This window comes from Capra hircus, chromosome 7 (assembly GCF_001704415.2).
Source record: "Capra hircus breed San Clemente chromosome 7, ASM170441v1, whole genome shotgun sequence".
NCBI lineage: Eukaryota > Metazoa > Chordata > Mammalia > Artiodactyla > Bovidae > Capra > Capra hircus.
Genome location: NC_030814.1, coordinates 41,252,491 through 41,324,579, shown reverse-complemented (window position 1 = coordinate 41,324,579; position 72,089 = coordinate 41,252,491). Strand labels below are relative to the sequence as shown.

At 39.3% G+C, this 72,089-nt stretch overlaps 1 protein-coding gene across 2 annotated transcripts; it reads right to left on the bottom strand.

Annotated features, from left to right (window-relative positions):
* SOX30 (SRY-box 30) lies at positions 14,974–69,417 on the bottom strand. 2 transcript variants are annotated; one of them, XM_018051717.1, is made up of 7 exons: positions 69,401–69,417; positions 64,571–64,601; positions 59,104–60,076; positions 57,308–57,547; positions 55,872–56,051; positions 45,828–46,320; positions 14,974–16,026 (listed from the first exon to the last, which is right to left on the bottom strand). In XM_018051717.1, exons 1-7 carry the CDS (start codon positions 69,415–69,417, stop codon positions 15,645–15,647), a joined length of 2,316 nt encoding a protein of 771 aa, XP_017907206.1. In that variant the 3' UTR covers positions 14,974–15,644. The 2 variants fall into 2 exon arrangements, with proteins under 2 accessions (XP_017907206.1, XP_017907207.1); XM_018051718.1 differs by lacking the exons at positions 64,571–64,601; positions 69,401–69,417 and having other exon boundaries at positions 59,104–60,417.

Below are 72,089 nucleotides of genomic sequence, written 5' to 3'. Positions count from 1 at the left end.
CTTTATTGACTATGCCAAAGCCTTTGACTGTGTGGATCCCAATAAACTGTGGAAAATTCTTCAAGAGATGGGAATACCAGACCACATGACCTGCCTCTTGAGAAATCTGTATGCAGGTCAGGAAGCAGCAGTTAGAACTGGACATGGAACAACAGACTGGTTCCAAATAGGAAAAGGAGTACGTCAAGGCTGTATATTGTCACCCTGCTTATTTAACTTCTATGCAGAGTACATCATGAGAAACGCTGGGCTGGAAGAAACACAAGCTGGAATCAAGATTGCCGAGAGAAATCTCAATAACCTCAGATATGCAGATGACACCACCCTTATGGCAGAAAGTGAAAAGGAACTAAAAAGCCTCTTGATAAAAGTGAAAGAGGAGAGTGAAGAAGTTGGCTTAAAGTTCAACATTCAGAAAATGAAGATCATGGCATCTGGTCCCATCACTTCATGGGAAATAGATGGGGAAACAGTGGAAACAGTGTCAGACTTTATTTTTTTGGGCTCCAAAATCACTGCAGATGGTGACTGCAGCCATGAAATTAAAAGACGCTTACTCCTTGGAAGAAAAGTTATGACCAACCTAGATAGTATATTCAAAAGCAGAGACGTTACTTTGCCGACTAAGGTCCGTCTAGTCAAGGCTATGGTTTTTCCTGTGGTCGTGTATGGATGTGAGAGTTGGACTGTGAAGAAGTCTGAGCACCAAAGAATTGATGCTTTTGAACTGTGGTGTTGGAGAAGACTCTTGAGAGTCCCTTGGACTGCAAGGAGATCCAACCAGTCCATTCTGAAGGAGATCAGCCCTGGGATTTCTTTGGAAGGAATGATGCTAAAGCTGAAACTCCAGTACTTTGGCCACCTCATGCGAAGAGTTGACTCATTGGAAAAGATTTTGATGCTGGGAGGGATTGGGGGCAGGAGGAGAAGGGGACAACAGAGGATGACATGGCTGGATGGCATCACGGACTCGATGGAGGTGAGTTTGAGTGAACTCTGGGAGATGGTGATGGACAGGGAGGCCTGGTGTGCTGCGATTCATGGGGTCGCAAAGAGTCGGACACGACTGAGCGACTGAACTGAAATGATGAATGGATAACAAGCACAGGAAAAGATGTTCAACATGACTGGTTATCAGGGAAATGCAAAGTAAGACCACTGCAAGATACCACTTTTTATTCATTTTAGATTGAGTAAATTTATTTTTTTACATGACCTTTCCAAAGTCCCTAACTATCCTTTCCCTCCCGGCCCCCCGCGCCCCACCCCGCACCCCCTCGCCCGCCCCCGGAGTGCCGAGTTGGCAGGAGCAGGACTGCCCACAGGACAACTATTAACATATGGAGAAAGGGGTCTGTTTTTTCCTCTCAGCCCACTGAACATAGGACGGATCATCTGACTTAATTCTGAGTTCTCCATAAAAGTCCTCATGGCCTCTCCCCCTCCTCTGGCCTCATATTCCCACCTCACTTCCTTAGAGGGCTGTCTCTCTGGCTCTCACTTGGCAGCCAGAGGCCCCTCACAGATCCCTGGGCAGCAAAGAGACTGTAATAGCCATCAGTTCTGAACCCTTTACCTTCTCCTTCAGGGAAGTCACAGGAAACACTGGATGGAATAAATCCTACCAGACAGCCTCATAAGTACTGTTCTTTTAAAAAGCTGGAAAGTTGGGTTGAGGAGTTTGGGGCTATTTTTAGCACCACACACTATAAAAAGGAAATGCCACTGATGATCTTAGATGGCTGTATTTTTATATGGGATAATTCAAGCTTCCTTCTTAGAGTTTCCAGTCATAAGAAATTCTTAATAAAAATATTACCTCAGGTCATACCCTCAAACTCAGCTTAACATTGCTGAAATCCACTGGGGCTATTCCAGTCAGGACTGACTAGGAGAACTAGGATTGCATCTTTGGCCCATTTTTATGGCTACTCCCTTCCGAGTTGCTCAAGTCTGTCCTACCAGAAGAAAACAACCAATTAATCAACCTATGTACAAATATTTATTTGTAGTAACCATGTGGAAGCAGCATGGGAAATGAGTTTGTGTGCAGGCTCTTGTCAGACTTACCCAAGCTTGGTCCCTGTGTGGCGTTAGGCAAGTGGCTCAGCTGTTCTGAGCTTTCCCAATGAAATGGGCCATTATAAACCCTAAGAGCTAATGCTTAATGTCTGGCATTTAGTAAATGTTCAGTAAATGTTGGTTCGTTATTATTGTGTGTTCAGTATGCCTCTTACCACAGGGACTGCAAAAGTGTGGTTTTGCCTTTAGGAATTCTGTACCTCATTTTGATACTCAAAACATACAGAGAGCAGAATAATAAAAGAACAACAGAAGTAATGATATCTCATGGGTAGCTCAGCTGGTAAAGAATCCGCTTGCAATGCAGGAGACCCCGGTTCAATTCTTGGGTCGGGAAGATCCCCTGAAGAAGGGATAGGCTACCCACTTCTGTATTCTTGGGCTTCCCTGGTGCTCAGATGGTAAAGAATCTGCCTGCAGTGCAGGAGACCTGGGTTCGATCCTGGGTTGGGAAGATACCCTGGAGAAGGGAATGGCTACCCACTCCAGTATTCTGGCCTAGGGAATTCCATGGACAGAGGAGCCTGGTAGGCTACAGCTCATGGGGTCGCAAAGAGTTGGACATGACTGAACGACTTTCACTTTCACATTAGTGAAGGTCCTAAAAAACGTGCATTGTAGTCTTTCAGATACTGCTGGTCCCCTGCTTGGAGTTTTATTGGACAGCAATTTGTCAGTGTGTATCAAAAGCCTTTAAAACATGTTTGTCCTTAAAAAAGCAATCTGTCCAAGTGTCCGGACATACAAATGATGAGTGACATACGAGGACCATGCCATTCCTGCATATAGACTAGACAGCTTTCAGTTCTCTTAGAACTCCAAGGGCCTAGGGCATCTTTAAGAGAAAATATGAGTTTGCAAAGTCATGGGGGTTTGGGGTACCTAACTCTTCCGTTTAGCTAGCTTGTAACAGGTCACTAATTTCACAGAACCCAAGACAGGACTTGGGATTTACGGACATAGAAAACAGTCATGGCAGTTGTGTTTCCATTGTATTTGCACCCATCACCTCTCATCCCAAGAACAAGGAATAAATCTGCAGCTGTTGTCTGAACTTCTTCAATGTGAAACAATTTGAAAACTACAGCTGTTAGAGGCATAAACCTGATTCTGGTTTTGTCCTTGGTCCATGTCTCATGTTTCATGGGACTCACTAAAAACCATGCCTCTGGGGGTTGAGTCAGAGAAAGCGACTTCTCCTAATCACCATCCTTCTAGAAAACAGAAGTGCTGAGTACTGATTCCTAAGAGAACTTTCCAGTGTGAAGCAGAGTCTGTCTGCACCCTGATTCAATGGAACCAAACCCCCAAGAGGGCTGTTGACATTCCTAAAGTCCTACAAAAAGTTCAGCTACCACCCAGCTTTGCCCACTGGCTAGCAGACATGGATACTATGGCAAACACCAGCATCTGGCTGCCAGCAGTCTGGCTATCTGGGGAAAGGGGCAGTCTGGAGGGCTTTAGTGCATCTCAAGTTAATCTCACTAATCTACCCTCAGTTCCACAGAGAACAGCATACTGTATTCAGGGATCTCAGCAACAGCTGTGCCTTCCAAATCAAGACACTGTTCAGAAAGATGATCCAAATGTGGGCTATGTGTTTCAGCGGGATTTGGTGGGACTTTCCTACTCAAATGGTCTTTTGTGTGCTTCTCAAAGACAGGATATTGACTTCACGCATGGCTAAAGCATGATGGATGACTTGGAGTCTCAATTTACATTTGGCTTGTGGTCAGAACTGAACTGTCAAAATGCATGGGTATCCGATGGACAGTGCCTGGCTTGTTCAGACTTGTTTCTGATGGAGTGAGTGGATCCTAGGGCTTTTGCTCCATCCAGGTTTGATAAGCTAAACATGGCTGGAATGTTACTAAGTGCCTCGCAAGGCAGCAGAATTCAGTGTCCTGAATTGGCAATCTCTTTTATCCTTTTTGTTTATATTCAGCATCTTTACCTAATTCCAGATCTACTCTGACACCTGTCCATTTGTTACAAGATGTGGTCCCACCCAGTATGGAGGCAGCAGAAGTAGAGAGCCTCTGTTCAAGTCCCCTCTCCCTGCTCCTTAAAGTCACCTGCTTGGTCTTCTTGCTTTCTCAGTAAGATCCTTTGCAAGTGGAAAGTGCTTCTGTCTTCATCAGGGCTCCGGACTGTCTTTTCAGGCCAAGGAGTCAAAAGCTGACCTTCCCTACCTTGCCTTGTACAGATTTTCACAATTATATGACAAGAGTTCATAGTAGGGTGGGCGTTACCCCTCCATTCTCCTACAAACCACAGTGGACAAAGGGAAGAACTGAGCTTTTAGAGATTCTAAAATGATTCAGAAGGCAGAGAAGTATGTTAAATGACATCAAGGCAATGCAATCAGGAGAATTCAGAATGTAAGTATTCTACACAAATCTAGTTTATTCTCCAATAAGAAAAAAATGTAAGAAAGAATAAAAGACCAAATGGGAACATACAGAGAAAAAGACTTAGGATATATGTGAACCAAATGCAATGGGGTAGACTTTCCTTGAATCCTGAATCCTTTCCTCAAATATACATTAAAAAAAAAAAACAACTAAAAAAGTTGTTTATGAGACAACTGGAGAAGGTGAACACTGTGGGTGTGTGATATTAATGAATGATTGCAATTTTTTTTAAGAGTCCCAGTCTTTTAGAACTGAAATGTTTATGGATGAAATATAATATTTGCAATTTGTTTTTTAAAACTCCATGGCAGAGGAGAACAAGAAGTACAGAATTGGTGATTATAGAATATGAGTGATAGGTGTTGAAAATTTACAATAGTATTTATGCTCTTTTATATAGTTTGAAAATTTTCATAATACTAACTTTATAAAAATCATGTTGTAGAGGAAATCTAGTATCATGGAAATGCTTATGGCATATTACATGAAAGAGGGGGTTGCATCTTAAGTCCCATTATGATCTCATTTTTATAACTATGTATATGTCAGAAAAGTCTGCAAAATTATATGAACCAAAATGACTGATGAACTATAATTAATTCTGAGAGACTGAATTACAGTGATTTATACTTTTTAGTATGTTCACTGCTATGCTGCTGCTGCTAAGTCACTTCAGTCATGTCCAACTCTATGTGATCCCAGAGATGGCAGCCCACCAGGCTCCCCCATCCCTGGGATTCTTCAGGCAAGAACACTGGAGTGGGTTGCCATTTCCTCATTTTTACAATAATCATTATTCTTAGAAGCATAAAAAAACAATGAATATATTTAAAATTAGAAAAAAATTTCTCAGGAAAGTCTGATGTGCTGCACTGCAGTCAGTCCATGGGGTCACTAAGAGTTGGACATGACTGAGCGACTGAATAAGAAAAAAATATACACATAATTTGCACAGAAAAGTTACAGAAAGATAGTCCTAGGATGTGGGGCCTTCTTGTGTTTTCCTAATTCACTGAAAAGAGTAAAATCTGTTATAGAAAGAAATTTAGAACAAAGAAATGCCAGCTTTATTTTAGGGCATTGAAATGGTTCTGATTACCACCTTCAACGTGGGTTGGGGTGGTGGTGTTGCCCACACCACCAACAGGCAATTCTCCATGACACCAGCTGTGTATCCTACAATGTAACTCAATTCTGACACCATCTACCTGAGCTAATGTCAGCTCCCACAGGTGAAGGGGTCAGTCTCACAAAACTGTTTCCACCCTACTTCAGATGCCAGTCTTAAGCCAAGGTTACCACTTGTGCTTCTGACTGACCAGCTATAGACTAAAACTTCCCAGTTACCCTCTCCTAAGGTTCAGCCAATTTGCTAGAGTGGCTCACCAAACTCAGAGAAACATTCTACTTATTAGATTACCAGTTTATTATAAAATGATACATCAGGACCATCCAGATGAAGACATGCAGCAAGGCAAGGTATGAGGAAAAGAGAATAGAACTCCCACATCCTCTTAAGGCAAGGTACTCTCCCAGAAGCTCCCTGTATTCTCCAGCCTGGAAGCTCTCTGAACATCATACTTTGGGGATTTGTTATGGAGGCTTTATCACAGAGGCATGATAGATCATTAACTCCATTTTCAGCCCTTCTCACTTCTCAAGACAATCAAGGGTGGGGCTGAAAACTCCAAGCCTCTAATCATGGCTTGGTCTTTCTGCTTGACCAGCCCTCACCCAGGAATCATCCAGGAACCCACACAGAGTCACTTTATCAGAACAAAGACACTCCTATCACTCAGGAAACTACAAGGGTTTCAGGAACCCTGTATCATGAACCAGGGTCAAAGACCAACTACTAGACCAAAAGATATTCCTAGTGCTCTAATCACTTTGGAAACTCCAAGAGTTTTATAAGCTCTGTGCCAGAGACAAAAACAAAACCTATATTTATTGCTATAAATCATAATATTACAGATATTTTAAGAAAATGTTCGAGTACGTCATAACTACCAATTTATGTACTCTATCTCCGTATGAAGTTGAACCATTCCCTGGTAGACTTGATTTCTGCTCTTGAATGGAGGACCCCCTTGATGTGGGACAAGTCAATTGCTCCTCACTGTGTCTCAGTTTCTTCAGCTTTAACTTATGTTTTTCATGTGCTCAAAGGAGAGATCCAAGTGTACTGAAAGGCTTTATGCAAATGTAAGGAAGTGGTAAGTGGCTGGTCCCCTCTCAACAACTGTATCATCGCATCTTAAGGAAAAAGAACAGCTAAATATTGGGGGCAGATGAACACTTGAGTAAGATAAAACTGAACTCTCCCAGTCATTTCTTCCAAGTTGGCCTCATGATAGTAACTTGGAGGTTTCAAGATGGATGTCCCAGAGACATGATAGAATGGGGAGGGGGTGCTGTGTGCTGTTGCTGAAAACACAAGAGGGAAATATCAAGACACAACTGCTGCTAATAATATGCACCCAGCACTGTGTATGGGCTTCCCAGGTGGCATAGTGGTAAAGAATCTGGCTGCCAATGCAGGAGACATGGGTTCAGTCCCTGGGTCAGGAAGATCCCCTGGAGGAGGAAATGGTAATCCACTCCAGTATTCTTGCCTGGATAATCCCATGGACAGAGAAGCCTAATGTGCTACAGTCCATGGGGTCATAAAGAACTGGACATGACTGACTGAGCATGCACATAACTGAGTACAGTCATTAATCCTCAACAATAATCCTATGAGACAATTATTATTTTATTGTTATAAAAAAACACAATTATTATTTTTATTGTTCAGAAAACTGAGGTTTCAAAGAGGTGAAGTTACTTGTCCAATGTAACATAGCTCCAAAGTGATGAAGCCAGGCCTCTTGCCCAATTATACCTGATCTCCAAACTGATAGAAATTCTTAAACACTAGTCTCTATGGCATCACTAGAGGTAAAAACTGTGCAATGTCAAGAGTATTCCCTGGGTTTCAAGATGTTAGATGGCTCCTTGCATCTCACAAAGGTGCCTCTTTATACGTCCCCATGTTTGTCCACACTAATTTGCAAAATGTAGAAACCCACTACCACAGCAAAACAACAACAACAACAACAACAACAAAGAAAACAACAACTTGAACTAGCTAACTGGCTCAAGGAGCAGTGCAAGTGTGAAGCTGTGCTCCGCAGCGAAGGGAACCCAAAACTGGGTGTGGGTTCTCTCTGTGTCATCCTGTCTCTACTCCCCTGTTGGCATCATGTGCTTCTACAAAAGATGGGCTTTACCCAAAATAAAGAGAACATGGCCATGGTGGCTCCAGAGCTACATTCTTAGAGAAAACTTTCTACAAAAAAAGTAAAGTTGCTCTATCATGTTCAATTAGAAAAATGCTTGCATGGATACGAAGCTGTGAATACGGGGTTGTGTTTGTTATTCTGTTGGCCATGATGTATTTATTTTTCTTGTTTCTAGAATATTTGCTCTCGTTGGCTCTCAAGGAACTTAGAGTGTTCAGTTCAGTTCAGTTCAGTCACTCAGTCGTGTCTGACTCTTTACGACACCATGAATCGCAGCACGCCAGGCCTCCCTGTCCATCACCAACTCCCAGAGTTCACTCAGATTCACGTCCATCGAGTCTGTGATGCCATCCAGCCATCTCATCCTCTGTCGTCCCCTTCTCCTCCTGCCCCCAATCCCTCCCAGCATCAGAGTCTTTTCCAATGAGTCAACACTTCGCATGAGGTGGCCAAAGTACTGGGGTTTCAGCTTGAGCATCATTCCTTCCAAAGAAATCCCAGGGCTGATTTCCTTCAGAATGGACTGGTTGGATCTCCTTGCAGTCCAAGGGACTCTCAAGAGTCTTCTCCAACACCACAGTTCAAAAGCATTGATTCTTCGGCGCTCAGACTTCTTCACAGTCCAACTCTCACATCCATACATGACCACAGGAAAAACCATAGCCTTGACTAGACGAACCTTAGTAGGCAAAGTAATGTCTCTGCTTTTGAATATGCTATCTAGGTTGGTCATAACTTTTCTTCCAACGAGTAAGCATCTTTTAATTTCATGGCTGCAGTCACCATCTGCAGTGATTTTGGAGCCCAAAAAAATACAGTCTGACACTGTTTCCACTGTTTCCCCATCTATTTGCCATGAAGTGATGGGACTGGATGCCATGATCTTCATTTTCTGAATAGTGGGAGATGTAAATAAAGGCGTTGTATAAAGCAGGAACAATTAAGTCTCTGAGGATTAGAGAAAACTTTCTGGAGTGGAAGTATTCTGAATGAGCTAGAATTTGGTCCAGCAGCATGTGATACAAAATACAAAATTGCCGTGGATTAAACTAGTTAAAATTTACTTTTACCTCACATAAAAGCCTTGAGGAAAGTAATTCAGTGCTGGTATGGTGTTTTTACTTCTCTCTTGTTTTTCTACCAACCTCGACATGAGGTCTCTATGGTCCAAAATGGCTACTCAGATTCCAGCCATCACTTGCATATTCCTGCCAGCAGAAAGGAAAAGGGACAAAGAAAGGGCTAACCTCTCTCTTTGAGGGTATTTTATGGAAGTTGCACATGAAAGTTCCATTGACATCTTATAGTCAAGAACCTTAGGTACTTGACACCACATCTGGCTTCAAGAGATGAAACATAGCTAAAACTACACGGTTCTATTACTTTAAAAGAAAAAAAAAAAGCAGTCATTAGGAGAAAATTGACAGATATCTAAACTGAGATATGAAGAATGATTAGCAATTAAAACGGGAGGCTGCAAAAATTGTCCAGAAAGAGGTACCGGTGCGTTTCCTTTGCAGGAAGGGTCACCGTGCGGCACTTTTCTTTCCATGTCCTCTGTTCAACATCCTTTGCATTGTGACCCAAAGTCCAATCTAGGAACGAGACTGCTTGCTTTAGCCATTCAGTCCTCTGGTGTAAAATGACCTCTAAAATGACATAAAAACCCAACATATTACTGAAATTATTATGGCTGCTCAGAGTACCCATTCCCCTAGTCTGTAAAAGTGCTCACTCTGAAATCTTATCACTCAATCTTACTAGGACAAATTACTGAAACCAATTTGGAAGAAACTGTAATCCTAACCCTTTCATGTGATTATGGCATATCTGTCTGAAGCAATATTATGCAAACATGAAAGGTCATCATTTATGAACCTATACAGTATGAGAAACAGCTCATGATAAAATATTGAGGAAATGCAAAATTGTGTATGTGTTGTGATTACAATTGTGTGAAAATGTGTGTATATGGGCAAATATAGAAAGACCATCATAAAATAAAAACAATTATTGGATGGATCACAGATGTTTTCTTCTCTGAAAATTCCCTTTAGCACAGTTACATTGTTTTCATGGCAAAATTTTAAATGCCTTGCAAACTTTACATGGTGTAAATGATAAGAGTGCTTAAGAATAACTTGAAGAGCTTATTAAAAATGAATATTCCCAGGTTCTAGCCAGAGAAATTCTGATTCTATAGATATAGGGAATGGCTGCATTTTTAACAAGGATCCCATATTATTTTGTTGGAAGCAGTGTACTGACCACATCTGTAAAACACCATCATAGCTAGTATCTCAGAGATACCTCAAAAAACTATAGAGTTAGAATATTAGGTTTGCCCAAACAGCCCAGATTTGCATTGTACTAAAGACTCTGGTGGGTGCTTCCCTGGTGGCTTAGATGGTAAAGAATACGCATGCAATTCAGGAGACTCGGCTTCAATCCCTGGGTCAGGAAGATCCCCTGGAGAAGGGAATGGCTACTCACTCCAGTATTCTTATCTGGAGAATTTCATGGACAGAGGAGCAAAAGGCCCTTGTGTTAGGAAAGATTGAAGGCAGGAGGAGAAGGGAACAACAGAGGATGAGACAGTTGGATGGCATCACTGACTCAATGGACATGAGTTTGAGCAAGCTCCAGGAGATGGTGAAGGACAGGGAAGCCTGGCGTGCTGCAGTCCATGGGATCACGAAGAGTTGTACCCAACTGAGCAACTGAACAACAACAAAAGACTCTGGCCAATATTCCACTATCATTCTTGGGGAAATGGTAAAAAAGTTTAAAACAAAGATTTCATATTCAAAACAATGCTTTAACTCTCTGGTTTATAAAGTGAAATATCACTGAAAGGTACAGCTTTGATCATTTTTGTTTTCCAAGTAAGGTTGAAGCTGTCTGATAAAAGCACCCCAGGTACTAATAGCTATGTGTCTCCAGTTCTCTTACAGGGTCTATGTATCCTGGCACTTATCCCACGCCTTTCGAATAGGCCTGACACAAGTTCAGCTATAATCTGCTTTTGTGAGTGAACTTCAGTGTTTCAAACTCTACAACTGCATAGCACAACATGCGTAAGTGTAGATCTACATAGATCCAGATGATCCAATATTCAGTTTAATCATTAGAATGATCAGCTTATCTCAATTTGCCCAGGAATTTCCTGGTTTTAGCCCTGGTCCTAGATCCTCCCCTCCCCGTCAACCTCGCCCCTCAGTTTGAGCAAACCAGGACCATTGGTCATCCTATACATTTCCACTACTGTGACCCAAGTGATTATGCACAGCTTAAAAGAAAAGATCCTTTCAGGGAGGGCTTATCAGCCTCCACAGACCATGTCCAACATAATACAGGCGAAAACATAGCTTTTGGAAGCTCTTCCTTTGAAAAAATAATAAATATAAAATGCTGTTCATTATTTTTTAGAAACAAAACATTTCCTGAAGTGGTTTCAGAGAAGCCGGAGGTATAAAAGTATACCAAACAGTTCTCCTCCTACATCTCCATCTCCCCACTTTTCCTGCAAGCAGTCATCATTTAGTGAAAAGTTAACTAAGATTCCTATGTGTTACGCATCAGAAAGAAGACATGTAGGGTTAAGTCAGGCAGTTAGAAGGAAGAAGGTAGAGATAAAGGGTAAATCTGTCTTGAGGATGTGGAACTTCTCATCAAGTAGAACTAGAAAGTAACTTGCTTACAGAAAAGTAGTTTTATACTTGAAGCCCTTGGAATCTCTTTAAAATCCTAAAAAGTTAAGATGATTCAGAACGCTGGAAAAGGATGTTCCTCAGTAGAATCTATCCTAACACATAGGCTAGATTTTTTCAGACTAACACTGTTCACCTCAAAATTATATCTCTTTAAGATACTGCAAGTTGTGCATTGAATCCCCAGAACTTTATTTTGACATCAAATGATAAAAATTCCAAACGAGTACTTTCAAAAGTACTTGTATTTTTGGCTCAGAAATAATCCATCTGACAGCTGGTTTTCACTGTGAAAAATATACTTATATGGGAATTTAATACATTTGTCCACTTGAAGCTTTGGATGCAGTATCAACTTTCATTAAAAAGTCAGTTTAGTGGACAATCGAAATTTATAACAACTCTAAGTTTGAGCTCTTCAATCTTTTAAGACCATCAGATACTTAATGGAGAAAACAGTTTAATGAGCCACCACCTTCTTTCAGTAAAGGATTTGAGGATTTTTCCAGTTAATGCAGAAAACCAAATTGGAAGCCAGCAATTGAAAACTGAAGCAACCAACTATAAGTAGCATTTTTCAGAGTGGATTCTGTTAGTAGACATTATGTTAAAACAAATAAATAGAAAAAATTATACTCAAGCCAAGGTAGAAAAGCACAAGATAAACTGGGGTCAACACAGTTCTTCACGGCAAGATTTTTGAAAAGCAAGCAGGGGCTACTCTCTAGTTGTGATGCATGGGCTTCTCACTGCAGTGGCTTCTCAGTGGCAGAGAATGAGCTCTAGGTGTGCGGGCTTCAGTAGTTTGGTGCATGGGCTTGGTTGCTCCATGGCATGTGGGATCCTCCTGCACCAGGATCGAACCAGTGACCCTTGCATTACAAGGTAGATTCTTAACCACTCGAACACCAGAGAAGCACCTCCAATTTATAGTAGGAATGAACAAGGCATCGAAACCTATTAGAATGCACTTGTGGTTTCCAGCTTGGAGAATTTCACTCTGAAAACTTGGAGAGGCAAATGAATTCATTCCTAGGGCAGCACTCTGTTTAGTCTATAGGGTCTCTAGTCAGAGCTAACAACGCTTTGAAGAGCTATAAATGAGCTTAACTGCTACTGGATATTGTTTCACCTAAGAGATACCCATATTTCCCAGCTGAAATTATACTGTAGATCTATAAACCATCTAACTGACTTCTGTTCCTAGCATTAAGGAAGAGGAGGGAGAATATTAAAAACGGGTTGCCCTGACTCAACAGTCATTAAAATGAAGATGGAGGGGTTAGAATTTGCAGTGCAGGACTAGCCTAAAGACAGATAGTTCGGAAATACTGAACCATGCTCTATATTATTCCACTGCCTTACAAAGGCATTCCCCCAACCAATTTGTAAGAACAAGTTCTGTTGGAAATACTGTCCCACACCTCTCAGAATGGCTATCACCAAAAAGTCTACAAACAACAAATGTTAGCACTGATGTGCAGAAATGGAAACCCTAGTCAGGTGGCGCTAGTGGTAAAGAACCTGCCTACCAATGCAACAGACATAAGAAATGCGGGTTCAATCCCTGGGTCAGGGAGATCCCCTGGAGAAGGAAATGGCAACCCACTCCAGTATTCTTGCCTGGAGAATGCCATGGACAGAGAAGCCTGGTGGGCTACAATCCATGGGGTCACAAAGAGTCAGACATGACTGAAAGCAACTTAGCACATACTACACTATTGGTAGAAATGTAAACTGGTAAAGCCACTGTGGAAAACAGCATGAAGATTCCTCAAAAAACTAAATATAGAGGCGCCATATGACCCAGCAATTCCACTCCTGGGTATGTACCCAAAGAGAATGAAAACATTAATTTGAAAAGAAACATGTACCCCAATGTTCACAGCAACATTATTTACAAAAGCCAAGATACAGATGCAACCTGTGTCAATACATGAATGGATAAGGATACACAAGCACACACATACACACACAAAATGGAATATTTCTCAGTCATAAGAAAAAAATGAAATTTAGCCAATTTGCAGCAACATGGATGGAGTTGGAGAGTATTATGCTTTTTTTTGGCTGTGCCATGTAGCATGCAGGATCTTAGTTCTCTGATCAGGGATCAAATCCATGCCCCCTGTAGTGGAAGCCCACAGTCCTAACTACTGGACTGTCAGGTACTATTTCTTATTATGCTTGATGAAATTAGTCAAACAGAGAAAGACAAATACTGTATGTTTTCACTTACATGAGAAATCTAAAATATAAAACAAATGAATATAGCAAAACAGAAACAGATTCACAGATATTGAGAATTAGTTTGTGAGGAGAAGAATTGGCAGAGGGGCAAAATAGGGATGGGGGTTAAGAGGTACAAACTACCACGTATAAAATAAGCTACTGGATATAGTGTACAGAACAAATATACCCAGTATTTTATAATAACTTTAAATAGAGTATAACCTATAAAAACACTGAATCACTATGTTGTACATCTAATACTAATTAGTATAATATTGTAAATAAGCTATACTTCAGTAAAAAAGAGTAAGTTACTCTAAACCCAGTTTAGTCACTAAGGTGTTATTAAAATGAGATGGGATAAAATGGCTCAAACTCACATACAATGGTGTAGACATCTGTCAGGTGTAGACATTAAATGTGCTGTAGTTCCAACATGAAGTTACATGTTCATTCTCTACCAAGAAATTCAAATTTTGATCCTTAACCACATTCACATAACACTGCACAGAGTAATAGTAAATATAAAATATGAAAATAAAAATTTTATTGGGAAAAGGAAATGTTACATTAATAAGTCTATGGTTGATGAAATATATTACATTAACAGCCTTTGCTTAAGGGACAAATACAGGTTTAGTAAAGGAAGAAGTTGGAAGCTTAAAACAGGTATCCCTACACAACTTCCAAGCAGTTTTAAGTAAAAAAAAAAAAAAAACTCAATTTGCATAAATTATATAGATCATTGAGGGAAAGGTATATTGGTTTGTGGTTACTTCTAATCATCAATTCACTTTGTGTCGTGTATTAATAGATCTTTTCTACCCTGATCCCAGCTCTGGTGGTTCCCATCCAGTTCTAATATGGTTCTCTTTGTTCATAAGTGGGTATTTACCAAGAGGTCACACTGCAAACAGAATTCTTTTGCTCATTGTGAATTAAACAAATGCCACGTGCTCTTAAATAAACTCTATGGTTTTAAAGACAACTGCCTGAACCAAACTTGGAAGAGCTCTTCCACTGAGGGGAGTGCTTAAGTCATAGGTACAATTTGTAAAGAGTTTGGAAATGGCACCAGAATATGTGCACACCATCTTCATTGATACAGCTTCAAGTAAACTAATAGGATCTGTACAATTCTAGAGACTATCAAGTAAAAATAAATATCTGCATGTGGTATGGGCACCATTCTCATTTGAAAAATACTCGTTTGGCTTATTTCTATCCCCTAATAAGAAAACATCCAACAAGAACAATTTTCTCTATGTTTATTTAATTATAACAAAAGTAGAACAATGCACACCAAATGGAAATATATCCAAAAAAGATGATAAAAATGTTTAGGAACAGAAATGGCTAATTTAGCTGAAGGAATTACTCAGGTTCCATTAAAACACATTTGCAACTTATAATTGGCTATTAGTGTAAATTAAATTTAGTAACTGAGTCCCAATTTACTACTAAAAGTTATCAAAATATTTTCAAAATGTTACATAAAAACTGAAATATTTGTAACTATTACATAAACACCAAACCAAAAAATCATATAAAGAAAAATAAATGCATCCTGAGATAAAATACAAATCACACTTAAGACAAATTATACACTCCCTTTCCTCTCACATATAATTGTGAGGATTCAGTATTTTGCACATTCCAAGATAAAGTAATGATAATATATGCTGATGCAAATTTCAGCCATAAAAATAAACTACTTCATATCTTAAATATTCTTATGATGAAACATCAGACTCCAGTTTCACTAATCAAAACTTTATGAAGGCATAAATTGCATTTGGTTTTGACTACTCAAATCATGGCTGAAAACTCTCAGCAAAGCATTCTAGGCTTTTTTTTCTCACACCAAGTGACCCAGAATATATTTAAGAAATGTTTATTTTCTGTGCATATTTGTTTTAAAATTATAAATTCCTGAGCACTTTTTCTTCTTCCTCCTCATCACTGTCAGTGACATTGACTTGCTGGATACTAGAGGGAGTTGATGTCGGGGCTGTGAAGACATTCTCCAAGGCTCCAATGTCCAGCTGAGGCATGGGATTTAAGTATTCTTCCCCACTGTGGCTATGACTATTATAGTAAGAAGTCCCATCCATGTTCTCACAACTTCGAGAATCTTCGTTGTGAGCGCGTTCATCTGGGTAGTCTCTAAAAGGATAGTCTCTATTTAAAGCTGAAAACATAGCCTCATGTTTTTGGTACCTGTCTTCATAATAACCAAGGCATTCTGGCATTGAACTTGGAAAATTTCCATAGCCAAAGGGAGGCCGACTATAAGGGCACGTGCTGTAGCAGAAAGACAAAAAAGGAATTACATCATACATTGCCCACATGTTGTCTTGTGTGCAGATTAATTGAGCAAGTTTAACTACACCATCTCTGGAGCCTACAGAGCTCCCAAGATAACTTTTTGCAACCACTTCATGTATTCATCCAAATGTTGCCTAGTCCTAACATGAAATAATTGGCCAAGTGAGCTGGTAACTATTATCTCTCATCAGCCTCAGACTTCGTATCTTTTGGTAGCCTCAATAAAATAAAAATTATTAACAGTTATCTGGTCCTTTTTCTCACAACACTTTATGCCATGTAAGGTTTTAGAAATGCAGACACCTGTTGTGCTTGCTTAAAAACTGACACTTGGTAAGCAGTGTAACAATTGTTCTTACTACTAATGAAACAAACCTTATGGTGGGGGAAATGTGAAACTGGTTGAAACCAAGAATTCTTGGGGTGGAGGGAGGGCACTCAGAGGATAACAATTTAACTTTTAAATTCACATTCAGTAATGAATTATATTAAAAAACACTCTTAATACTAGAATGACTTTGAACTGATATTCAGCTGTAATTTTTCAGACTGTTTCTCAAAAAAAGAAAAAAATTTGGAGAATGGAGATATGAAGAATTGAAAAGATTATTTTGCTGTTTTAAAACTAATGGTTATTCTTTTAAGGCAAATCTAAAATTCTGCCATTCAAGATTACTTGTCAATTCTTTTTTAATAAAGTATTACTCTCCACGTCAAAGGCACAAAACAGGAATCATAGGAAGACATATACAGAAAAGTCTATCCAAAATTTGCCTGGACTCACGGACTCCATCTAGTGACAGATAAGCATTAGTCGCGCAGTAGTTTCTGACTCTGTGACATCATAACTATACATATATATATAGCCCACCAGGCTCCTCTCTCCACGAATTCTCCAGTCAAGGATACTGGAGTGGGCTGCCATTTCCTCCTCCAGGAGGGACAGATAATATAAGTATAATTACCATGCTCATTAACAAAACCCAAGACAAGCTGGGTGTTTCATTTCACGCTCCCACTTCTCTTCTAAAGGTTAACTTTGTTTCCTTCCCTTTAAAAATGTAAGTGCAACTAATAGACTCCAATCTCAATTTCTTTGGAAATGGAGGGTTTCTTCCGTGGTGGTGATCTAACCCATATCTTCAATGCTAGAGACTTGACCCAGGTTCAATATTAGAAATATGGAGCATGGCTTCTGAAACATTCCAGATTTCCATTGCTATTGCCACAGCCTCACTCAGGCATTTTAATTTATCTATATGTGCTGAACACATAGTACTGGAAGCTGATGACTTGGCTCCGGAGCTCTTCCACCTTTATGTCTCTCCACCTGTTGGATTCCACATGCTTCATATTCCACAAATATTTCACAAAGTTCAGTCCCTCAGTCGCGTCTGATTCTGTGCGACCCCATGGACTGCGGCACGCCAGGCCTCCCTGTCTATCATTAACTCCCGGAGCTTACTCAAACTCATGTCCATCGAGATGGTGATGCCATCCAACCATCTCATCCTTTGTTGTCCCCTTCTCCTCCTGCCTTCATTCTTTCTCAGCATCAGAGTCTTTTCAAATGAGTCAGTTCTTCGCATGAGGTGGCCAAAGTACTGGAGTTTCAGCTTCAGCATCAGTCCTTCCAATGAATATTCAGGACTGAGCTCCTTTAGGATGGACTGGTTGGATCTCCTTGCAGTCCAAGAGACTCTCAAGAGTCTTCTCCAAAATCACAGTTCAAAAGCATCAATTCTCTGACGCTCAGCTTTTTTTTTATAGTCCAAGTCTCACATACATACATGACCACTGGAAAAACCATAGGTTTGACTAGATGGACCTTCGTTGACAAAGTAATCTCTCTGCTTTTTAATATGCTGTCTAGGTTGGTCATAACTTTTCTTCCAAGTAAGCGTCTCTTAATTTGATGGCTGCAGTAACCATCTGCAGTGATTCTGGAGCCCAAGGAAATAAAGTCTGTCACTGTTTTCACTGTTTCCCCATCTATTTGCTATGAAGTGATGGGACCGGATGCCATGATCTTAGTTTTCTGAATGCTGAGTTTTAGGCCAATTTTTTCACTCTTCTCTTTCCCTTTCTCTTTCCTCTTTAGTTCTTCTTTGCTTTCTGCCATAATGGTGGTATCTGCATATTTGAGGTTATTGATATTTCTCCCAGCAATCTTGATTCCAGCTTGTGCTTCATCCAGTCCAGTATTTCTCATGATGTACTCTGCATATAAGTTAAATGAGCAGGGTGACAATATACAGGGTGTCAATGAAGGTCTGTCTAGTCAAACCTATGGTTTTTCCAGTGGTCATGTATGTATGTGAGACTTGGACTATACGTACTCCTTTCTCTATTTGGAACCAGTTTGTTGATCCATGTCCAGTTCTAACTGTTGCTTCTTGACCTGCATACAGATTTCTCAAGAGGCAGGTCAGGTGGTCTGGTATTCCCATCTCTTTCAGAATTTCCCACAGTTTGTTGTGATCCACACTGTTAAAGGTTTTGGTGTAGTCAATAAAGCAGAAGTAGATGATTTTCTGGAACTTTCTTGCTTTTTCGATGATCCAACCGATGTTGACAATTTGATCTCTGGTTCCTCTGCCTTTTCTAAATCCAACTTGAATATCTGGAAGTTCACAGTTCACGAACTGAGAAGTCTGGTTTGGAGAATTTTGAGCATTACTTAGCTAGCGTGTGAGATGCGTGCAACTGTGTGGTAGTTTGAGTATTCTTTGGCATTGTCGTTCTTTGGGACTGGGATGAAAACTGACCTTTTCCAGTCCTGTGGCCTCTGCTGAGTTTTCCAAATTTGCTGGTATATTGAGTATAGCACTTTCACAGCATCATCTTTTAAGATTTTAAATAGCTCAACTGGAATTCCATCACCTCCACTAGCTTTGTTTGTAGTGATGCTTCCTAAGGCCCACTTGACTTCAAATTTCAGGTGAGTGAGTGATCACAGCATTGTGATTATCTGGATTATGAAGATCTTTTTTGTACAGTTCTGTATTCTTGCCACCTATTCTTAATATTTTTTGCTTGTTAGGTCAATACCATTTCTGTCCTTTACTGTGCCCATCTTTGCATGAAAAGTTTCTTTGGTATCTCTAATTTTCTTGAAGAGATCTCCAGTCTTTCCCATTCTATCGTTTTCCTCTATTTCTTTGCACTGATCACTGAGGAAGGCTTTCTTATCTCTCCTTGCTATTCTTTGGAACTCTGCATTCAAATGGGTATATCTTTCCTTTTCTCCTTTGCTTTTCACTTCTTTTCATAGCTATTTGTAAGGCCTCCTCAGACAACCATTTTGCCTTTTTGCATTTCTTTTTCTTAGGGATGGTCTTGATAACTGCCTCCTGCACATGTCACACGGAGAAGGCAATGGCACCCCACTCCAGTACTCTTGCCTGGAAAATCCCATGGATGGAGGAGCCTGGTGGGCTGCAGTCCATGGGGTCGCTAAGGGTCGGATATGATTGAGCGACATCACTTTAACTTTTCACTTTCATACATTGGAGAAGGAAATGGCAACCCACTCCAGTGTTCTTGCCTGGAGAACCCCAGGGACAGGGGAGCCTGGTGGGCGGCCATCTATGGGGTCACATAGAGTTGGACACGACTGAAGTGACTTAGCAGCAGCAGCAACACATGTCACAAACCTCTGGGCTTCCCTGGTTGTGCAGACAGTAAAGAATCTGTCCACAATGCAGGATACCCAGGCTCAATCCCTGGGTCAGGAAGATCCCCTGGAGAAGGAAATGGAAACCCACTCCAGTTTTCTTGCCTGGAGAATTCCATGGACAGAGGAGCCGGATAGGCTACAGTCTATGGGTATCTCAAAGAATCAGACACAGCTGAACAACTAACAAATATTACAATGGGGGACTCCAATCAACTTCCTCCACAAAGTCTTCTTCTCTTCAGCTAGAAACAATTCACCTACTAACTAGTCTTTCAGGACTCAGTATAGTCAAGACACCAAATCACAAGATTTAGTGGACAATTTAATTAAAAAAAATCTAAAATCCAAGTAGTATATACTTGATATGTGCTAAAGTGTGCTGTAATGCAAACATCACATGGCTATATTGGTGTGGTAAAACAAGTTAGTATTATTTCTGGAGAACAAAGACAAGAATCATCCTAAAAGGTTACATAGATGAAAATGAATAACTGTAGAAGCACCGCGGTGTAGTGGGAAAAGCACTACCATAGTGATAACTCAGTGTTGTTTAAATTTGCAATTCCCTAATGATACATGATGTGGAACATCTTATCTATGCTTGTCATTTTTTATGTTCTCTGCTGAGGTACCTGATGAGGTCTTTTGTCCATTTTTAATTGGGTTGTTCATTTTCTTATTATTGAGTTTTCAGAGTTCTTTGTATATTTAGATAACAGTCCTTTATCAGATACATCTTTCAGAAATATTTTCTCCTAATCTGTGGCTTGTCCCCTCATCCTCTTTACACATTTTTTGACACTAAATATTAATAGCATTGTGGAATTTGAAGCAAAGAATTGTGAGTCCTCCATCTTTGTTTTCCTTTTTTAAGATTTTCTTTTTACTATTCCAGATCACTTACAATTCCATATAAATTTTAGAATCAGCTTTTCCATTTCTGGAAAAAAGTCACTGGGATTTTCAAAAGGATTGTATTGATTTTGCAAATCCTTTCGGGAAGTACTGTCATCTTAATAATAAGTCTGTCAATGCATATACATGAACACCTTCCCATTTACTTCAGTCTAATTTATTTCAGCAGTGTTTTATGGATTTCAGTTAACAAGTTTTGTACTTCCTTGGTGAGATTTATTTCTCTATATTTTACTCTTTTTAATGCTACTATAAAAAGTAATTGCATTCTCAATTTCCTTTTTGGTTTGCTTACTGCTAGTGTACAAAAATACAACTGAATTTTGTAAATTGATCTTATCCCCTGCAACTTTGCCAAATTCATTCATTTGCTCTAATAAATTTTTGTGGATTTTTTAAGACTTTCTAGTTATAAGATTATCCATATATAAGATCATGTGTGAAAGAGGTAATTTTGAATTAATGTCTTTAATTTGAATGCCCTTTTTTCTTGCCTAATTGCTCAGGCTAGAACTTCCAGTGCCATGTTGAACAGCAGTGGTAAAAGCAGACATCCTTATCTTGTTCCCCCAATTATAGAAGGAAAGCTTTTGGGCCTTCATCATTGAGTATAATGTTAATTGTCGGTTTTTGATAAATGTCTTTTATCATATAAAAGAATTTCTATTCCTATTTTGCTGAGTAAGTTTTGAAATCAGGAGTTAATTTTTATCATGAAAAGGTGCTGGATTTTATCAGATGCTTTTTCAGCACAAATTGAGATGATCAAATGGTTTTGCTCATTCATTGTTCTAATGAAGTGTATTGAATATGACATTGATTGATTTTCTGATGTTAAATCACACTTAGAATTCTTGAGGGAAATCCCACTTGGTCATGGCATATAATCCTTTTAATACACTGCTGGATTCAGCTTACTAGTATTTTGTCGGTCATATGTTTCTATTCAAAAGGCATTTTGACCTGCAATATTCTTTTTTGTGATGTCTTTTTCTGGCTTGGGTAACAGAGTAATGCTGGCCTTAGAATCATTCCCTTTTATATATTTTGGAAGAATATGAGCAGGATTAGTGTTAATTCTTCTTTAAAACTTTAGTAGAATTCACCAGTGAAGAAGAAGTCCAGGGTTTTTCTTTGTTGGGAGGTTTTTAATTACTGATTCAATCTCTTGATATATTTAGTCAAGACTTATTTCTTGATAAGTCTGGTTCAGATTTTCTATTTCTTCTGGAGGCTGCTGCTGCTACTGTTGCTGCTGCTGCTAAGTCACTTCAGTCATGTCCGACTCTGTGCAACCCAATAGACAGCATCCCCCAAGGCTTACCCATCCCTGGGATTCTCCAAGCAAGAACACTGGAGTGGGTTGCCATTTCCTTCTCCAATGCATGAAAGTGAAAAGTGAAAGTGAAGTTGCTCAGTTGTGTCCGACTCTTCGGGACCCCATGTACTGCAGCCTAGCAGGCTCATCTGTCCATGGGATTTTCCAGGCAAGAGTACTGGAGTGGGGTGCCATTGCCAGTTTTGGTAATTCATGTGCTTGTCCATTTCATCTAGGTCTTCTAACTTGGTGTACAATTATTCTATAATTATTATCCTATAATCATTTTTATTTCTGTGAGATCAGGATAATGTACTTGATTTCATTTCTATAGATTTCATTACTATAGATTTAGTAATTTATGTCTTTTTTTCTTAGCTTAGCTATAAAAGTTTGTCAGTATTGTTATCATTTCAAAAAGGTAATTTTTTTTTACTTTTTTTTCTATATTTCATTAAGCTATTGTTTTTTCTACTCTTTACTCCATTACTAGCTTTGGGTTTTATTTGCTCTTTTGTTTCTAGTTCCTTAAGGCATAAAATTAGGTTGTTAATTTGAGATCTTCCTTTTTAAATGTAGGCTAGGGCAGCTATGAATTCCTCTATCAGCACTGCTTCTGTTATATAATTCCTTAAGTTTGGGTATGTTGTGTTTTCATTCATCTCTATTTCCTAATTTTCCTTATGATGTCTTATATGACTAATTGGTTGCTTAAGAGTGTGTTGTTTAATTTCCAATATTTGTGAATTTTCCAGTTTTTCTTTCTGTTATTGATGACTAGTTTCATTCCATCATAGCTGGAAAAGAAACTCTGTATGGTTTCAAACTTTAAAAAATTTCTGAGACTCGTTTTGTGATCTAACATATGGCATATCCTACAGAATATACCATTTTCACTTGTTAAGAATGTATAGCCTGTTGTTGGGTTCAGACCATATATATCTGTTAGATCTAGTTGATTCATAGAGTCTTCTATTTCCTTTTTTGCCCTTCATCCATTTTTAGACGAATGATCTTCCATTATTATATAAAGTATTCACAGCTGACATCATACTCAATGGTTAATAGTTTATAAAGTTTTCCCTCTAAAATCAGGAACAAAACAAGGATGCCTCCTCTTGCTTTTATTCAACATAGTACCAAAAGCCCTGGCCAGGGCAGTTAGGTAAGTAAAAGAAACACAAAGAATTCATATTGGAAACAAGGAAGTAAGATTGTCTCTATCTGCAAATGGCATAATAATATATCTGAGTGAGTGAGTGAAGTCGCTCAGTGGTGTCTGACTCTTTGCGACCCCATGGAGTGTAGCCTACCAGGCTCCTCCATCCATGGAATTCTCCAGGCAAGAGTACTGGAGTGGGTTGCTATTTCCTTCTCCAGGGGATCTTCCCGACCCAGGGATCAAACCCGGGTCTCCTGCATTGCAGGCAGATGCTTTACCATCTGAGCCACCAGGGAAACCCCAATAACATATCTAGAAAACCCTAAAAAGTCAACCAAAAAAAACCCGTTAGAATTAGTGAACTCAGTAAAGCTGCACGATACAAAATCAATATGCAAAAATCAGCTGCATTTCTATACACTAACAACAAACTGCCAGAAAAAGAAATTAAGAAAATCAAGCCCATTTACAATTGCAACCAAAAGAATAAAATACCTAGAAATAAATTTAACCAAGGGTGTGAAAACGGATACACTGCAAACTGTAAGACACTGATGAAAAAAATTGAAGAAAGCACAAATAAATGAAAAATTATTCTGTGCTCATGAATTAGAAAAAATAATAGTTAAAATGTCTGTATTATCCAAAGCAATCTACAGATTCAATGAAATAACCTATTAAAATCCAGTGGCATTTTTCACAGAAACAACATATCATCCCAATTTTTTTTGTGGAAACACAAAAGACAGTGAATAGTCAAAACAATCTTGAGAAAGAAGAATAAAGCTAGAAGCATTACAATCTCTGATTTCAAACTATAGTAAGCAAAACAATATGTATTGGTATAAAAATAATGCATAAACTCAGTGGAACAGAAAAGACAGCTATAAATAAACCCATGCCTATGTGGTTAATTAATTAATAGCTATTAACAAAAATAGATAATGGGGAAAAGACAGTAACTTCAATAAATGGTGTTAGAAAAATTAAGATAGCTAAATGCACATATCATACATAAAACTCAAGTCAAAATGGATTAAAGACTTTAACATAAGGCCTGGAGCCTTAAAACTCCTCGAAGAAAACATAGGCAGTAAGCTCCTGACATCTGAATTGGTGATTTTTTTTGGATTTAACAGCAAAGGCAACAAAAGCAAAAATTAACAAGTGGGCTACATCAAACTAAAAAGCTTCCGTACTAAAAGGAAGCCCACCAACAAAATGAAAAGACAACCTACCAAATGAGAGAAAACATTTGCAAACCATACAAAACATTTGATACAGAATTAATATCCAAATTTATGAAGAATTCATATAACTCAATAGCAAAAAAACCCCAAACAAACCTCATTTAAAAATGGGCAGAGGATCTAAATAGACTTTTTTTTTTTTTTTTTTTCACAAAGTCATACAGGTATCCAACAGGTCCAAGAAAAGGTGCTCAATATCACTATTATCAGGGAAATACAAATTAACACCACAATGCTATCAGGAAATGCTGCCATTTGCCACAAAATGGATGGACCTTGAGGACATTATGCTAAGTGAAGTAAGTCAGAGAAAGACAAAAACAATTTGGTCTCACTTATAAGAGGAATCTAAAAACAAAAACCAACCAAACAAAAAAAAACCCATCTCATAGATACAGAACAGTTGGGTGGTTGCCAGAGATTGGGAGTGAGAGGTGAGCAAAATGGATAAACGTGGTCCCAATACGCAAACTTTTTATTTAAAAAATAAGTAAGCCCTCAGGATGTTATGTAGAGCACAGTGACTACAGTTAATACTGAATTGTATTTTTGAAAGTTTCTAACTGATTAAATCTTAAAATTCTCATCACAAGAAAAAAAAAATTTACGTTGTACACCTGAAACTAATGTCAATTATATCTCAATAAAAAATAAAGTAGTAAGTCTTCAACAATTATTACATAACTGTGGATTTTTCCCTTCAATCCTGTCAATTTTTGCTTCATATAGAGTAGTTATCATATACGTATGTAATTATAATTGCTATATCTTTTTAATGTTTTAAAGTAAATATATGGGAGTTCCCTGGTGGCCTAGCGATTAATTACGGTTTCCAGGTTTTCACTGCTGCAGCCTGGGTTCAATCCCTGGTCAAGGAATTGAGACCTTGCATAGCCAAAATAGAGAGAGATAAACAAAATATGTAATGACTTTGTCTCTTGTAACAATTTTTAACATAAAGTTTATTTTGTTTAATATTATTGTAGCCATCTCAGCTCTCTTTTGGTTACTATTTGCATGGAATATCTGTTTCTTTTTCACTTTCAACCTATTTGTGTCATTGGATCTAAAGTGAGTCTCTTGTGGGAATTCCTTGATTGTCCAGTGGTTAGGATTCTGCACATTCACTGCAGGGTGCACAGGCTCAATCTCTGGTCAGGGAACTAAGATTCCACATGCCACATGATGTAGCCAAAAACAAAAAAAGTTAAAATCTGCTCAGTGAATACTATGTTTATTTAGTGTATGTGCTGCCAAAGCGAGCACTACCATGTTTATTTAATAAAGTGAGTTTCTTACAGATAAGACTTTTTTCCCACAATTTCTTCTAGGCTTTTTCAGTCTGTCTGCTGCTTGTCCTGTCTGTTGTCCCTTAACCCAGGCAGCTGTGGATAGTATTACATCTTTAAATATTTTCCACAAACACAAGCTGGGAGGCCACCCTACCCCTAAGGGAGTTCTTACTAGAGTCAAATTAAGGTTCGCCCTGAGCCAACTCCTCAGGAAGTCACCAGACAGGTCAAAAAGCACAATCATAACACTCTCTTTAAGAACAAGGTCTGTGTTGCCTCCTCTAATAGCAACAAGTCACACGAGGAACATGAGTCGCCATTTCCTTGCCCATCACTGAACAAGATAACCAGGGATAGTTGTAGCAAAAATTTCACAATGCTATCTTATCAAAATTTAGCAGCTTCTTTCTTCATTAAACACCTCTTCAGATGATTCTGACACTGTTTTTGCCAACATAATTATTGCTTCAGTGGAGAGGTAGATTCTTAGAGATCCCCATTGTGCAACTCTTTGTGACATTCTACCTCAACGGTATTTCATGTTTTTCAAAGTTTTGAGATTATGTTGTTAAATTTATTCCAAAGGTTTTTAAACTCTTCATTTTATTGTAAATGGGATTGTTTTCTCAATTTCATTTTCTGTTTACTCATTGCTAATATATAGCAATACAATTCTTATATATATATATATATATAGGTCTTATATCCTGAAAACTTGTTGAATTCTTGTGTTGCTTGTAATAGCTTTTCTATGGATTCCTCAAGACTTTCTGTATATAACATTGTGTGACACATAAATACAATTTTACTTCTTCTTTTACAATCTAGATACCTTCTAGATACCTTTTGCTGCTAAGTCACTTCAGTCGTGTCCAACTCTGTGTGACCCCATAGACGGCAGCCCACCAGGCTCCCCCATCCCTGGGATTCTCCAGGCAAGAATACTGGAGTGGGTTGCCATTTCCTTCTCCAATGCATGAAAGTGAAAAGTGAAAGTGAAGTCACTCAGTCATGTCTGACTCTGTGCAACCCCACAGACTGCAGCCTACCAGGCTCCTCCATCCATGGGATTTTCCAGGCAAGAGTACTAGAGTGGGGTGCCATTACCTTTTATACCTTTTATTTTTCATGTCTAATTGTCCTATACTAGTGAGAGTCATGGAGAAGGCAATGGCACCCCACTCCAGTACTCTTGCCTGGAAAATCCCATGGATGGAGGAGCCTGGTAGGCTGTGGTCCATGGGGTTGCGAAGAGTCAGACACGACTGAGCGACTTCACTTTCACTTTTCACTTCCATGCACTTTTCACGTCCATGCATTGGAGAAGGAAATGGCAACCCACTCCAGTATTCTTGCCTGGAGAATCCCAGGGATGGGGGAGCCTGGTGGGCTGCCGTCTATGAGGTCACACAGAGTTGGACATGACTGAAGTGACCTAGGATTAGTGAGAGTGAAAGTCAGTTGTGTCTGACTCTTTGCGAACCCATGGACTATACACTCCATGGAATTCTCCAGGCCAGAATACTGGAGTGGGTAGCCTTTCCCTTCACCAGGGGACCTTCCCAACTCAGGGATCGAACACAGGTCTCCTGAATTGCAGGCAGATTCTTTACCATCTGAGCCACAGGGGAAGCCCAATTGTCCTAGACTAAACCTCCAAAAAAATACTGAATAGAAGTGACAAAAATGTACACCTGTCTTATTCCTGCTATTAATTGGATCTTGCTGATCTCCAGTCTCTGCCATTAAGTATAACGTTAGGTGTTTTTTGTTGACTGTGAGGGTTACTCCATTTCTTCTAAGGCATTCTTGCCCACAGTAGTAGATACAATGATCATTTGAGTTAAACTCACCCATTCCAGTCCATTTTAGTCCACTGCTTCCTAAAATATCAATGTTCACTCTTGCTACCTCCTGTTTGATCACTTCCAATTTGTCTTGATTCATGAGCCAATGAATTCCAGGTTCTTAGGCAATATTGCTTTTCACAGCATTAGACTTTACTTCCATCACCAGTCACATCCACAACCAGGTGCTGTTTTTGCTTTGGCTCTGTCTCTTCATTCTTTCTGGAGTTATTTCTCACTGATCTTCTGTAGCAAATTGGGCACCTGCCGACATGAGGAGTTCATCTTTCAGTGTCCTACCTTTTTGGAGTTTCATGCTGTTCATTGGGTTCTCAGGAAAGAATCAGTTCAGTTCAGTCGCTCAGTCGTGTCCAACTCGGATGCCAGGCCTTCCTGTCCATCACCAACTCCCAGAGTCTGCTCAAACTCATTCCATTGAGTTGGTGATGCCATCCAACCACCTCATCCTCTGTTGTCTCCTTCTCCTCCCATCTTCAATCTTTCCCAGCATCAGGATCTTTTCCAGGGAGTCAGTTCTTCGCATCAGGTGGCCAAAGTATTGGAGCTTCAGCATCAGTCCTTCCAGTGAATATTCAGGACTGATTTCCTTTAGGATGGGCTTTCCCTTCTCTTCTTTTCTCAGCTATTTTTAAGGCAAATATCCATACAATATCACAGTAATCCAAGGCTATGCCTTGACCAGTAATGCTGAAGAAGGTGAAGTTGAATGGTTCTATGAAGACCTATAAGACCTTCTAGAACCAACACCAGAAAAAGATGTCCTTTTAATTCTAGAAGACTGGAATCCAAAAGTAGGAAGTCAATACCTGGAGTAGCAGGCAAATTTGGCCTTGGAGTACAGAATGAAGCAGGACAAAGGCTAATAGAGTTTTGCCAAGAGAACACACTGGTCATAGCAAACATCCTCTTCGAACAACAAAAAAGAAGACTCTACACATGGACATCACCAGATGGTCAAAACTGAAATCAGATTGATTATATTCTTTGCAGGCAAAGATGGAGAAGCTCTATACAGTCAGCAAAAACAAGTCTAGACGCTGACTGTGCCTCAGATCATGAACTCCTTATTGCCAAATTCAGACTTAAACTGAAGAAAGTAGGGGAAACCACTAGACCATTTAGGTATGACCTAAATCAAATCCCTTACAATTATACAGTGGAAGTGAGAAACAGATTCAAAGGATTGGATCTAATGGACAGACTGCAGAACTATGGACAGAGGTTCTTGACATTGTACAAAAGACAGGGTTAAGACCATGCCCAAGAAAAAGAAAGGCAAAAAGGCTAAATGGTTATCTGACGAGGCCTTACAAATAGCTGAGGAAAGAAGAGAAGGGAAAGCCAAAGGAGTAAAGGAAATATATACCCATTTGAATGCAGAGTTCCAAAGAATAGCAAGGAGAGATAAGAAACCCTTCCTCAGTGATCAATGCAAAGAAATAGAGCAAAACAACAGAATGGGAAAGACTAGAGATCTCTTCAAGAAAACTAGAGATACCAAGGGAACTTTGCATAAAAGATGGGCAGAATAAAGGACAGAAATGGTATGGACCTAACAGAAGCAGAAGATATTAAGAAGAAGTGGCAAAAATACACAGAAGAACTATACAAAAAAGATCTTCATGACCCAGATAATCACAATGGTGTGATCACTCACCTAGAGACAGACAGTGGGCCTTAGGAAGCATCACTACTAATGAACCTAGTGGAGGTGATGGAATTCCAGTCGAGCTATTTCAAATCCTAAGATGATGCTGTGAAAGTGCTACACTCAATATGCCAGCAAATTTGGAAAATGGAGCAGTGGCCACAGAACTGGAAAAGGTCAGTTTTTATTCCAATCCCAAAGAGAGGCAATGCCAAAGAATGCTCTAACTACCACACAATTGCACTCATCTCACACACTAGCAAAGTAATGCTCAAAATTCTCCAAGCCAAGCTTCAACAGTATGTGATCCGTGAACTTCCAGATATTTGAGCTGGATTTAGAAAACGTAGAGGAACCAGAGATCTAATTGCCAACATCAGTTGGATCATCGAAAAAGCTAGAGAGTTCCAGAAAAACATCTGCTTCTGCTTTATTGACTATACCTTTGACTCTCCTCTAAGACTGTGACCAAGCCTTTGACTGTGTGGATCACAGCAAACTGTGGAAAATTCTTAAAGCTATAGGAATACCAGACCATCTTACCTGCCTCTTGAGAACTCTGTGTGCAGGTCAGGAAGCAACAGTTAGAACTAGACATGAACAACAGACTGGTTCCAAATAGGAAAAGGAGTATGTCGGGCTGTATATTGTCACCCTGCTTATGTCACTTCTGCTTATATGCAGAGTACATCTTGAGAAACGCTGGGCTGGAAGAAGCACAAGCTGGAATCAAGATTGCCAGGAGAAATATCAATAACCTCAGATACGCAGATGACACCACCCTTATGGCAGAAAGCGAAGACTAAAGAGCCTCTTGATCAAAGTGAAAGAGGAGAGTGAAAAAATTGGCTTAAAACTCAACATTCAGAAAACTAAGATCATGGCATCAAGTCCATCACTTCATGGCAAATAGATGGGGAAACTGGAAACAGTGACAGACTTTTTTTCTTGGGCTCCATAATCACTGCAGATGGTGACTGCAGCCAGGAAATTAGAAGAAATTTCTAATTTCTTGCTTGCTCTTTGGAAGAAAAGCTATTACCGACCTGCTGCTGCTACTCCTGCTAAGTCGCTTCAGTTGTGTCCAACTCTGTGCGACCCCATAGACAGCAGCCCACCAGGCTCCGCTGTCCCTGGGATTCTCCAGGCAAGAACACTGGAGTGGGTTGCCATTTCCTTCTCCAATGCATGGAAGTGAAAAGTGAAAGTGAAGTCGTTCAGTTGTGTCTGACTCTTCACGACCCCATGGACTGCAACCTACCAGGCTCCTCCATCCGTGGGATTTTCCAGGCAAGAGTACTGGAGTGGGTTACCATTGCCTTCTCCATTACCAACCTAGACAGCATATTAAAAAGTAGAGACATTACTTTGCCAACAAAGGTCCCTCTAGTCAAAGCTATGGTTTTTCCAGTAGTCTTGTACAGATGTGACAGTTGGACTATAAAGAAAGCTGAGTACCAAAGATCTGATGTTTTTGAACTGTGGTGTTGGCGAAGACTCTTGAGAGTCCCTTGGACAGCAAGGAGATTCAACCAGCCAATCCTAAAGGAAATCAGCCCTGAATATTCACCGGAAGGACAGATGCTGAAGCTCCAATACTTTGGCTGCCTGATACGAAGAACTGACTCCTTGGAAAAGACTGGGAAAGATTGGAGGTGGGAGGAGAAGGGCGCAACAGAGGATGAGATGGTTGGATCGCATCACCGACTCAATGGACATGAGTTTCAGTAATCTCTGGAAGTTGGGTGATGGACAGGGAAGCCTGGTGTGCCGCAGTCCATGGGGGTGAAAAGAGTCAGACACAACTGAGCAACTGAAGTGAACTAGGTGTTTTTTGGTAGTTTTTAACTAGTTGAGGAAGTTTCCCTATATTCCTAGCTTGCTGGAATATTTCACATTCAACATGAAGTGTTGGTCATTCATGTCAAATGCTTTTTTCTGGAAAAAATCTTTCTGAAAAGATAGTGTAGTTTTGTTCCTGATTTTAATTCATATGGTATATTACATTAATCAATTTCCAAATGTCTTGATTTTCAAACAACTCACAATCCTGGAATAAATCTAAGTTGTTTATGGTGTATAATCCTCTTGTTAGTCTGCTGAATTCAGTTTGCTAGTATTTTGTTGATCATTTTTGTCTCTCAAAGAGATACTGACCTGTAGTTTTTCTTTATTGTGTTTGTCTTTCTCTGATTTTTGCAATCAAAGCAATGCTGACCTCATGGAATTAGTCCCTTCTATTTTTTGAAAGAGTTTGTCTATAAAGTGTTAACTGTAGATAACATATATTAAGATTTTGATTTTTATCCAATTATACAATATATGCCTTTTGAGTATTTAATCATCAACATTTAATGTGATTTATGTCTGCCACTTTAGTTTTTGCTTTATATGTGTCTCATATTTCCCTTTTTGCCTTCTATTCCTTCTTTACTGCACCAAGTAAATATTCCCCATTGTAACTTTTTAGTTCCTTTAATAACTTCTCCACTGTTTCCTTACTGGTTGCTCTAGCATTAATCATATACATCTTACCTTATCAAAATCAACTTCAAATTTTTACTAACTTAATTCCAAGAAATACAGAATGTTGCTTGTATATAGCTATTCCTTCTTCTTCCTTTTTGTACTATTATTGTTATATAAATTAAACCTATATGTGTTCTAAAACCAGCAATATATTGGTATGATTATTACATAATTTTATGCCTATTAAATAAACTTAGAGAAAGCAAAGCACATATATATTCTGAAGTTTCTTTTTTTTTCATTTTTACTTATTTTCTTAAGTTTTTGCTGCACCTCACAGCATGCAGGATCTTAGTTCTCCGATGAAGAACGGAACCCAAGCCTCCTGCAGTAGAAGTATGGACCACTGGATTGTCAGGGAAGTCCCTGAAGTTTGTTATAGTCACCTTCTCATGCATTACTGACGGTTCTCTTAATTTGTTCCTGTGGATTCAAGTGACCATCTGCTATCATTTCCTTATCCAAAACAACTTTGCCTCCAACTCCTTCTGCTTTTATTATCAAATATATTTCTATATATTATGGTCCCCAAAATTATTATTTGCATATTGTTTTATATAATTGCTTTTCAGTTCAGTTCAGTTCAGTTCAGTCACTCAAGTCGTGTCCGACTCTTTGCGACCCCATGAATTGCAGCACACCAGGCCTCCCTGTCCATCACCAACTCCCAGACTTCACTCAAGCTCATGTCCATCAAGTTGGTGATGTCATTCAGCCATCTCATCCTCTGTCGTCCCCCTCTCCTCCTGCCCCCAATCCCTCCCAGCATCAGAGTCTTTTCCAATGAGTCAACTCTTCGCATGAGGTGGCCAAAATACTGGAGTTTCAGCTTCAGCATCATTCTTTCCAGAGTATACCCAGGACCGATCTCCTTGTGGGCCAAGGGACTCTCAAGAGTCTTCTCCAACACCACAGTTCAAAAGCATCAATTCTTCGGCGCTCAGCTTTCTTCACAGTCCAACTCTCACATCCATACATGACTACTGGAAAAACCATAGCCTTGACTAGACGGACCTTTGCTGGCAAAGTAATGTCTCTGCTTTTGAATATACTATCTAGGTTGGTCATAACCTTTCTTCCAAGGAGCAGGCGTCTTTTAATTTCATGGCTGCAATCACCATCTACAGTGATTTTGGAGCCCCCAAAAATAAAGTCTGACACTGTTTCCACTGTTTTCCCTTCTATTTCCCATGAAGTGATGGGACCAGATGCCATGGTCTTCGTTTTCTGAATGTTGAGCTTTAAGCCAACTTTTTCACTCTTCTCTTTCACTTTCATCAGAGGTTTTTTAGTTCCTCTTCACTTTCTGCCCTAAGGGTGGTGTCATCGGCATATCTGAGGTTATTGATATTTCTCCCGGCAATCTTGATTCCAGCTTGTGCTTCTTCCAGCCCAGCGTTTCTCATGATGTACTCTGCATAGAAGTTAAATAAGCAGGGCGACAATATACAGCCTTGACGTACTCCTTTTCCTGTTTGGAATCAGTCTGTTCTTCCACATCCAGTTCTAACTTTGCTTCCTGACCTCCATATCAGTTTCTCAAGAGGCAGGTCAGGTGGTCTGGTATTCCCATCTCTTCCAGAATTTTCCACAGTTTATTGTGATCCACACAGTCAAAGGTTTTGGCATAGTCAATAAAGCAGAAATAGATGTTTTTCTGGAACTCTCTTGCTTTTTCCATGATCCAGCAGATGTTGGCAATTTGATCTCTGGTTCCTCTGCCTTTTCTAAAACCAGCTTGAACATCTGGAAGTTCACGGTTCATGTATTGCTGAAGCCTGGCTTGGAGAATATTGAGTATTACTTTACTAGCGTGTGAGATGAGTGCAATTGCGTGGTAGTTTGAGCATTCTTTGGCATCGCCTTTCTTTGGGATAATTGCTTTTAAAACCAGTCAAAAGAAGATTCATACAGCCTTTATGTTGTCTTATAGTATTTTTTGTTAACTTTTATTAGAATATAGTTGATTTACAAAGTTGTTTGTAAATTATAGCTAGTTTCTGCTATATAGGAAAGTTATATACATATATATGTATGTATATATATATCTACTCCATTTTAGGTTTCCTATACTATCTTTTGTAACTGTATTTTTACCTTTCCTGGGGCTCTTCGACATTTTGTGTTTTTTTATCCCAACTACCATTTGGGATCATTTACTTTCAGCCTGAAGAACTCCCTTTGTATTTCTCATAATGCAAATGTGCTAGCAATCTCAGTTTTGGATTATCTCAGAAATGTCTTTACCTTGGCTTAATTTTTTAAAAATGGCTTCACCATATATAAGATTCTTAGCTGACTGGGGTTTTTCTTCAGTACTTCAAATATATATTCTAGTGTCCATTGCTTCTGATGGAAAGTCAGGTGTTAATTTTATTGGGGTTTCCCTGTACATGATATGAGTGTCTATCTGCCTGACTCTCTCACTTTCTCTTCCGGTTCAGATTTCAGTATTTTACTATGATGTGGCCCTCTGTGGATCTCCTGGCTTTCTTAAATGTATAATATTTTTCATAAAATATGAGAAGTCTTCAGCTATTAAATCTTCAAATACTTTTTGCTTTTCCTCTCCTCCCTTCCGATGCTTTTACATATACATTGGTGCACTTAATGATGACAGTTCTGATGCTCTGTTCATTTTTCTTCGTTCTTTTTTCTCTTTATTCTTCAGGTTATGTAATCGCTACCAGTCTACTTTCAAGGTTTCTGATTCATTCTCATGTCAGTTCAAGTTTACTTTTAAGCCCCTCTAGTGAAGTTTTCATTTTGGTTATTGTGCTTTTCAATTCCAGAATTTCCATTTGGTTCTTTTTATAATTTCTATGCCTTTAATGATAGTATTTGTGAAAAGACATCATCATCACAACTTCTTTTACTTCTTTAAAAATGGTTTCCTTTAATTGCTTGAATATAGTTATAACGTCTTGGAAGCCTATGTTAAATTTGAGATACGAGCCCTACCACAGGTAGCTTCTGTTGCTTATTTTTCTCCTCCATGTATGAATGGCGCTTTCCTTTTCTTTGCATGTCATAATTTTTGGTTGAAAACAGGACATTTTCAGTAACTCAGGAGCAATAACTTTCAGGAATTTGGGACAATAACTCTCTTTAACTTTTCCAGGTCTAGTTTTTGTTGTTCTTCTTTTTTTTTGCTTGTTTTTTTTTACTTAAATTTTAGTGAAGTGTATTTTCTCTGTAGTGTAAACCCTGAGTGTCACTTCTTAGAGGGCACAGATTTGGACATGAATACAGTCACCCTAGGATGATAATGGTTTTAGCAGGACTCTATCTCTTTCTTTGATTTTTATGTTAAGCTCTTGATTCATTTGCCATTACATACAGCTTGAGGATTATACTCATTGCTGGCTGATTGCTCCAAGGTTTCAAAATGTCTTGGGGCAGAGACTGTTCCACAGTGTGATCCAATTAAATTCAGACAGGGGTCAATTTTGAGAAGTCTCTGAGGTTTGTTCTGACTGCAGGAGGGTTCTTAGTGTTTCTTTCCCTAGATTTTTGTGTACTAGTTGGCATACAGTTAGATTCTTAGTCTTAGTTCTCAGATCAGGAATCAAACCCTTACCGCCTGCAGTGGAAGACCAGAATCTTAACCAGTGGACCATCAGGGAAGTCCCTAGCTTCTTAGTTTTGATTAAGTGATGCCTCTTTTATTTGCCTACCACCAGAATCTCCTTGTTTTCAAGAATATCCTTATGTATGAACTTCCCCACACTGTTTCAGAGAAGTCAAATTCCTTTGGAGAGAGTTTCTGAGCTCTCTATTCTTATGGAAAATTTTCTGGTTTTCTTCTGCCAGCATAGAACATCTCTTCTAAAAGTGACCTGGATCAAGGATGCTCAGGGTCACAGTACTCTCTGTTTGTCATCCTTAAGAGTTGAACACTTATCCTGTTAGCAGGTGCTGAACAAAAGAAAGGAACCCCCAACCTCTTGGTCACACTCACCATGAATTTAACCTCTTTACTAAGATCTGGAGAGGATGAAAAATGCTACATCTCTCTGTAAGATATTGTATCCCTTGATTAGGAGCTGAGGGGAGAGAAAGCTATCTTCTTGGCCACTCAGAGTTGGATTCCATCAAGTTAACTGAGGGTGCTGCTGCTGCTGCTGCTGCTGCTAAGTCACTTCAGTCGTGTCCAACTCTGTGAGACCCCATAGACGGCAGCCCACCAGGCTCCCCCATCCCTGGGATTCTCCAGGCAAGAACACTGGAGTGGGTTGCCATTTCCTTCTCTAATGCATGAAAGTGAAAAGTGAAAGTGAAGTCACTCAGTGATGTCTGACTCCCAGTGACCCCATGGGCTGCAGCCTACCAGGCTCCTCCATCCATGGGATTTTCCAGGCAAGAGTACTAGAGTGAGTTGCCACTGCCTTCAGTAAGGGAGTATTTTTCATGGCCCAAGTGTCATAGACTCTTGCTCTTCTTACGAAGTTTTAAGGTGTATTCTTGAATACATGTTTCCTTATCTGCTGTATGCCCTTAGGACACTTCCCAGAGAATTTAAGTAGCTGGTCTTTAAAAATAGTTTTTACCAGTTATGGTTGTTTGCTTGGGAGTAGTAGATCCACAGAACTCCTCGTGCTGCCACTTCAGAAATGAAACTCCCTCTCTCTTATCCTTATAATCACACTATTTCTATTAATATCCTTAAGCTTTGTTTTAGATACAGTTAGTTACTAGAAAATAGTAACTTTGATCACTTCAGGTCTTGATTTTAAGAATTTTTAGATAAAACCATAGCAACATTTAGTCTAGATCTACCTAAAACAAGACTCTCCAAGTAGTCAATATCCCATCAAGGTTTTCTAATCTGTTTGGTGAGAAAAAGAAATATTCCCAGCCTGCTGTGAGTGCTGGGCAATGCTGTCTCTGATTTGTTGGACAGTTTCTTCACCAATCTTGGGTAATATTCCTCACATGCATCAGCTGACCAGCATTCAGCTGAATACTCAAAAAGGAACCTATGCAGAGATTCAGAATTCTTGCACTGTGCAACCTTCTTCTCTCAAGTACTCTATCCCAAGAATTCTAGCTGACTTGGTTTCACTGGACTCTCGATTCTATCTGCTCAACTTGGCGAGTCTACAAGGATCTCCTTGTGTTTCTCCTTCCTGTTTCCATGGTTTCCATGTGTTGCTCCTTCCTGTTTCCATGTCTCCTTCCATGGCTTCCAGGCCAGTAAGCAGGGGAGAGTTCAAGGTTTACCTCATTTCTTTTCTCTCTCTCAAGGATCTTCATATCATTGCTGATAAACAGTGTCTTGAAAATCATATATTTTGCCTTTTCTTAAAAATCATTTCAGATGAGGGTAGATTCAGCCCTAATCTTGGCTGGTACAGAAGTCCTCTTTAATTATTTGAAATATGGTTTTTAGTCTCTTCCTGATATTCAGTTCTGAAATCTGAAATCAGTTCTGAAATTCTGAAAGAGATGGGAATACCAGACCACCTGTCCTGCCTCTTGAGAAACCTGTATGCAGGTCAGGAAGCAACAGTTAGAACTGGACATGGAACAGACTGGTTCCAAATAGGAAAAGGAGTACATCAAGGCTGTATATTGTCACCCTGCTTATTTAACTTCTATGCAGAGTACGTCATGAGAAACGCTGGGCTGAAGAAGCACAAGCTGGAGTCAAGATTGCCGGGAGAAATATCAATAACCTCAGATATGCAGATGACACCACCCTTATGGCAGAAAGCAAAGAGAAACTAAAAAGCCTCTTGATGAAAGTGAAAGAGGGCAGTGAAAGAGTTGGCTTAAAGCTCAACATTCAGAAAACGAAGATCACGGCATCCAGTCCCATCACTTCATGGCAAATAGATGGGAAAACAGTGGTTGACTTTATTTTTCTGGGCTCCAAAATCACTGCAGATGGTGACTGCAGCCATGAAATTAAAAGATGCTTACTCCTTGGAAGGAAAGTTGCAACCAACCTAGACAGCATATTAAAAAGCAGAGACATTACTTTGTCAACAAAGGCCCATCTAGTCAAGGCTATAGTTTTTCCAGTGGTCATGTATGGATATGAGAGTTGGACTATAAAGAAAGCTGAGCACCAAAGAATTGATACTTTTGAACTGTGGTGTCGCAGAAGACTCTTGAGAGTCCCTTGAACTGCAAGGAGATCCAACCAGTCCATCCTAAAGGAGATCAGTCCTGGGTGTTCATTGGAAGGACTGATGTTGAAGCTGAAACTCCAATACTTTGGCTACCTGATGCGAAGAGCTGACTCATTTAAAAAGACCCTGATGCTGGGGAAGATTGAGGACAGGAGGAGAAGGGGAAGACAGAGGATAAGATGGTTGGATGGCATCACTGACTCAATGGATATGGGTTTCAGTGGACTCTGGGAGTTGGTGATGGACAGGGAGGCCTGGCGTGCTGCAGTTCATGGGGTCTCTCAAGAGTTGGACACGACTGAGCGATTGAACTGAACTGAAATTCAGTTATTTCACATTCTTGGGTATTATTCTTACTATTTGTAGCATGTATTGACTCTTGCTCTTAATGAATCCTGTCCTTGTGTTCTATATGCTAAAGCTCACCTTTAATAATAATTCTCTCCCTTTGGAAATTCGTAAGTGGCTTGAATGGTTGAGGTATCCCCTTTAGAATAGTTGTCCCAGGTAAGTCATCCCAGAACTAATTTGTGTGTTAGTTTATCAAGTGGATAGGGTTATTTCAGATTCTCAATCAGTGTGCAGTGTAATCTGGAGTTTTTATATCTAACAGAAGGCCCTTTTTCCATATATAGCCCTGGATAAAAACAAGTTTCCTTTGTGCTTTGTCTGGATCAGTGATAAAAAAATCTTCTATTCCTTTATCAAAGTTGAGAGGCCTTTCTAAGGTCTTAGCTTTATGAAGGGGCTTCCCTGGTGGTTCAGAGGATAAAGAATCCACGTGCAACGTGGGAGACCTGGGTTCTATCCCTAGTTTGGGAAGATCCCCTGGATGAGGCCATGACAACCCACTCCAGTATTCTTGCCTGGAGAATCCCCATGGACAGAGGAGCCTGGTGGGCTACAGTCCATAGGGTCACACAGAGTCAGATATGACTGAAGTGACAAAGGAGCAGCAACAGAAGCTTTATGAAGAGGTTTTAGTTTCACCTCCTCACCTTGAAAAGAGTCAAGACCTCTCCTTATGTAGGCATTAAAACCCAAGTTTATAAATGCTGAGACTATTTCTGAATCTGCAAACTATCCCCAAGACCATGGTACAAGTTTTCAGCTTACTGGTCTTTTGACAAAGGAGGATTTATTTTCCTTTCTTATGATTTCAGCTAGGTATTAAATTGTTCATATTTCAAATTCAACATTTATAATAGTTATAGCAGAAGGTATTCCATATTACGGAGAAGGCAATGGCACCCTACTCCAGTACCCTTGCCTGGAAAATCCCATGGATGGAGGAGCCTGGTAGGCTGAAGTCCATGGGGTCGCTGAGAGTTGGATACGACTCAGTGACTTCACTTTCACTTTTCACTTTCATGCATTGGAGAAGGAAATGGCAACCCATGCCAGTGTTCTTGCTTGGAGAATCCAAGGGACGGTGGAGCCTGGTGGGCTGCCGTCTACGGGGTCGCACAGAATCGGACACAACTGAAGCAACTTAGCAGCAGCAGCATTCCATATTAGCTGAATCTATCTTGTTTTGGAACTATAAATTCTATCCTCCATAAGAATTAGGCAAAATATTGTATATGTATGTAGACGTACATTATAATAGGAAATAGATCAAAAACCTCAATCAAATTCTTTCATAGATCTATAAGCCAAACAAGGATTAAGGATAACTGCTTTGTAACATTTGATCTGTTTGTCCAAAATCTTACAATTAAGATGCTATATATTACCACAATTTAGAATTTTTTGACTTAACTTCCCTAAGAGATATACAGATATATTTGATTATAGTTTTATATATTTCAAGCTAATAAATTTCAATTTATCATTCATATCCATTCTATAACCCTAATCGCAATACACTTTTGAACACATTTATTTACTCAATGGCCAACAGAATGAAGATTCTAGATATCTTCATTGTATGTGAAAGTATCAATACTGCAAAAAGAAGGAAGAATAGAAGAAAAGGTGGGGGTAAAAGGGATAACTAAGAACGTAATGGACTGATTATATTCTTTGCAGCCAAAGATGGAGAAGCTCTACACAGTCAGCAAAAACAAGACCGGGAGCTGACTGTGGCTCAGATCACGAACTCCTTATTACCAAATTCAGACTTAAATTGAAGAAAGTAGGGAAAACCACTAGACCACTCAGGTGTGACCTAAATCAAATCCCTTATGATTATACAGTGGAAGTGAGAAATAGATTTAAGGGACTAGATCTGATAGAGTGCCTGATGAACTATGGAATGAGGTTTGTGACATTGTACAGGAGACAGGGATCAAGACCATCCCCATGGAAAAGAAATGCAAAAAAGCAAAATGGCTGTCTGCGGAGGCCTTACAAATAGCTGTGAAAAGAAGAGAAGTGAAAAGCAAAGGAGAAAAGGAAAGATATAAGCATCTGAATGCAGAGTTCCAAAGAATAGCAAGAAGAGATAAGAAAGCCTTCCTCAGTGATCAATGCAAAGAAATAGAGCAAAACAACAGAATGGGAAAGACTAGAGATCTCTTCAAGAAAATTAGAGATACCAAGGGAACATTTCATGCAAAGATGGGCTTGATAAAGGACAGAAATGGTATGGACCTAACAGAAGCAGAAGATATTAAGAAGCGGCGGCAAGAATACACGGAAGAACTGTACCAAAAAGATCTTCGCAACCAAGATAATCACAATGGTGTAATCACTCACCTAGAGCTAGACATCCTGGAACGTGAAGTCAAGTGGGCCTTAGAAAGCATCACTACAAACAAGTGGAGGTGATGGAATTTTAGTTGAGCTATTTCAAATCCTGGAAGATGATGCTGTGAAAGTGCTGCACTCAATATGCCAGCAAATTTGAAAAACTCAGCAGTGGCCACAGGACTGGAAAAGGTCAGTTTTCATTCCAATCCCAAAGAAAGGCAATGTCAAAGAACGCTCAAACTACGACACAATTGCACTCATCCCTCACGCTAGTAGAGTAATGCTCAAAATTCTCCACTCCAGGCTTCAGCAATACGTGAACCGTGAACTTCCAGATGTTCAAGCTCGTTTTAGAAAAGGCAGAGGAACCAGAGATCAAATTGCCAACATCTGCTGGATCATGGAAAAAGCAAGAGAGTTCCAGAAAAACATCTATTTCTGCTTTATTGACTATGCCAAAGCCTTTGACTGTGTGGATCACAATAAACTGTGGAAAATTCTGGAAGAGATGGGAATACCAGACCACCTGACCTGCTTCTTGAGAAACCTATATGCAGGTTAGGAAGCAACAGTTAGAACTGGACATGGAACAACAGACTGGTTCCAAATAGGAAAAGGAGTACGGCAAGGCTGTATATTGTCACCCTGCTTCTTTAACTTCTATGCAGAGTACATCATGAGAAACGCTGGGCTGGAAGAAGCACAAGCTGGAATCAAGATTGCTGGGAGAAATATCAATAACCTCAGATATGCAGATGATGCCACCCTTATGGCAGAAAGTGAAGAGGAACTAAAAAGCCTCTTGATGAAAGTGAAAGAGGAGAGTGAAAAAGTTGGCTTAAAGCTCAACATTCAGAAAACGAAGACCATGGCATCTGGTCCCATCACTTCATGGGAAATAGAAGGGAAAACAGTGGAAACAGTGTCAGACTTTATTTTTTGGGGCTCCAAAATCACTGTAGATTGCAGCCATGAAATTAAAAGATGCTTATTCCTTGGAAGGAAAGTTATGACCAACCTAGATAGTATATTCAAAAGCAGAGATGTTACTTTGCCAACAAAGGTCTGTCTAGTCAAGGCTATGGTTTTTCCAGTGGTCATGTATGGATGTGAGAGTTGGACTGTGAAGAAAACTGAGCACCAAAGAATGGATGCTTTTGAACTGTGGTATTGGAGAAGACTCTTGAGAATCCTTTGAACTGCAAGGAGATCCAACCAGTCCATTCTAAAGATCAGTCCTGGGTGTTCTTTGGAAGGAATGATGCTAAAGCTGAAACTCTAGTACTTTGGCCACCTCATGCCAAGAGCTGACTCATTGGAAAAGACTCTGATGCTAGGAGAGATTGAGGGCAGGAGGAGAAGGGGATGACAGAGGATGAGATGGCTGAATGGCATCACTGACTCGATGGACGTGAGTTTGAGTGAACTCCGGGAGTTACTGATGGACAGGGAGGCCTGGTGTGCTGCGATTCATGGGGCTGCAAAGAGTCGGACACAACTAAGTGACTGAACTGAACTGAACATAGTACAGAAAGAGAGAGTCTTAATAAGCATAGTATGAAGATGGTTACTATATAAGGGCAGGAGGATTTAGCCCCAGACCTAGGGATCAGTATTTCTAAGTGTCTCTCTGTTTCATAAAATGATTCCTTGATTAAACTGCCTAAGCTCCATGGTTTCTACTCTAGATAAACAGGGAAAAATATCAAATATGTTTATTTGGTATATATTTTCCAAATATATATATCAAATGTCATTTAATTATGGTATTGAAATGGCTGAACAATTACATATGTAATTTTATTAGGGAAGAAGTATCTTTATAGAAGATTCTGTTATTAGTTGGGAGAAGAGCCAGTTGAAAATTGAGAAAAAATCAATTAAATCTGTTATTTAGCCAGACTCGATTTTACCTAAGTATATTATCTAAACAAACACAAATAAGATTACCCATATCCTTCGGGAAGTTATTATCACACACATAACAGGTAGAAGTTATAAAGGAAATTAGACAATACTATAATTTATAAGGCCTGTCTTATTTTGGAAAACTATATTTGGCTTAATGTTTATAGCTGACATACTTCTTTGACATTCTTACATGAAATTAAATTCAGTATAATACTGCTAACTCACTTCATTTAGTTCATCTAATAGCATTATTCAGTTCAGTTCAGTTCAGTAGCTCAGTCGTGTATGACTCTTTGCAACCCCATGAATCACAGCACGCCAGGCCTCCCTGTCCATCACTAACTACCAGAGTTTACTCAGACTCACGTCCATCGAGTCAGTGATGCCATCCAGCCATCTCATCCTCTGTCGCCCCCTTCTCCTCCTGCCCCCAATCCCTCCCAGCATCAGAGTCTTTTCCAGTGAGTCAACTCTTCACATGAGGTGGTCAAAGTACTAGAGTTTCAGCTTTAGCATCATTCCTTCCAAAGAAATCTCAGGGCTGATCTCCTTCAGAATGGACTGGTTGGATCTCCTTGCAGTCCAAGGGACTCTCAAGAGTCTTCTCCAACACCACAGTTCAAAAGCATCAATTCTTCGGCACTCAGCCTTCTTCACAGTCCAACTCTCACATCCATACGTGACCACTGGAAAAACCATAGCCTTGACTAGACGGACCTTTGTTGGCAAAGTAATGTCTCTGCTTTTCAATATGCTATCTAGATTGGTCATAACTTTTATTCCAAGGAGTAAGCATCTTTTAATTTAATGGCTGCAGTCACCATCTACAGTGATTTTGGAGCCCAAAAATAAAGTCTGACACTGTTTCCACTGTTTCCCCATCTATTTCCCATGAAGTGATGGGACCAGATGCCATGGTCTTCGTTTTCTGAATGTTGAGCTTTAAGCTAACTTTTTCACTCTCCTCTTTCACTTTCATCAAGAGGCTTTTTAGTTCCTCTTCACTCTGCCATAAGGGTGGCGTCATCTGCATATCTGAGGTTATTGATATTTCTCCCGGCAATCTTGATTCCAGCTTGTGCTTCTTCCAGCCCAGCGTTTCTCATGATGTACTCTGCATAGAAGTTAAATAAGCAGGGTGACAATATACAGCCTTGACGTACTCCTTTTCCTATTTGGAACCAATCTGTTGTTCCATGTCCAGTTCTAACTGTTTAATTAGCAATAATACCATTCAAGATGGAGATATATTTTCTGTCTTCTAATGACATATTTTCCCGAGTTTCTTTTCAAAATGTTCTTAAGCCATCAATGGTTTGTAAATTAACAGCCAATTCCTGTAAGTCTTGTCATGAGTAAGGAAGATAAATTTCCTTTGATTTTAGTTATTTATTGTATAAAAAAAAGTTTCCTGCCCAAAAGTCTACTTGACTACACTACTTTTCCATTCAAAAATACAGGATGAATTTTCCATGTGATTCTCTTCTAGCAACAAACAGCTACCAAGCAAGAGAAGCCATTATATCGAGAAGCCTTAGTGATACAGTGAAAAAAAAAAAAACACAGAATTAAAAATCAGACATTAAATCTAAGTTTGACTACTGGCTCTGCTGTTTACTAGCTGTGTGACTTTGCTGCTGCTGCTAAGTCATTTCAGTCATGTCCGACTCTGTGAGACCCCACAGACAGCAGCCCACCAGGCTCCCCCATCCCTGGGATTCTCCAGGCAAGAATACTGAAGTGGGTTGCCATTTCCTTCTCCAATGCATGAACGTGAAAAGTGACCCTAACAAAGCTGTTTATCTAATAGCTGATCAGTTTCTTTATCTGAAAAAGTAAAGGGATAATTATGCCAAAACCAAAGGATTACTGTGAGAATTTTAGATAAAAATACCAAGCTCTCAAAATGCTAAAAAGAAAAAAACAACAACTGGAGTAACTTGTGCTATACACCTATTCTAGATGCCTCTTCTTCTCCTTTAATATAAGTACTGTTCAAGTCTTTCTTGTACTACAAAATGAATTATGTAACAAAGATAAAATTTCACCAATTTTAAGTTTGTGAACCTCAAGGTTCTAACTAAGGCTGATCTTTTCAAACCTACTCATTTATTAAATTCCAGCTATGTCCTTAGCACTCTTCTCATATGTTAAAAAAAAAAAGAAAAAGAAAAACACTGTAAAATTCTCTAAAATTCCTATAAAATCTCAGGCCCTAACAGCAATAAGAAGAGATCCTAGCCTTAGGAGTCTCCTAAGTTTGATTTCTTGAACTAAAGACTTCTGAAAGCTGTTAAAGAAGAGCCCATTGGAAAAACGAAACAAACCACAACAGCAGTATCTCCCTTTCTCCTAATCTGATCATCTGTATTCACTTTCTTTTAGTTCTGTACTAAAGACTTGAAAGCCAGCAATTCCACTATGAATTGAAGCAACATAATATATACTGCAAAACTTCTTTGAGGCTTTGATACACCCAAGTAGGAAGTAGTTTTACTTTCTAAATATAAAAGATGGGTATTAAACATTCTGAACAGAAACCATCTGTTTATACCTTTACGAGCAACTGAAAAGTAGAGGTTAGTGCCACTCTATCAAAATGCTTTCAAAGTTAAATTCTATCACTCCAAAATGAAAAGTTACAAATTTGTTTTCCTTAGACACATACCTGTGAAAAAAATTTCTTTTACTGGTAATTTATCTAATAAACTTTTTGGTTTATTAACAAGAGTCCCGAGAGGGTAAATAACTTTGGACAAGTCATTTAACCTCTTAGGCCAGTGTGTTCTATATTGTTGCTATTCAAAGTATTCCACAAACCACAGAATTGACATCACTTGGGAGCTTGTTAGAAATGCAGAATATCTGGCTTACTGTAACCCTGTACAGGAACCTACTGTAACCCAGACCTACTGACTCAGAATCTGCATTTTATTAAGATCACAGGTGATTTATATACATATAGAAGTTTTAGAACCACACTTACTATTCAGTAAGGGGGTTGACCTAAATGATCTTAAGATCACTTACAACTGATGATTTTTTTCAAGAGAGAAATCAGATCTGACAACATTGGAGCCTATATTCTCATGTGGCAACAGTAACCTGGAACTCAGTAGCAACTGCCCCATAAGATGGGGCATGCACTCTCCTTGGCTCCCCAAGTCCTATCCAGCCCTTCCATGTACTCATGTCAACTGGTTGGCCCCTATCTGGCCACTAAACTAAATTAGATACCAAACAGGATTGAGGAAGTTCCTTTTTCAGTAAATAAGAGAGGCTTTCAGGGGATAAAATTCATTAACTATGAATGAATAGTTTTAGGTGAAAGGTGAAAGCACTTTCAGGTGAAAGGAAATAAACTATTCATTTACCTTGATGGGAAGTAGTGAGGTCCAGGTAGGAAGTAAGGGTGATGAAAAGAGAATCTTGGTGGTGTCCCAAACAGTGCAGCTGGATGGCCAAGGGGAGGGGGCTGGTAGACATGTGAGTGTGGAATAGGAGGAGCCTGGGAAATTGGAGTACTTCTGGGACAAGTGGAAACGCTGGGATACTCCTTGGGAGGTTGGATGGTTGAGGTTGAAAATCTGGAATGGGCAGGACTTGCACTAGTCGGAATCCTGTTGGTGCTCTCCAGAGAAACAGGAGTGGGTCTCTTCACAGAGCGATTGACTCCAGAATGCAGCCGATGAGTGTCCGTTTGGGAGGGCCCAGCAAAGCGCTGGGGTGGGAGTGCTGGACGGAGGGGCAGACTTGGAGCTTGGACAGGCACCTGGGCAGTACTGGAGACGCTGGGCTGGAAAAGTGTGATGGGGCTTGGACGCTGGACTGCAGGTGTGGGCAGCTGGATGGTCGGTGGAGATTCACCTTCAGAAATAAAAACAGCATAGGTCAGGCATGAATTGAGTCACTATTTTTTCTTTTTTCAGCAGAACTTAATGAACTGTATAACCAGAAGCCTCCATTAACCTCCTTACCTAAGAACATCACCATTCTATTTCTTTCATAGCATCCTGACAAACTGAAGCCATCTTGTTCATTTATTTTACATTCTTGTCTCTCTTTCCCACCTAGATTCTAAATGCCCTAAGAGGAGAGACCTTTTCTGTTTTGTTCATTACTATATCCCCAGGGTTCAAAATTCTGCCTGACACAGAATAGGTCCTTAAAAAAATATTTTTTGGATGAATAAATAAATGAATAAAATGTCTGAGTGAATGACAAATACAAATGCTGGAATATACATATATAAATATTTCTAAAAGAAAAAATATGAAACTATTGATAGTGGTTCCTTTTAAAAGATGGTCATCTGGAAGAGGAGACAGGGCCATGGGAAGCCAGACTTTCATTTTATACCTATTGGGACTATCTGAATTTTCTATTCTCTAAATATATCAATTTTATGTATTAATAGAGGTTTCATCATAACAGTATGGGTCATTTTTTTATTTTGTATACTCTATGATAAACTAAATTATGAATGACATTTTTTACTTGAAAAAAACTAAAGAAACCATCAGTAAAATTATTTTGCTTTATTGCCTCCAATGTGAATACATAAGGAAATTGCCAAAAGAGACCATGACTTGCCATCGGTCAGCAATTTGTGAGATAGGAAAGAATATTATTGCAGCATGGCAAGATGGAGATAGCAGAATTTTTAGAGGCAACTAAAATAATCATGTCTTTTATCTTTTTGATCTTGAAGAAGAAGGACTGCTGACTGAGTTACTAAGTTACTCAAAAGACACATTTAGCCTAAATTTAACTAAACTTCTCCAAAGAAATACAGAGAGAAGCCAAAGTAAGAGATTCATGATCAAGTTTATTTCAGTGCAGTTACGTCTCTGTTAGTACAGAAGACGCAGTCCAAGAGCAGACTCTGTGGTTAGGAATGTTTCTGCCAGAGGTCAAAAGGACTGTCAATCTTCTCTCAGTCTTGGCCAGGTAACACATTCCTCTCCTTCCTTCTCTCCAGGTAAGTCAAATAACTACCACCCTTAAACCTGGAGGTAGGGAATGAAGAGAGATATCCATCTGCTTCAAGATGGCCTCTGACCCAGTGAAATAGAGGCAACACAGAGCAGTGTACAGATGAAGCTATCATGATTCTCAGTTAATGGGGTTAAATGGACTAGCCCTCCCATATGTGAGGTACAGGCTTTAAGCCTTTCTGATTAATCAAGCATAAAGTAATCTCCCTTTTCATGTTCCTTCAGAAACTATAAATCTATCACATATTATAAAAATAGTGTAAATTTGCAGGTCTGCTACCCTTACCACAATCACAAAACTGGGAGCTCAAGAGCAGGAACAGTTTAATTCATAGTAGTAGCCCCATTATCTGGCACAGAACCTGGTTAATAACAGTTAAGAAAGGTATGTATGACTAGATGGAAAGAAAAAACAAACAAGCTTACAGCTAACAGAACCTCTCTGATCGTGTACAAAAAAAAATCTCCTCCTCTAAATACATATTACACCAGGCTGACTTGTAAAATCTCTCAGTTTTATTCACTGAATTATCACTGCACTCAAGACATCTGCTCCTAAAATCTACCTCTGATGCAGATTTTCTTTTCCTGCGCAGTATGAAGTTTAGTAAGAAGAAGTGTTGTGTACCACTTTTGAGACTGGTCCATAAAAATCTCTCATGCACAATCCTCTAGGCTGTTAGTCCTCAAAAAAGAAATATGCTCTTTTTAGGCAAAGGAAACAAAAAATTATAGGAGCTGTAGTTATTTCAGTTACTGAAGAAGAAAGGGACTCAATCTTTTAGCTGATAGCAAATGTTCTTTTCTACCAAAGATATTTTTTTATAAAATAAGGGGAACTGGTGAAGCAAGAGGTGATAAAACCATGCACTCATTTACTTAAACAAACATTTACCAAGCAACTAACATTTTGACCTGAGGTAAAAAATCAGATGCATAGAGAGTTATATGGAAGTATAATACAGATGTCCTAAATGTCAAAATTCAGGTTGCTATACCGAGAGGTTAATGCGTCCAACACCTAATCATCACTGATAAACTCAGTGAATAGGGAAGACTTGTGGAAAGGGCAGAGATCTAACATATCGCACTGTAGATAAGGTGCCGGGATCCAGCCCCGGTGGATCCAGGGAATTCGAAGCGTGGACGGCGTTGGTGAGGAAAAAACTTATTTATTTTTTAAGATAAGATTAGATTAGGAAGAAATAGTGTAGTAGGAAAATTAAGTGGAGAAAAAGAGGCTGAATAACTTGGTTTATGTGGAAAGCCAATAAAGTTCCAGACAAGGAGCTTGCACCATCTACGTCAGGCCACCGGCGTCCTCTTGAATAGCGGGGGGTGCCCCACCTTGGGCTCCCCCTCTGTGGATCTTAGAAGCCGGGGCAAGTAAGTAGACATGGCGAGCCTCCACACCCCAGATGGGAATTCAGCCAGAAAATAGAGTAAAGAGGAGACACGGGGGAAACCAGTCCAGTGACTTTCCCGGCCTCTATTGTCTAGAAAGGCCTTTTATACCTCTTTGATTGTACATAGAGATTAATGCGTAATACAAAATTATGCAGCGTTAGCAGCCCAGACTCTTATCAAAACCAGGTTTTTCTCTCTGCATACCTAGTTGTATATACAAGTCTTAGGTGATTTACATCATCTTCCGGCCAAAAGGGTCAATTAACATTTTACAGCCTTTTTTCTGATAAGGGTTTGTCAACCAGAAGACGTATTTGTGTTGATCTTCCCAAAGTCTGGTGCCACTCTCAGAAAGCACTAAATAAAGTTACATTCTTACATAGCAAAGATACAGCAATTTATAACAAGCAAAAGGAGTACAGTGATTTATAACAAAAGAAAAGTAATTAACTTAAAAGTCTAGTGTTGCTAACATCAAAACTATTATATGTCCTTTTCCATATCCCATTTACATTGATTAACATCCTCCCAGGTGCCTAAAAGATAAAGAATATGGAGGCCTGGCAGCAATCATTGAGTCAACAGTGAAATCTCATCACCAATATGATTTTTTAGCTCTTTAGAAAAGGCTCTGTATCTTAAGATGCTTTAAGCTTAGTGTCTCTCGCGGTTGTGGGGCTTTAAGCAATTCCCAAGCTATAAGAGGTCCGGGGGAACCTGTTAGGCAAGCTAGAGAGTTATCAGAGGGGGTTTAACTGAAACATCCCTTTCAAATGCAGGAGACTAAAGCCCTGAGTTGACTTTTTCCAGAGTGTGTCAGAAGAGTGGAAAAGCAGAGTACAAAGGCCGGCAGATTTTTGGTTTTGGGGGTACATGCTCAGGAAATACCAGGGGGACACCCTGAGATCTGATTCGCCTTGTCCATCAGATCTCTGCCATATGACCTTGTCACAGGTGGGATTCCTCACGCTGGCTCCCGGCATCAAGGTATGGAAAAGACTATCTAGTCACTTGGTTTCTCTCTTACTAGCACACAGCTAGGTTACACTTTCCAGGCTGCCTTGCAGTTAGGAGTGGTCATATGGTTCAATACAACCGATGAAGTAAGTGTTGTATACCACTTCTGAGACTGGACCATAAAAAAACTCTCATGTACAATCCTCCATGCTCTTTTCCCTTCTGCAAGTTCATGCATACTTGGCTAATACATATCAGAGATGGAAGAGCCATAGGGTAGAAGAAACCTGTGTCTATGAATCCCTTGGAAGAAAGCCAGAGATATTTATTTTGGACTTTACATGGGTGAAAATGTAAACCATGATTCTATTTAAACTATTATGTTTAGGAGACTGTTGAAGCAGCTAGCGTTATCTAATTGTAACATGAGGTAAAGAGCAGAATTTTAGATCTATAGGACACTATGATAAGGAAAGGAAAAAATTATAGTTATTAATAGCTGTCCATAGTTTCAACAAATTCCTCTCACCCATTCCTAAAGAAGAAGACTCCACTACCTGTGCTGAAGGATGAAGGATGTAACCAGGCTTTTGTTGTGTGACTGGGATGAACAGAAAGGAGTAGAGAATGGCAGAAACTGAGGACAGACCAAATTTCTCTACAAGAAAAAGCTGTAAAGAAGTAGAAAGAAGGATAGGAAGACCAGCATATGGCTAAGAAGAGAGAAACAGAGGCAGAAAAAGGAGGAGAGGAGAGAGAGAGAAATAGGGTAAGAGTCGGAGGCATAGAGACAGATGGAAAATGGAAGAACAATTAGATAATTGCTAAGGATGGTGGGGCTTTGGGGAGAGAAATGGTAAAGAGGAGTCCTAAGAAGACTTAATATAGTTTGAGCCATATGATTCCTCCTCCTTTGCTCCACAAGAAAACCCACAATGAGCTACATTACTTTTCAAGGAATTTTCAAGCCATATCTTTGTTTCTTCTGAACATAAAACTTCACAAGAACTGATCTTTAGACAGGACAAGATAAGATTGCTTTTGGATTACAAAAATATTAGAATGTTGGAGGTTTTTGTGTTATTTCTGTTAAAAAAGAAGAGATGGATAAACCAAAATGATATTATATGTCTACAACCAAAAAATTAAAATAGTAGTAAACATTTTTAAAGTCAAAATTTAGAGAAAATGTATGAATTCAGAAGAGTAAAAGATATCAATTGAGTTTAGATGTAATAAGGAAAATTCATTTCAGGTTTCAGTAATAAAATGTAAAGAATGAAATAATCTCACCAGAAAATTCATAAACATATAAAACTGACATCTGAAAGCCAGGCTAAAATAAATATTGCTTCTACCAGATTCTTAGAAACCTTTAAAAAAATAAACGTGATCAATTTAATAGAAGAATTATACAAGAAAGATCTTACTGACCCAGATAACCATGATGGTGTGATCACTCACCTAGAGCCAGACATCCTGGAATACAAAGTCAAGTGGGCCTCAGGAAGCACCACTATAAACAAAGCTAGTGGAGGTGATAGAATTCCAGTTGAGATATTTCAAATCCTAAAAGATGATGCTGTGAAAGTGCTACACTCAACATGCCAGCAAATCTGGAAAACTCAGCAGTGGCCACAGGACTGGAAAAGGTCAGTTTTCAATCCAATCCCAAAGAAAGGCAATATCAAAGAATGTTCAAACTACCACACAAATGTACTCATATCACACGCTAGTAAAGCAATGCTCAAAATTCCCCAAGCCAGGCTTCAACAGTACATGAGCCAAGAACTTCAAGATGTTCAAGCTGGATTTAGAAAAGGTAAGGAACCAGAGATAAAATTGCCAACAGCCACTGGATTATACAAAAAGCAAGAGAGTTCCAGAAAAATGTTTACTTCTGCTTTAATGACTACACCAAAGCCTTCGACTATGGATCACAACAAACTGTGGAAAATTCTTAAAGTGATGGGAATACCAGACCACCTTACCTGCCTCCTGCAAAACCTGTATGCACGTCAAGAAGCAACAGTCAGAACCAGACCTGGAACAATGGATTGGTTCCAAATTGGGAAAGAAATATGTAACAGCTGTATATTATCACCTTAATTATTTAACTTATATGCAGAGAACATCACGCAAAATGCCAGGCTGGATGAAGCACAAGCTGGAATCAAGACTGCTGGGAGAAATAGCATTAACCTCATATATGCAGATGATACCACCCTTATGGAAGAAAGTGAAGAGGAACTAAAAAAAGTCTCTTGATGAAAGTGAAAGAGGAGTGAAAAAATTGGCTTAAAACTCAACATTCAAAAAACTAAAATCAAGCCATCTGATCCCATCACTTCATGGCAAATAGATGGGAAAACTATAAAAACAGTGAGAGGCTTTATTTTCTTGGGCTCCATAATCACTGCAGATGGTGACTGCAGCCATGAAATTAAAAGATGCTTGCTCCTTGGAAGAAAAGTTATGACCAACCTAGACAGCATATTCAAAAGCAGAGACACTTTGCCAACAAAGGTCCATCTAGTAAAAGGTATGGTTTTTCTAGTAGTCATGTTATGGATATGCGAGTTGGACCATAAAGAAAGCTGAGCACCAAAGAATAGATGATTTTGAACGTGGTGTTGGAGAAGATTTCTGAGAGTCCCTTGGACTGCAAAGAGATCAAACCAGTCAATCTGAAAGGAAATCAGTCCTGAATATTGATTTGAAGGACTGATGCTGAAGCTGAAGCTCCAATACTTTGGCCACCTGATGCGAAGAGCTGACTCATTTCAAAAGATGCTGATGCTGGGAAAGATTGAAGGCGGGAGGAGAAGGGGACAACAGAGGATGAGATGGCTGGATGGCATCACTGACTCGATGGACATGAGTTTGAGCAAGCTCTGGGAGTTGGTGATAGGCAGGGAAGACTGGCCTGCTACAGTCCATGGAGTCACAAAGAGCGGGACACAACTGAGCAACTGAACCAAACTGAATTTAATATAAAATTAAAATGCTGGCATAACTGGCATCAAAGACATTTGATAAAGGGAAGTGTCCAAAAAACTATTCTGGACTATTAAGTTGTAAGTACTTTCAGAAACTGGAAACAGGAGATAAGCTCAATATGGGGGATTAAATGTGAGAGACAAATTAGAGTTTTGGAACTACAAATACGGGCTAAGAAAATAAGGCTGATAGGGATAACTAAAATAAAAAGTTTACAGAAGAATTAAGGTTATTTTATATGATAATGCTAAAAACCCAAAAGGAAAAAAATGTGCCTTAAAAATCAAAAAGTTTTTGTGGCTAACTGACCAAATCAAAGTAAAAGTGAAGTCGTTCAGTCGTGTCTGACTCTTTGTGGCCCCATGGGTGGTAGCCTGCCAGGCTCCTCGTCTATGGGATTTTCCAGGCAAGAATACTGGAGTGGTTTGCCATTTCCTTCTCCAGGGGATCTTTCTGACCCAGGGTTTGAATCCAGGTCTCTCATACTGCAGGCAGACTCTTTACCATCTGAGCCACCAGGGAAGCTTGACCAAATTAAAGAGTACCCACAAAAAGGAAAGATGTCTTTAAAATGAAGAGCTCATCCAAATCTGTAAAAGAGAAGCCAGAGTGTGTAAGTGTGATGCAAGTAAAAATTAGACAGTTTAAAAGAAAATTGAAGAAATTACATCTGTAGGACCTTAAAATCAATAGTAAGTGCCTTTTTAAATACTTTTACAGAAAGAAGAGACTCAGTGGAATCAATGGGATAATCATTACGGTGTAAAAGTCAACTGAAAGAATGGAGAGACTCAAAACCCACTTCCTACTACAGACCTTAAGAAGATATCTGAACCTACTTCATTTTCACAGCAGATAGTTTAAAAATATTACATCAAATGCAGTATAATGGCAAGTTCACAGAATGTTCTAATCCAAATTGATAAAATGAATATATGAGATCTCAGGTGGCATTAACCTAAGAGCTTTAAAGAAACTCAAAAGTTAGAACTGAGAAAATATTGGATGAAGTAGATACAAATGATCTCTCTGCCAAAAATGTCAATCAAGAGCATTTTTGGAAAGTCAACATAATACCAGGTTATCAGAAGTAGTGAACTTGTTTTTGGAAGTAGTAAGTTTACTTTAGAGCAGTAGTTTGGTGAGTCGATTTTCTACACTAGTGAAATCTATACAATATATTTGTATACAAACCTTTCTAGAAAAAGAACAAATTGTTTCTGTTGAGATAAATTATACCTCACTAATTTGGTATCTTTCTTCCATGGAAATAAGTTTGAAAAAACACAATTACCATGATTTCATATTTAGAATATAAAATTAGTTGATCAAACAAAAAAAAGGAATGGTATAAACATTTGTATCTGTAGATAATGAGCATTTAAAGGTAGACTTTAAAAGCAGATTTTCCGAGGGATTTGTACTATAATTTTTTCTTATTTAAGAGTTTTATAAATGATTTAAAATGTAAAATATACAGTGACATTTCCAAACTTGCAACTGATACCAACTCCTCAAAGTACTATACACCAAGCTGATGAGTAAAACTAAAAGAACATATTTCTAAAGCTGTATGATTGGGCAGCAGAACAGCCAATAAGTCTCATCACAACTATTGTATAACAATTATATATATGTAACTATTATACATATAACTATATATATACCTGGGGAAACAATTCCAAAATTTTATATTTAAAAGATAATGATCTTTTTATAATTTGAGGTCCAAGAAACAAATCTTTACTGATACTACCTAAGAAGAAATAAGAGAAATTTAAAAATAAAAAAGCCAACAAAAAAACACCTAGATTTGATTACTTTATATATGGTTCTAAAAAACTTCCTATAATTTTGTTTTTCATACTTATATAAAACATCATGAATGTAAGAGCTCTACCACTTTCAATTTCCCCAAACCTTTGCTCAGAACTGCATAAAATTAATATATTCTATTAAAATGTCAGCTGCCTCAAGTAAGAACACTGATAAATACGTTTCTGAAAAAAGAAAACATACAGCATTTATTTAACTGTGGATAGAATGACATGGAAGAAAAGCTTTAGAAAAAGGTGTAAAAAGAAGAAATATAGATGATAAAAGCATAAATCATAATAACGTAACAGATTACACAAGGTAAGATTTTTTTTTTTAAAAAAAAAGCATAATTAAACCCAGTTTGAATATAGAATTAAAAGAGATACTACAAAATAGCAAAGGTACTGAGAGAGGAACAGGGTGATAGGATCAGCTTTCTTTGCTTTGAGTCTGGATACCCTTGATGTGGCCTTGTTGGTATTTATGACTATAATAATACACAGGGGAAAAAAATGAAAATGCCTAAGTTCGTAATAAGTCAATTTTAAAACTGGAGAGAACAGCAGTTTTAGGACAAGTGATAGTAAGCAGGGAATGTACAAAGCTCTGCCTCAGAGATGACTAAAATAGGCTCTGGAAGAACAAACTAATGATGGATAGCCCTATAAAGTTCTTAAGATATTAAATTCTCAATTTGGGGTTCTTAAAAGCAAAAGACAGGAGTGAAGCAAAGAACTGATAATAGAGGAGAAATTTTAGGGAAAGACAATATAATGAACCAAATATCTGGTAGAAGATAGATTACTTCCATTGCTTTCCTAGAGCAGCAAAAAAAAAAAAAAAAAAAAAAGGTCTTAACCTTTTCAGTCACCATTATTAAATTCCAGGACAGGATGCCTCATACCTCATCAGCAAGGCATGCTAACACTAAAAACACATTCCTATTTCCTACTGAATTACCTCAAGTCATTTCATGCATTATCTGCATAATCTATGGACTCACCCTGATTTGCTTAAAAGGTCTGACATGGAATATTTACTAGTCTGGCAAACCAAGGACTTTGATGTCTACTGAAAATTTTCCTTCTCTGATTTAATGTTTTCACTTTCTCACTTTTGATTTTCTTCTTAATATTGTTGTTAAAACTCTTAAGCTATCAGAAGCAAAATTTCAAGTTGAGAGGCAAAATCACCACATAAGCCATTATAAAATTATAATCTACAATAAAACCAACTCACCAACTGGATGAGTGATGGTGTTCTGTAGGCTGGGAATTACCACAGAGTAGGTAGGTGAGCGATAAGGATAAATTGTTGTTGGATTTGTAGAGATGATATTCTGTGTGGTACCAGAAAATACATTGGAAACGCTTAGAGGGAAGCGTTTTCGCTTCCCTGGACGAGGTTGATAAACCCAACCTAGAGAAGAAGATTAACCATTTTTAATTTGAACCTACAAATCCTATTTAGCCTTTAAATAGTTCTTTTCACATTAAAAGTCCAAAATGCTTCTAAGTCTTAGTTGTCTAAAGTATCTTTTCCACTTCTATGATACTATTTTTGAGCATTTCAGCATATCTATCCATATGGCTCCTAGCTAGTGGTCAATGTTGTAACTAATAATTCAAAGCAAGATCAAGAGCAAATGTCTTTTCTCCAAAGACACATGATGAATTTACAGTAAAATCAACATTAAAGGCACTGAGTCTGAATTCCAAAGTTTTTCCTCTATTAAAAAAAAATGCCCCAGTAAGATGCTATTTGTCTCCTCCCGTTTTTTTTACTTTCTGTAAGATACAATTATCTATGTCTTACAATGAAGTGGTTATTAATGACCAGTCACTATTTTTATGTCTTCTTTGGGAAAAGTTGCCCTTTTAGACTTGGCAGTCTCCACATCCACAAACCACCCAATTTCCTTCTAAACTCAGAAAAATGGAGTTATGGCAGTTGTTGCCACTGTACAACCAAGAGAATCACTGGTTCCCTGTAACCACTACTCTGATCATTGCCAGCCTGAATCTCTCTATTACTTTAGGAAAAAAATTCTTTCCATGCACAATGTGTTGGTCATATCAACATATATTAAGCTTTTACCAAGCTTAATAACAATGTCCTCACTGCTGGGCAGAAAGTCAGAATTTATTTCAAACTATATCATGATGAGGATAAATTTATCAGGCAGGAGGCAGGACTAAATTCTGATAACCATATAACATTAAAATGGAGCTTGGTGCTAATGCCTGCAGTGTGCACTGCATATTTTTCTGTTGCTATGAGCCAAACACTTCATTTTTTAATATATTTGAAATATCATAGCACAGAACTCTGGAGCTTCACCTTCATTAAATTTATATTTTTATATTAAATCAAAACCACTGTAAAACTGTATATCCCCAGGTTTGCATTAGTAGGCAAATATAAGACCAGATTAGGTTTGCATTGGTTGGCAAATATGAGACCAGATATCGTTCTACTTTGTTCTGTTTAAGAAAACTTACGTCCAGTGTCAATTCAATCGTTACTATAATATTAACCATAATTTTCTCTATTGTACATATCAGACGAGAAAAAAATTACATTTTGTCTTTCAATCTCATCCTAACCTATTCTTTACCTAAATAAATAAATTTAAAAGAAATTAGAAAGAGGCTTTGTTCATTTCATTTGATTACCAGGAAATTCCTCTCTGTGCTTTTCTTTAATCTTTTGTGCTTCATCATAATAGGGTTTCTTTTGTTCTTCACTAAGTTTGTTCCACTCTAACCCGAGCTGGACACTGATTTCTGCATTGTTGGCTGCTGGGTTAGCTTTGGCTAGTGCTGGCCGGTGGATTCTTGCCCAAACCATAAATGCATTCATGGGTCGCTTCACATGACCATTTCTGTCCTTACTGAAGGGAGTATCTGGTATTCCTACATGACAAAAATTAAAAGACTAAATTAATGTGCCACACACACACACACAATTTTAAAGTGAAGTGCACCTCCAACTATATTTACTTTTTAAACATATGGAGAAAATATTCACTTCAGTATAGTCAAAGAACTGCCAGTATTCCATAATTCCTCATAACCCTTGAACTCAGCATTCTAAACTGTGGTTTAGAATGATTGTTCTTTTCCTCAGAAAGAATATTATTATTGAAGACACTGTAAAATGCTGGCTTATTACTTCCTTGAGTTATATTAATGCTTCTAACAACAATTAACATTTGGCTTATTTCCCATTAAAAATATTCTATTAATGGGGAACAAGAACTATAACTTATTCATGACTATAATCCTAGCACTAGGTGGGTGTACCCTAAAAATTTAAAGGAATTCACTTACATGCCACTGGAGTGCCCATTCAAGCAAAAATACTTATATTACAGTGTTAGTTATATTTCATTATTAAAGTGAAGCACCTGCCAAGGTGGGTCATTAACACTAGTCCCATGTCCTGGGAAAAAAGAGGAAAATAATAAAGGTGACTTTTTGAAAGTCACAGGGGCAACTGAAATTACAATAAAGGAAGTTGTTTAAAGTCACATTTCTTATATAATTCATCAAAAGCCACTGTCTACAAATTTCACATATTCTATCTTAAGGTTACCTGACATATAAAATTTTAAAATGCACAAAGGATGAAACAAGTATTATAAAGAAAGCTTTCCCTTTCTCTTCTTTAGAAAATGAAAACGAAGTTTAAAAATTACTAAAAGTGAAAAGCAAGAGGGTGGGGAGGGAAGGAAGAATCAATAAAGAAAATAAGAACAAATACAGTAAATATAAAATTAATGAAAATATAAAGTGAAGATTAATATGAATTTCCACATTTACAGGCATAATGGTCCGTCTGAATTAAATCTTAAAATAAGAATTTTCTAGGTATGTATTTGGAAATAATGGATAGAAATAAGATACCTACTTTTAATTGTTACTACTGTAATTATGGTCCTTTATTTGAGAACTTTTATTCTTTCATTTTCTGTATTTCTGTAAGTCCTTAGCTTTTAGAATACTGTTACAATTATGTAGTCTTTTCTCTTAGAAAATGCTTACTCATTTTTAAAAAAGAAAAATCATTTCTAAATCCAGTATAAACTTTTCTTAAACTTTTTTTATTAATACACGTAAAAACACTGAGCTACTATCATACATTTTAAAACGTTGATTATCTGCAGCAATATAAACTGAAAATGTATTTACGTAGAAAGACTATTTCTATTTTTGTGTATAAGCATTAGTCACACCTAAATCTCATCTAATGGGCCTTTTAAAAAAGGGGTTATTTTTAATGTTTGGGACTCTTGAACGTGTTAGTGTATTTTACTGGTATATGTACAAGTCAGAAGTGATACCTGTGCAGACTTTGCCCTGAATCCATGATTTTATTTTTCTAGTTTAGGCTTCTCAACAGCTGATATGTCAGCTATGGGCAATAGACGAAGTCTGAAAACCAGATTGATTCCCCTGCTGTCTAATACCTGCATCTGAGGGAAGCACCGTGAGCGGGACATCTTTGGTTTCAATTTTTACAGAAGGCTCCAGTAAGGACTGCATTTTAATAGGCACTGGTGTCAACGGGACCTTGGTCAATCGTATCAGCTCTGAAGGTGGTGGTCCCTGAAACTGGATCCTGGCCCCAGGGGGTACGGTGTGAAGAGTCAAAGGGATCCTGAGGTCTTGCTGATGTGGCCCAAAGGCAGTGGATGGCTGGGTCAGGATGACATCCTTGCTGCCATGGGCCAGGCCATTGGACGCGGGCTCTGTACTGAGCCTGCAGTCCTCTCGAAGTCTCTCAGGCGCCTCCGTTTTGATGACTCCTTCTCTGAGGGCTGCCAGGCTTTTGCCTTCTTCGCCTTTTGCTGCGTAGCTCACAATCTCCTCCGCCTCCAACTTGCCCTTCTTCTCGTCCCCCCGGCGGCTGTTGAGGGGCCCAGAGCCTTCTGCCTTCACCGTCCTGGAGGTTTTAGAGCAGGCCTCAACGGCCCTCCGAGGCCCAGCCAACAGATCCAAGCCGGGTCCCGGCTCCTGCTTCTCCGCCTTAACGTGCAGCGCTCGGGGCTGCAACGGGTGCAACTCAGGCCTGCATGGGACGCCCTCAGATGCGGGGGGCGGCGGCGGCAGCAGGAGCAGCTCGGGCCTCAGCTGCAGCAGCCGCGCCTGCGCGGGAGAGGTGGCGGCGCCTTCCTCCCGGGCCTGAGGCAGTGGTGGCCCGGGTGGCAGCAGTAACACCTGCTCCGGCTTCACCTGCAGCAGCCGTCGTGCCGCTGGCTGTACGCTCAACGCCGAGGGTTCCCCACACGACGAGGCGACGGTCGCAATGGCGGCCGCGCACGGGGTGGGCGGCGACGGAGAGGGCTCCGCGGCCGCTGCCCGGAAGGAGGCGCCCTCGACGGGCAGCGAGGGCGGAGCAGGACGCAGCGGGCGCGGCGGGGTCGCCCGTGGCAGTTGGCGCTGCTGAAGCGGCTGCTCCGGCCTGGCTCTCTCCATGGGGGGAGGGGGACGCCCCGGCCTGGTCCCAGGACGGATTGTGAGCTCAGCCGTTTGTTGGCGACCTTCCCCCTACCCCTTTCAGTTAAGACCCTTCCAAGGTCTTTGCTACCCAGAACCCTACGCGGTTCAAAAAGCAGTCCTTGGTCTTGGCCTCGCCCAATCACAAGCGTTCTGGTACCCCAGCCCGCCAATCACAGGGGCGTTCTCCGGCCCCTCCTGACTTCCGCGCTCCTCTCGTGCGGAGCCCTCGAATCACTCTTGATGGCCTGGGCCGTGACACGTGCTGCCTATTTTCCCTGTCTGACTATCCCTCTCTTCCGGAGTTCTCTTCCGGCCGTTGTCCTTAGTTACCCCTCCCCCGCCCAGAGCGCCCGACAATGGCGTTGCCTGGAAACAGAGCTGTTCGAAGCCACTGACCTCCAGGGGCTGAAGTCTCGTGAGTCATTTACTAGAGCTGGAGATCCCGGCCTTGTATACGCAGTTTGCGCTTCCGGAATAACCCATGGACCCCTACCATCAAGGGGGACTTTGGATTTATGCTACGGGAAAGGGCAAATTTTGCAACGTCTCAATAACCTTATTACTTAATCTTGCAGGGGAGAGTGTTGGACTTAACCATTAGTGCTAGACTACATTAATCACCACTCCTATGGGCAGAAATACACCACTCGTACTTGCAAAACACATCCCAAATTCTTCCACCTCTTGCGGTTTTTCCCATTACTCCGTTCTGATCTTACAACATCTTTTCACCTGGATACTGCTATAGCTGTATATAGTAAATAGTTTTCTTGCTTTTCGTTTTGGTACCATTACACTCCAGTTGCCAAGAATCTGAAAAATACAGATCTAATCCTCTCATAACCTTCCCCGCCCCAACCCCCAAAAATCTTCTCAGGACTCTCCATAGGTCAGACAATAAAGGTTTACTATTCTTGGCGGAATCCATAAGGCCTCAAATGGCTTGGGCTCTAGTTCTCCTACTTAATCACTCTAGCTCTAGCTTCAGCTACTGCTACCTCTTATCATTTCTACTACTTCAGAGATGTTTGAATATGCCCTCAGTTGTATTTTTCCCTTGTGTCTTCTTCACATCTCCTGTCATTTCAAATAGTTCAACTAGCACTTCCTCAAAGAAATGTTCTCTGACTCGGAAAATAAGGTCAAATCTCCTTTATGGCCTCATATCTCTATCACTTTTTTTAAAGCTCTTACCACAATTTGTTATTATGTATCTCTTTGTCATTATTCTCCTGCCTCCCCCACTTTGCTTTACAGCAAGCCCCGTGCATAGGGATGTTCCCAGAGCACCTTTATATATTGAATTTGTCTGTAAGTCCAGCAGAGGTACCCACCAGAGGTATCCTAGGTACCCAACTGTACATAAAACAAAATAAAACATTTTTAATCTTATAGTAGTGTACCTTGAAAAGTATGGCAGAACAGTGTGAAGATTGGCATACAGGGGCTGGCATCAAGGGAATAAACAAGAACGGTAGGAAATTGTAGAACTGCAGTATTGTCAGCAATAGGAGACAAAGAGTAAGCTGCAGTTTCACTTGTGCCTCCCGTGACTGGACATGCAAAAACACGTTTGCATCTTTAAAATTTTGCAACTTGAAGGTTGGTGTGTAGGGGACTTGTATTCTTCTTGAGGACAGACTGTGTTTTGTTCATTTCTGAATCGCCAACGCCAGTCATGGAGCCTGGTGTATAGTAGACATTCCACAATACTTGCTGAATGAATAAGGACTGCCATAGTCTAATAATCGGAGAAGGCAATGGCACCCCACTCCAGTACCCTTGCCTGGAAAATCCCATGGACGGAGGAGCCTGGTAGGCTGCAGTCCATGGGGTCCCGAAGAGTCGGACACCACTGAGCGACTTCACTTTCACTTTTCAATTTTATGCATTGGAGAAGGAAATGGCAACCCACTCCAGTGTTCTTGCCTGGAGAATCCCAGGGACGGGGGAGCCTGGTGGGCTGCCGTCTATGGGGTCGCACAGAGTTGGACACGACTGAAGCGACTTAGCAGCAGCAGCATAGTCTAATAATATAATAATCACAATCTATATTAGGGGCTTACTTTTATCTAGGCATTGGTTCAAGTTCTTTGCATTCTTATGCCTCTCCTTTATCTAGAACTGTGTTTGTTTCCATTAAATATCACTAAGAAAAAGAAAGAAATCTTGTATTAACATTTGTTACATTTCTAAGTGATGTCCTGACCAAAAGCTATAGATAAATCTTGAAGCAGATAATTATTTTGCCACCAGGACAAGTTAGCTCTCAAAGAAGACCTGAACCCAGTTCTCTTCCTAATACCATGTTGTCAAATGTGGCAAATAGGAGTTCTTACAACTGGAAGGTAAATAAAAGCAGTGGCTTGCAAACTTTTATCTCAGGAATCCTTTATATCCACAAAAATGAAGATTCCAAAGAGCTTTTATTTATGTGATTTTATTTATCAATGTTTGCCATATTATAAATAAAAACTGGAGGACTTAAAAATAATTATCAATTCAAGTATCAATAATAAACCCATTAGATATTAACATAACACATTTTCATGATAAAACTGTTTACCCCCAAATTAGAAGAGTGGAATTGTGAATCTAATGTCTAACTTAGGTTTTTTTTAAAAGTTAGATTCTCATGGCTGCTTCTGCCTTCAGTTTGTTGTGATTCAGGTCATACAGGCTCTAGATAGCTTCATTATACACTCATGAGTGTATGAAGTAAAAAAGGCAAATATTGTCTAAGACTTATTATAAAAGTAGTGTTAACTTAGCAGGAACTCTGAAAGTCAGTCCCTGAACCACACTTTGACCAAGCTGGTTGCACAGTCGTGTCAGGCTCTTTATGTTCCCATGGACTGTTGCCTGTCCAGATCCTCTGTCCATGGGATTCTCCAGGCAAGAATACTGGAGTGGGTTGCCATTTCCTTTGATGGGGTATCTTGCTGACCCAGGGATTGAACCCACATCTCCTGCATTGCAGGCAGACTCTTAACCAGCTGAACCACTAGGGCAGCTTTGCACTTTGAGGACCGCTGACAAAACAAAGGCTAATGAAAGAGGCAGAGAAATAAATCATGTTAGATTTTGTGCAAGACTAGTTCATATATTCCAGTCTGAATTAGTAATTTAAAGCAAGTGATCTGACAATCCTCTGTGACAGCAGTGCAAACGGTATCTGCTCCCATCTTCAACCCCAGACAACCACATATACGCTTTCTGTCTCTATAATTTTGCGTTTTCTAGAAATTTCATATAAATGGAATTACATAATATGTAGGCATAAACATCTGGCTTCTTTAACTTACCATAATGTTTTTGAGGTTCATCCAAATATAATGTATCAATAATTCTTTATTACAGCATGGTATTCCATAGTATGGAAATACCAAATTATACAGGGATGTTTTGTTTAAGATGTTTCCCATTCATTTTGTTTATCCATTGACTGGTTGATGAGCATTTGGATTATTTCTAGGTTTTGGCTTCTATGAATATGATGTCCATTCATGTACAAATATTTGTGGGGACATAGATTTGCATCTCACTTGAGTAGGCACCCAGAAGCAGAATTGCTAGGTTATGTGGTAAGTTTATGCATAACATTTTACAAAACTTCCCAACTACTTTGCAAAATGTGTCATTTTAAATTCCCACCCGTAACCTATGAGGGTCCTGGTTTCTTTACCTCTTCTTCAAAATTTGGTATTGAGAGGGTAACAGGCAGGAAGGCCAGGGGTCTCCAAACGGAGGAAATAGGCTGCAAGTGTCTCTTAAAATTCTGTTTTGCTATGAAGACACCTGGTTCCACCTGAACTTAACTTTTCTCAAACCTTGAGCTAACCTAAGCTGAAACTCCAATACTTTGGCCACCTCATGCGAAGAGTTGACTCAGTGGAAAAGACTCTGATGCTGGGAGGGATTGGGGGCAGGAGGAGAAGGGGACGACAGAGGATGACATGGCTGGATGGCATCACTGACTCGATGGACATGAGTCTGGGTGAACTCCGGGAGTTGGTGATGGACAGGGAGGCCTGGTGTGCTGCGATTCATGGGGTCGCAGAGTCAGACAGACTGAGCGAAAGAACTGACTGAACTAACTGACTGAGCTAACCAATGCATTTTTCTTATGGAAATATTTGTCTTAAGCTATGTTAATGAAACTATATATTTGCTTTGGAATTTGCCTTTCTTCAAAATGGTTTCACCTAAGCCTAACTTTTTTCTTTTTCGCAAACCTTGGGCTGATAATAGCTCAACAAACCAGTATTCATATCAATTGCTTTATGGCCGGGGGATGACACACCTTGTGCCATTCTATCTCAAAAATGCATGTTGTGAGAGAGGGGCCCGGTGAAACTTCCCTCAGCCTTGAGGTGTCTCTCTTATCTGATTAATAACTTTCTAACAGACATAAAACAGCTTGCTAAAACTAGCGGGGGTGGGGGGAGGGCGGGGGGGGGGCACTCTCCCTTCTCCTTCTAATGTCTATGTCAGAAGCTTTCTCTGTCCCTTTTTCACTTTAATACAACTCTGCTACACAAAAGCTCTTGAGTGATCAAGCCTAGTCCCTGGTCCCGAAGTTGAATGTTCTTCAGAGATCACGAATCCCACACTGCTCACCATAAGCTATCAGTATCAAAAGCCTTTTAAATTTTATGCATTCTATTTAGTATATATAGAATATATTATAGTAGTAGAATATAATAGTAAATAATTGTATTTTAAAACTGTATTTCTATACTGAATAATACTGTTGAGCATCTCCTCATATCCTTAGTTGCTATTCATGTATCTTCTTTACCTAGTTCTGTTAAAGTTTCTTTTGCCAGTTATTTAGATTGTGTTGGTTTTCTTTTTTATTTTTAAGGATTCTTAATATATTCTGAATATAAGTTCTTTATTAGATATGGGTTTTGCAAATATTTTCTTCCAGTCTGTAGCTTGTATTTTCATTCTTAGTAATCTTTCCAAGAGCAACATTTTTACCTTTAATGAAGTCCAATTTATTAATATGCCATTATTCATATTTAAGAAATCTTTGCCTAGCCTAAAGTTACAAAGATTTTTCTCTTGTGATTTTCTCTAGAAGAGTTTTAGTTTTAGCTCTTACACTTAGCACTGTGATCCATTTCAAGTTAATTTTTCTATGAAGAAGAATCTAGATCCTTACCTAACACCATACAGTTGTTTCAGTACCATTTGTTGAAAAGACTATCCTTTTCCCATTGAATTACTTTAGTACTTTTGTTGAAATTTAATTGACAGGATATACATGGCTTTATCTCTGAACTCTGTTTTATTCCTCTGACAAATGTCTGTCTTTAGGCTAATATTACATTATCCTGATTACAAATATTTATGGTAAATGTGGGGATTAGGTCATATAAGTTCTTAAACTCAGTTCTTTTTCAAAATCATATTGGCTAGTCTTTGTTCTTTGGGTTTTCATATAAATTTTAGAATCAGCTTATGAATTTTTACCAAAAACAAGCATGGAGATGCATGTAGCCTGCACTAGATCTATAGATGAATTTTGGGAAAATGGATATCTATTTCTGCTTTATTGACTATGCCAAAGCCTTTGACTGTGTGGATCACAATAAACTGTGGAAAATCCTGAAAGATATGGGAATACCAGACCACCTGACCTGCCTCTTGAGAAAACTATATGCAGGTCAGGAAGCAACAGTTAGAATGGGACATGGAACAACAGACTGGTTCCAAATAGGAAAAGGAGTATGTCAAGGCTGTATATTGTCACCCTACTTATTTAACTTCTATGCAGAGTACATCATGAGAAACGCTGGGCTGGAGGAAGCACGAGCTGGAATCAAGATTGCTGGGAGAAATCTCAATAACCTCAGATATGCAGAAGACACCACCCTTATTGCAGAAAGTGAAGAGGAGCTAAAAAGCCTCTTGATGAAAGTGAAAGAGGAGAGTGAAAAAGTTTGGCTTAAAGCTCAACATTCAGAAAACAAAAATCATGGCATCCAGTCCCATCACTTCATGGGAAATAGATGGGGAAACAGTGGAAACAGTGTCAGACTATATTTTGGGGCTCCAAAATCACTGCAGATGGTGACTGCAGCCATGAAATTAAAAGACGCTTACTCCTTGGAAGGAAAGTTATGACCACCTAGATAATATATTCAAAAGCAGAGACATTACTTTGCCTACTAAGGTCCGTCTAGTCAAGGCTATGGTTTTTCCAGTAGTCATGTATGTATGTGAGAGTTGGACTGTGAAGAAAGCTGAGCGCAAAAGAATTGATGTTTTTGAACTGTGGTGTTGGAGAAGACTCTTGAGAGTCCCTTGGACTGCAAGGAGATCCAACCAGTCCATTCTGAAGGAGATCAGCCCTGGGATTTCTTTGGAAGGAATGATGCTAAAGCTGACACTCCAGTACTTTGGCCACCTCATGCGAAGAGTTGACTCACTGGAAAAGACTCTGATGCTGGGAGAGATTGAGGGCAGGAGGAGAAGGGGACGACAGAGGATGACATGGCTTGGTGATGGACAGGGAGGCCTGGCGTGCTGCGATTCATGGGGTCGCAAAGAGTCGGACATGACTGAGCAACTGAACTGAACTGAACTGAAGCAATATAGGGAGATAGTGAAGGTCAGGGAATCCTGGCATGGGGTCGCAGAGAGTTGGACGTGACTTGGTGACTGAACAACAACAAAGCAATATTGAGTCTTCAATTTGCAGACATGGGATATATGTCCGTTTGTTTCAGTCTTTAATTTTTCTTGACAGTGTTGTATAATATTCAAGTGTTGTATAATATTCAGTGTACAGTTCTGCCCTTATTTTGTTAAACTCTTTCTTCAGTTCAGTTCAGTTCAGCCACTCAGTTGTGTCCAACTCTTTGGGACCCCATGGACTGCAGCATGCCAGGCTTCTCTGTCCATCACCAACTCCCGGAGCCTACTCAAACTCATGTCCATTGAATCGGTATGCCATCCAACCATCTCATCCTCTGTCATCCCCTTCTCCTCCCACCTTCAATATTTCCCAGCATCAGGGGCTTTTCCAATGAGTCAAGTCTTCGCATTAGTTGGTCAAAGTATTAAATACTTTAATTTTGATGTTGTTATGAATGTAATTGTTTTAATTTCATTTTTAGTTGGTTATATAGATTGTATTTTCATTGTGTTATTGCACTGGCTAGACGCTCCGGTGCAGCATGGAATACAAGCGGACATCCTTGCTTTGTACCCAGTGTCAGGGGGAAAGCAGTGTCTTTTATCATTAATTTTAAGCATGATGTTAGTTGTAGATTTTATGTAGCTATTATCAAATTAAAGAAGTTTCTTACTCTCCCTAGTTTATTGAGAGCTTTCTCATGAATATTTTCTGCATTTTATCAAATGCTTTTTCTTATTATAATCATATCTAAAAATGATTTGACTTCTGGTGTATTATAAATATTAATATTTTATCAACAGCTTTTTCTACATCTTTTGAGATTATCCTATTCCCCTTTAATCCAAGAGTCAGCAATATTTTCCAGAAAGGCCTATATAGTAAATATTTTTGGTTTTGTGAGCAATATGATCTTTGTTGCAGCCAATCAACTCTGCTGTTGTAGAATGAAAGCAATTATAGACCACGTGTAGATAAGTGGGCATGATTGTTTTCCAATAAAACTTTATTAACAAAAACAAAAGCCATGCCGGATTTGGTCTATGAGCTGTGGTATGCAGACTTCTGCTTTATTCTGTTACTACTATATGTATTACATTAGTTGATATTCAGATGTTAAAGTAGCCTGCATTACTGATACCCTTACTTGGTCATAATGTATAACCTTTTTTTATACATTATTGGATACAATTGCTATTCTTCATTACTGTGCCAAAGGTCGCTCTAGTCAAAGCTATGGTTTTTCCAGTAATCATGTAAGGATGTGAGAGTTGGACTATAAAGAAATTGAAGTGAAGTGAAAGTCGCTCACTTGTGTCGGACTCTTTGCAACTCCATGGACCATATAGTCCATGGAATTCTCCAGGCCAGAATACTGGAGTGGGTTGCCTTTCACTTCTCCAGGGGATCTTCCCAACCCAGGAATCGAACCCAGGTCTCCCACATTGCAAGTGGATTCTTTACCAATTGAGCCACCAGGGAAGCCCGAGTGCCAAGAAAGTTCAGTTCAGTTCACTTCAGTCGCTCAGTCGTGTCCGACTCTTTGCGACCCCATGAATTGCAGCACGCCAGGCTTCCCTGTCCATCACCAACTCCTGGAGTTCACTCAGACTCACGTCCATCGAGTCAGTGATGCCATCCAGCCATGTCATCCTCTGTCGTCCCCTTCTCCTCCTGCCCCGATCCCTCCCAGCATCAGAGTCTTTTCCAATGAGTCAACTCTTCGCATGAGGTGGCCAAAGTATTGGAGTGTCAACTTTAGCATCATTCCTTCCAAAGAAATCCCAGGGCTGATCTCCTTCAGATTGGACTGGTTGGATCTCCTTGCAGTCCAAGGGACTCTCAAGAGTCTTCTCCAACACCACAGTTCAAAAGCTTCAGTTCTTCGGCACTCAGCCTTCTTCACAGTCCAACTCTCACATCCATACATGACCACAGGAAAAACCAGAGCCTTGACTAGGCGGACCTTAGTAGGCAAAGTAATGTCTCTACTTTTGAATATACTATCTAGGTTGGTCATAACTTTTCTTCCAAGGAGTAAGCGTCTTCTAATTTCATGGCTGCAGCTACCATCTGCAGTGATTTTGGAGCCCCAAAATAAAGTCTGACACTGTTTCCACTGTTTCCCCATCTATTTCTCATGAAGTGATGGGACTGGATGCCATGATCTTCGTTTTCTGAATGTTGAGCTTTAAGCCAACTTTTTCACTCTCCACTTTCACTTTCATCAAAAGGCTTTTTAGCTCCTCTTCACTTTCTGCAATAAGGGTGGTGTCATCTGCATATCTGAGGTTATTGAGATTTCTCTTAGCAATCTTGATTCCAGCTTGTGTTTCTTCCAGCCCAGTGTTTCTCATGATGTACTCTGCATAGAAGTTAAATAAGCAGGGTGACAATATACAGCCTTGACATACTCCTTTTCCTATTTGGAACCAGTCTGTTGTTCCATGTCCAGCTCTAACTGTTGCTTCCTGACCTGCATATAGTTTTCTCAAGGGGCAGGTCAGGTGGTCTGGTATTCCCATCTCTTTCAGGATTTTCCACAGTTTATTGTGATCACACAGTCAAAGGCTTTGGCATAGTCAATAAAGCAGAAATAGATGTTTTTCTGGAACTCTCTTGCTTTTTCCATGATCCAGCGGATGTTGGCAATTTGATCTCTGTTCCTCTGCCTTTTCTAAAACGAGCTTGAACATCAGGAAGTTCACGGTTCATGTATTGCTGAAGCCTAGCTTGGAGAATTTTGAGCATTACTTTACTAGCATGTGAGATGAGTGCAATTGTGCGGTAGTTTGAACATTGTTTGGCATTGCCTTTCTTTGGAATTGGAATGAAAACTGACCTTTTCCAGTCCTGTGGCCACTGCTGAGTTTTCCAAATTTGCTGGCATATTGAGTTCAGCACTTTCACAGCATCATCCTTCAGGATTTGAAATAGCTCAACTGGGAATTCCATCACCTCCACTAGCTTTGTTCATAGCGATGCTTTCCAAGGCCCACTTGACTTCACATTCCAGTATGTCTGGCTCTAGATGAGTGATCATACCATCATGATTATCTGGGTCATGAAGATCTTTTTTGTGCAGTTCTTCTGTGTATTCTTACCACCTCTTCTTAATATCTTCTGCTTTTGTTAGGTCCATACCATTTCTGTCCTTTATCAAGCCCATCTTTGCATGAAATGTTCCCTTGGTATCTCTAATTTTCTTGAAGAGATCTCTAGTCTTTCCCATTCTGTTCTTTTCCTCTATTTCTTTGCACTGATCGCTGAAGAAGGCTTTCTTATCTCTTCTTGCTAGTCTCTGGAACTCTGCATTCAGATGCTTATATCTTTCCTTTTCTCCTTTGCTTTTTGCCTCTCTTCTTTTCACAGCTATTTGTAAGGCCTCCCCGGACAGCCATTGTGCTTTTTTGCATTTCTTTTCCATGGGGATGGTCTTGATCCCTGTCTCCTGTACAATGTCATGAACCTCATTCCATAGTTCATCAGGCACTCTATCAGATCTAGTCCCTTAAATCTATTTCTCATTTCCACTGTATAATCATAAGGGAGCTGAGTGCCAAAGAATTGATGCTCAGAGGTTAAAGCATCTGCCTGCAATGTGGGAGACCCAGGTTCGATCCCTGGGTCGGGAAGATCCCTTGGAGAAGGAAATGGCAACCCACTCCAGTATTTTTGCCTGGAGAATCCCATGGACGGAGGCGCCTGGTAGGCTACAGTCCACAAGGTTGCAAAGAGTCGGTCGTGACTGAGCGACTTCACTTCACTTTCACAATTGATGCTTTTAAACTGTGATGTTGGAGAAGATTCTTGAGAGTCCCTTGGACTGCAAGGAGATCCAACCAGTCCATCCTAAAGGAGATCAGTCCTGGGTGTTCATTGGAAGGACTGATGTTGAAGCTGAAACTCCAATATTTTGACCACCTGATGCAAAGAGCTGACTTATTTGAAAAGACCCTGATACTGGGAAAGATTGAAGGCGGGAGGAGAAGGGGATGACAGAGGATGAGATGGCTGGATGGCATCACTGACTTGATGGATGTGAGTCTGAGTGAACTGCAGGAGTTGGTGATGGACAGGGAGGCCTGGCGTACTACAGTCCATAGGGTTGCACAGAGTCAGACACAACTCGAGTGACTGAACTGAACTAAGAATTTTAGCATTTATATTTATAATGTATTGGTTCATAATTTTCTTCTGATAATTTTGAAGTTTTGGTATCTGGTTAAAATGACCTGGAAAGTGTTCCATTCACTTCTAGTTTTGAAAGAGGTTGTGTTGGATTGGTATTATCGTTTCCTTAAGTGTTGATAGAATTCATCAGTGAAGCCATTTGGGCCTGGATTTTTTCTTTGTAGGAAGATATTTTAGTAACCCAGTTAAATAATTTAATGTCTTTTCTTGACTTAGGTCTTTTCAGATTTTATATTTTTTCTTGAGTCAATTTGATAATTTCTGTCTGTGAATTTGTCCATTTCAGCTCAGTTGTCATATCATTGACATAATATTTCTTTATAATAATTTAAATTTCTGTAGGGTTCAGGTTGTTTCCTTTTTCATTCCTAATTTTGATAGCCTATATATCTTTCCTCTTTTTTATTGGTCATTTTACTAAAATTTTGTCAATTCCATAGATTTTTTTGAAGAACTAACCATCTGTTTCACTGATTTTTCTCTATTTTGCTGAGTTTTTTTTTTCTTTTAATTTCTGCTATAGTCTCTATTACTTCACTCAACTTACTTTGTGTTTGATTTGCTTTTATTTTTCTAATTTCTTAAGGTGAAAGCTTAGCTAATTGATTTTTTTAAGTTGTTGATTTAAAATCTTACTTCCTTTTTAATAGAAGCATTTAAAGCTATAAGTTTCCCTCTATGCACTGCTCTACCTGATTTCCAGTTAAAGATATTTTCTAATATGATTTCTTCTTTTCCCTATGATTGATTTAGAAGCATAATGTTTAATTTCCAAATATATGGATATGTTCCAGATTGCCTTCTGCTATTTATTTCTAATTAATTCTACTGTGGTCAAAGAACATTCTTTATATGGTTTCAATCCTTAAATTATGATTTCAATCTTTATTTTGTGACTTGTTCTATCACCTTGTATATGATCTATTATATAGAATGTTTCATGTGTGCTTGAGAAGAATGTATATTCTACTGTTGTTAAGTGGAGCATTCTAGCTGTTTAATAGTATTCATGTATTCTATATGCTTTCTGGTTTGCTTCTTGTCATACCTATTAGTATTATCAATTATTGAGAGAGAAATACTGAAAATATTCAACTTTAGTTACTGAAT

Excerpts from the sequence above, each read along its gene's own strand:
- SOX30 (XM_018051717.1), bottom strand. Across the intron at positions 60,077-64,570 it reads CCCGCCCTCCCCCCACCCCC|CGCCAACTGCCACGGGCGAC; the intron begins GCTAGTTTTAGC and ends CCGCTTCAGCAG. Across the intron at positions 56,052-57,307 it reads GCACAGAGAGGAATTTCCTG|GTTGGGTTTATCAACCTCGT; the intron begins GTAATCAAATGA and ends CTTCTTCTCTAG.